General features: G+C 34.6%; 9 protein-coding genes across 15 annotated transcripts; 4 read left to right on the top strand and 5 right to left on the bottom strand.

The window, feature by feature from the left end:
* Positions 1-10,881: 10,881 nt before the first annotated feature.
* LOC123005330 (proton channel OtopLc-like) lies at positions 10,882-13,470 on the top strand. Of its 2 annotated transcripts, none has more exons than XM_044399018.1 (10): positions 10,882-10,912; positions 10,961-11,068; positions 11,128-11,239; positions 11,478-11,571; positions 11,629-11,706; positions 11,827-11,987; positions 12,043-12,424; positions 12,521-12,732; positions 12,780-13,000; positions 13,058-13,470. In XM_044399018.1, the coding sequence occupies exons 1-10, from the start codon at positions 10,896-10,898 to the stop codon at positions 13,419-13,421; spliced, it is 1,749 nt and encodes a 582-aa protein (XP_044254953.1). In that variant the 5' UTR covers positions 10,882-10,895; the 3' UTR covers positions 13,422-13,470. The 2 variants fall into 2 exon arrangements, with proteins under 2 accessions (XP_044254953.1, XP_044254952.1); XM_044399017.1 differs by having other exon boundaries at positions 11,617-11,706.
* Positions 13,471-15,112: 1,642 nt separating this feature from the next.
* LOC123004843 (proton channel OtopLc-like) lies at positions 15,113-29,068 on the bottom strand. Of its 2 annotated transcripts, none has more exons than XM_044398315.1 (9): positions 29,026-29,068; positions 21,026-21,171; positions 20,712-20,984; positions 20,440-20,657; positions 19,112-19,213; positions 18,804-18,967; positions 18,382-18,748; positions 15,705-15,992; positions 15,113-15,643 (listed from the first exon to the last, which is right to left on the bottom strand). In XM_044398315.1, the coding sequence occupies exons 2-9, from the start codon at positions 21,049-21,051 to the stop codon at positions 15,141-15,143; spliced, it is 1,941 nt and encodes a 646-aa protein (XP_044254250.1). In that variant the 5' UTR covers positions 21,052-21,171; positions 29,026-29,068; the 3' UTR covers positions 15,113-15,140. The 2 variants fall into 2 exon arrangements, with proteins under 2 accessions (XP_044254250.1, XP_044254251.1); XM_044398316.1 differs by lacking the exon at positions 29,026-29,068 and adding an exon at positions 21,223-21,435.
* A 374-nt stretch (positions 29,069-29,442) lies between these two features.
* Positions 29,443-31,085, top strand: LOC123005919 (26S proteasome regulatory subunit 6B). The gene is made up of 4 exons (XM_044399982.1): positions 29,443-29,580; positions 29,715-30,572; positions 30,621-30,773; positions 30,827-31,085. Exons 1-4 carry the CDS (start codon positions 29,548-29,550, stop codon positions 31,010-31,012), a joined length of 1,230 nt encoding a protein of 409 aa, XP_044255917.1. The 5' UTR covers positions 29,443-29,547; the 3' UTR covers positions 31,013-31,085.
* Positions 31,086-31,171: 86 nt separating this feature from the next.
* Positions 31,172-36,850, bottom strand: LOC123005916. Of its 2 annotated transcripts, none has more exons than XM_044399979.1 (4): positions 36,594-36,850; positions 34,227-34,747; positions 33,675-34,172; positions 31,172-32,664 (listed from the first exon to the last, which is right to left on the bottom strand). In XM_044399979.1, the coding sequence occupies exons 2-4, from the start codon at positions 34,722-34,724 to the stop codon at positions 32,080-32,082; spliced, it is 1,581 nt and encodes a 526-aa protein (XP_044255914.1). In that variant the 5' UTR covers positions 34,725-34,747; positions 36,594-36,850; the 3' UTR covers positions 31,172-32,079. The 2 variants fall into 2 exon arrangements, with proteins under 2 accessions (XP_044255914.1, XP_044255915.1); XM_044399980.1 differs by lacking the exon at positions 36,594-36,850 and adding an exon at positions 36,219-36,434.
* A 256-nt stretch (positions 36,851-37,106) lies between these two features.
* Positions 37,107-38,003, bottom strand: LOC123005920 (protein yippee-like 5). The gene is made up of 3 exons (XM_044399983.1): positions 37,837-38,003; positions 37,573-37,786; positions 37,107-37,521 (listed from the first exon to the last, which is right to left on the bottom strand). The coding sequence occupies exons 2-3, from the start codon at positions 37,771-37,773 to the stop codon at positions 37,354-37,356; spliced, it is 369 nt and encodes a 122-aa protein (XP_044255918.1). The 5' UTR covers positions 37,774-37,786; positions 37,837-38,003; the 3' UTR covers positions 37,107-37,353.
* On the top strand, positions 37,952-41,091 carry LOC123005915 (beta-alanine-activating enzyme). 2 transcript variants are annotated; one of them, XM_044399977.1, is made up of 4 exons: positions 37,952-38,366; positions 38,414-40,018; positions 40,066-40,372; positions 40,420-41,091. In XM_044399977.1, the coding sequence occupies exons 1-4, from the start codon at positions 38,176-38,178 to the stop codon at positions 41,023-41,025; spliced, it is 2,709 nt and encodes a 902-aa protein (XP_044255912.1). In that variant the 5' UTR covers positions 37,952-38,175; the 3' UTR covers positions 41,026-41,091. The 2 variants fall into 2 exon arrangements, with proteins under 2 accessions (XP_044255912.1, XP_044255913.1); XM_044399978.1 differs by having other exon boundaries at positions 38,177-38,366; positions 38,421-40,018.
* A 267-nt stretch (positions 41,092-41,358) lies between these two features.
* On the bottom strand, positions 41,359-43,325 carry LOC123005918 (rab GDP dissociation inhibitor alpha). Its single transcript, XM_044399981.1, has 2 exons — positions 42,539-43,325; positions 41,359-42,404 (listed from the first exon to the last, which is right to left on the bottom strand). Exons 1-2 carry the CDS (start codon positions 43,242-43,244, stop codon positions 41,779-41,781), a joined length of 1,332 nt encoding a protein of 443 aa, XP_044255916.1. The 5' UTR covers positions 43,245-43,325; the 3' UTR covers positions 41,359-41,778.
* A 575-nt stretch (positions 43,326-43,900) lies between these two features.
* Positions 43,901-60,043, top strand: LOC123005397 (phospholipid-transporting ATPase VD). 3 transcript variants are annotated; one of them, XM_044399125.1, is made up of 10 exons: positions 43,901-44,083; positions 45,299-45,820; positions 45,871-46,215; positions 54,585-54,789; positions 54,840-55,277; positions 56,446-58,495; positions 58,554-58,816; positions 58,869-59,056; positions 59,106-59,191; positions 59,386-60,043. In XM_044399125.1, the coding sequence occupies exons 2-10, from the start codon at positions 45,309-45,311 to the stop codon at positions 59,418-59,420; spliced, it is 4,122 nt and encodes a 1,373-aa protein (XP_044255060.1). In that variant the 5' UTR covers positions 43,901-44,083; positions 45,299-45,308; the 3' UTR covers positions 59,421-60,043. The 3 variants fall into 3 exon arrangements, with proteins under 3 accessions (XP_044255060.1, XP_044255058.1, XP_044255059.1); XM_044399123.1 differs by having other exon boundaries at positions 59,106-59,246; XM_044399124.1 differs by having other exon boundaries at positions 59,106-59,312.
* A 2,829-nt stretch (positions 60,044-62,872) lies between these two features.
* On the bottom strand, positions 62,873-66,262 carry LOC123004723 (protein TIS11). The gene is made up of 2 exons (XM_044398125.1): positions 66,006-66,262; positions 62,873-64,126 (listed from the first exon to the last, which is right to left on the bottom strand). Exons 1-2 carry the CDS (start codon positions 66,054-66,056, stop codon positions 63,443-63,445), a joined length of 735 nt encoding a protein of 244 aa, XP_044254060.1. The 5' UTR covers positions 66,057-66,262; the 3' UTR covers positions 62,873-63,442.
* Positions 66,263-69,131: the final 2,869 nt, after the last annotated feature.

Raw genomic sequence — 69,131 nt, 5'->3', positions numbered from 1 at the left:
TTGGTAATCAGATATCTGCCTGCCCCCTGGCATTTATTTATAATTACTTCTAGGTCTTAAATCCCCTGGAGGGCGCGACCCGAAATACTTACGCCTCCCCCAAATCTAGACTCCACTTAATCTGCATCATAATTACGTTCGGATATTATACACACGAAACGCGAAAAATATTAACACCGCCAAGACAAAAAACGCCCCAAAATTTATTTACATTTTGTAATATTAAGTCCAACCAAAATATTAGTCTTACCAACGTTACCAAACATACATAATTTACGAGCATCTCTCAAAAAATTAAAGCCTCAGATGCAGAAAATTTGTATATCAGGTAATTTATGCATAATAAAACTTTGCTGTTTTGATCATAGGTGTTAAAAACGCCGATTTTCCGCCTCTGGACTCGTTTCACTTATAGAGTAATTGGCATGAAAATGGGTACTTCTGGTCCAAGGCTCGTCAATTACGTGGGTAAGTTAGCATATAAGGCTTCACCCGGTCGAGATTATTTTGAGTGACAGTAATAAGCCGCTGAGAAAATCGTTAAAGCTCTGATTTCTTTCCTCCTGCGAAAGCTGTCGCTTTCAAAGTCCTTATACTGCTTCAGTCTAAAGAGCGGCGCTTTGTCTCCGATCGAAATCGGACCACAAACCCATCTGACAAAATTAAAAAATACCTTAGTTTTGGATTATATTTTATTATTTTTTTATTGTATAATAATATGTTTATGACTTTTTTTCAAACAATTATGAAAACATTTTTTATACACAAAAAGATTGTAAATTTTACACTATATTCTTGAAATAAATATTAGCAAACTTGAAATAATCTCAATTTGTCATCAAGTTGGTATTTTCTAATTTTAGTAATATTATGTATACAGGCTGTCCCAGCGAGTTGAAAAAGTCTATTAGTGATCTTTAAATGGTAAAATTAAAAAAAAATTATATAGGACATTGATAGATACTAATCTAGTCAATCGCCTAAAATTATTTTCAACTATCGTATAGCGTATAGCGTGTCTGAAAAATAAGTTACAATACAAACTTGTGTTTCTTTAAATGAAACACCATATGTTTCTTTGCGTTTTTGGATGTAGATTTTTATGACAATGTTTTTAAGCTAAACTTTTATTGGTCGATTTTGCTAAAACGGTTTTTTTTGATGAAAACATGCACTTTTTAAAATTTTATTACACAAAAACTAAGACATCTAGAATATTTTTTTACTACCGCAAAGAAGAAGGTACAACAAGTTATAAGGATGTAACATTTTTCTAGTGTGTTGAATTTGCAAAGATAAGAAAAATAAGGCGTTTGTTAAAAGTTCTACAACATAAAAAGAATAAATGAAGCACCCTATATATTGTTATTGCATTTAAAAGATTATTAAATTGTCTTTCTAAAATTATTTACTTTTAGGTGTTCATAATCAATAACTAAAAAGATATTTAATGTTAAACATTAAAAAAATAATAATTACTATAGTTTCAGTAGCCAAAAAATGCACAATTTGCTTACTGGATGCATAACTAGCTTAAGTCCATTTTTGCAGGTTGTGGACTTAAAATACTATTTTGTACATTAAAGAGCGCTGCGTCTGTCTGCAAAACTAGTCCAACTATGATACTATTATAGTTGTTAGTTAGTTGGATTTAAACTAGTTTTGCAGACAGACGCAGCGCTCTTTAATGTACAAGATAGTATTTTAAGTCCACAACCGGCAAAAATGGACTTGAGCTAGTTCTGCATCCAACAGGCGAGTTGCACAAGAGATGGAAGAAATATCACTTAATAATCACATTTGTGTTAAACTGAATCCATTATTCTTTATTTTTACAATAAAATAATTCAAATTTCGGTATTTATAACGACTTTTACAATCTCTGGATCAATCAACGGATAAGTGATCCGTGGTGGAATTACTATGGTTGCCATAGTATCAACAATGCCCAGATATTGATAGCCTTTGTTAATTTTGATTGATAGGCTTTTTGTTAATTGTGAATGTTTTTTTTTTCATTTATCAATTCTAGACATTAAAAGTTTATTTTTTTAGATAGACAATTTATCAATCTATTAGATGCAAAAATAAAAAATAGGGTGTTCCATTTAAATATTTGAAGTTATTTAACTTTTAACAACCTTCTTTATTTTTTAATCTTCACAAATGCAAAACACTAAAATATTGCTACAGCTTTAAATTTTGTACCTTCTTCTTCCTCAGAAGTAAGAAAAAATTTGTTCTAGCTGTCTTATTTTTTGTGTAATAAATTTTTTGAAAGTGCATGTTTACGTCAAAAAAAACGTCTTATTTCTAAAACTAAGCAAAAATCGACTAATAAAGTCTTAAAAGGCCACATCCAAAAATGCCAAGAAACCAACACTGTTTCATTTAAAAAAACACAAGTTTGTATCGTAACTTATTTTTGGGACTTGCTATGTTTATAACTTTGAAAAATTCCAAACAGTCCATCAAGTAACGCATAGTGGCATCTGAGAATGTATTTTGGGTTGCATCTGAAAAATTATATTATGTGAACGAACCATCGTATTGAAAGTTACTAATCTGATATTTAATACCTCGCCGGGCATATTAAAAATTGTGGTTTGTTTACAACACACATTAATGCAAATTTGGCATTTAATATTTTTTTTATATAAGAAGCAAAATAAACCTAAAAATCCAAGCTTTAGAATAATGGAAACACTAAATTAAAATAACATTCAATAGCGTAAATGAATTATTGTAAAAGGAAGGAAATTTATTTTTTTCTTCTCAAAGACCAGTTTATTTCACAAACCAAAAATAACACAACAAAAGTATTCAAGAAAAGTAATATTTTTTTGTGTTTCACGTCTTTCAAGAATGTTATTAAAGAAGAGAGCATTTACTCTCTGAAACAAATGTCTTTCTTTATTTTTTGACTTTGTTACATTACATTACATACGTCTTCTTATAGTTTAAAAAAAAACAAAGCTAAGGTAACTTTCTGTTGTGGTGTTAGAAAAAAAAATACACTACAATAAATGACTCAATGGTTTTCGTCACTATGCAGAAAAGTAGTCAAAAGTTGTCAGTGGCTTAGTGTACTATTTTTTTAATTAAACCTTGAAGAGATTTTTATCTAAATTTGCCAAATGCCAATTAAAAGAATCATATTTTTGAGTTGAAACGCAACAAGTCAGAAACAAGCAAAAACAATAGAACATTTAGTGGAACTACAAGAAACAAATAAAAGGTACTACATTGATATAAAAGTATAAGTTATGGGTCTTCATAATTAACCTTTAGATAAATTACGAAACGATACTGTGTGCGACTAACTAAGAATTTTTTAACCTTATACCAAATAAAAGATTAAAGACAACAAAGTTAAAGCCATACTTATGATTAAAAGAATACCTTAACAACCATAGTCATAATTTCGTGATTTGAATTTACAAGCAAAACAGTTAAGAGTCCGTTGTAGTCGTAAAAAAACGTGAAAAAAAGCAATGTTCATAAATTTAGTAGGTATGAAATTGTGGTATCTATCATATAGGTTTTGGCATTTGAATAAAATCTTAGTTAAATCTAGACACTGAAAGAATAAGTGTTTACTAGGAATTGTGTTTCTTGGCAATTTGGGTAGAACACAGTCAATTAACGTCAGGTGTTATTGTCGTGCCGATTGAATAGTGTACGATAAACACATTGTCCTGCACGCGTTCTCATTTGAAAGCTATCGCCGCTTCAGTTTCGAAGCGGCACTTCATCGCCTTATCTGCAAGCTTTGAAATCGAGTAAAACCGGAAAAGCAAAGCTCCGTCGAGAGAACAAGCGATATTTCAGCGGCAAGTGGTACAGTGCATTCTTCTCAGGCTGTGTTTTCCAATAAACTGGTCTTTCATCAAATTGATGGAACATAATTAAGTGATGGAACATCAAAAGTGGCTCGCCATTAAACAACGCTGCAACCGAATTCGATTAGAACCGAGTCCGATGCACTTAAGATGTTTCCAGTGGCCTAATTCAATTAACTGCTCTCCGAAAACCGCCCAAATTAAACTAAATTGTGGTGAGACAACTTTGTAATGTACCCCATCGTATTTCATAATTTTTATGAAGAGTTTAGGCGTGTTGGACGTCAGCAAAAGTGAAACAAATTACACGAAAAAAATTACAAGACATATATCTCATAAGTTACGGGTTTCGGGGCATCGGAACCGATTTTAAACTGGTTCGTTGTCGACGAAACCTGCAGACTATGGGACACACACTTCCCTCTTCATCAAACTTCGACAAACATAATTAAGAGTTAAAAGCTCTGTAATTTTACAGTGGAAATACTATTACAACAATAAACACACAATGCATTATCTGCTAAAATTGAATTGAGCAAATTTGTATCTCCCCATTAGTTATTAATTAAGTAATTAATGTTTATAATATTCAAATTGGCTTCGCTCGGCGCATCCACCATTTTTACAATTTAATCTTCCCGGATTTTGTGAAAATATTCCCGGTTTTTGAGCCACGCATATCAATAATTTGATTTAAATATCGCTTTGTGTTGACCTTAATCAGCAAAAATATACGTACATCCACCGAAAGCTTACAGGAGAGCAGCACATATTGGAAAACATTTTTGAAATATTTCGATTTCAAATATATTTTTAATCAACAGATTTTTATAATACTTCTAAACAACATATTAATAAATTTACAAATAACGATAACATAAAATCAATATTTGTACTATTTATTCCGTGTTACACTTATGCGTCCTTTTTTAATAAAAAAATTAAACAAAATAAAAGAATGACATTTGTTCAACTAATTATGTTTAAAAAATTATTATTAAACTCATATAGCAAATGATTTACTTAATACTCTATTTAGTGAAAATTGGAGTTACCACATCCTTTTTTCTCTTTGCGCTAATAAATCCTAGCGCTATAGAGTGAACTTTTAATGTAATAGCAATTACCCGCGGGCATTGAATTCCAGATCCGTAATGAAATAGTCGTGTTTATTTCTCCATGCTAGCTTCTAGACTAATTAGCTCTAGTGCGACGCATTATTACACTAGTCACTTTAAAAAATATTCTAAAACTTTTCTCCGTAACTTTTTAAAAGTGGTTTGATCGATATAGACTGCTGATGACAGATGCAGGTGATGTTGCACAACCACAACCCGCCCACTGGGTCTGTCAGCCATGTGACGACCCAATAACTGCGGTTGCCTCATAATTAAAGGAACGAAATTTTCATTATGTCAGTTGAATGAACGAAATGCACTTGGATAGTCCTAATTGCGAAACGGTCAACCGCAAATTGCCAACATGGACCGATTAAAATCCTAAACGGGAATTTCGATCAGGCAAAAAGGCAAACATTTTATATAAAATTATTGAAATATATAAGACAAGTTTATAAAGCAGTTTTAATTGCTAAAATTAAAAATAATTATTGACGTGTATGGATATATTTCATTATGAAAACTAATTAGAAATTAATAACGTATTTCTATTCACCAAAATTTTAAAATATTTGCAAGACAGACATTTTAATTATTTTTTATTTTAGAGTCAATATTTTGTGAGCCTAAAGATATTTATTACTTTAAAAAAAAAATTAAAAAAAAATATTTTATTTACTGAACATTAAAAATTTTAAACACAGTTACGAACTACCACTAAAATTAATCAGTAAGACGAACCCAATACAAACTTAATTAAAAATAGTGAAATATCAGTTTACAATAGTCCTACTATCACAATACTAATAAATATTATCTTTTAATATAACGTTAAAAAAAATTAATTAAAATTGGATTTAATAAACTGAAGTGAGACATTTTTTCGTTTTTTATTGTACGGCAATGTAAGAATCTTTTATAACAACCATGTACAGTCACCCAAAAAGAAAATGACGCATCCATAAACGAACTCCTACCGTGCAACCCCGATCCCTTGACCGCAACCAACCCTTGTCATAAGTTATTAGAGATCGTAAACTGGTTTTGAATGATGTTCGACATATCGTTTATCGTCTTTGGAAATGTTTAAAGATTTTTTGTTGGAAATGGTTGGTTAGGAGAAATGAAATAATACAATTTGCAAGTTCGTCGCGACGCGACGTTTCGACACTTTGAGAAAAGGTCACAAAAATAAATTTGTTAGTTTGATTGCAAATTTAATTTACTATGTGGTTGATGCAAAATAAGTTTTAATGTGCTATTATGCCATATAACAAACATGGCAAAACACGGATTCTTATTACATTTTGTTTAAATTATCATTGTGAATTATTGAACAAAATTGATGGTTTTTATTAACATTTTTGTTACTAAATGGTTCAAAAAATTGGAATAAACGGAATAAAAGTTATCACTGAACGTTACGGCAATTCATTCATGGAAATACCCGGATTAAAATTCCGACCATTAGTGCAAATAAGATTCACTGGGAAATAATTAATATACCCTTATCACCACAAGTGATAACTAATGACCAAAATAAGTTTATTGTAACAAACAAACACATCAAGTCTTATTTGATTTTATTTAGAATAATTAATGAATAAAATTAAATATTATAAGTGGTTAAAGTTTTATTGTTTACTGTCTAAATTTTAGAAGTTGAATTTCAAAAATCTGAACCCACAAAAAGATATTGTTTTTTTTATTAAATGTTTCAAAAAATCGGAATAGTCAGAATAAAAGTTATCAATGAACGTTACGGCACTTCATTTATGAAAATAGGCTGATGAAATTTCTGACCATTACCGCAAAGAATACTCCAAAAGTGTCGAAACGTCGCGATAAACTTGAAAAATAGGCATAGCAGTACATAAAATAGGCATAGCACTTGCGCCAGAACTCGCGCCCTAGAGAAAATTTTCAAGTATAAGGTAAGATACCAGGAACATAGAAAAAATGTTTAAAAAATTCTATCTGTCAAAAAATTTTGACATTTGACATTTTTTATGTGTATTTAATGATACTGATGATCTTGTAAATGTTTTTTTACAATTATTTAGTAGAGGTACAAAAATTTTGCCATTAAAAGCCACAAATAACAGTGAACAGAGTTACAATTTAGGATACAGCTTCCTTGTTTCCTCTTTTAATAGCCTATAGCAAAAAACTTGGAAAATTATTTTGCCAATAAAAATAAATAGAGTCAAAGTGCAAAATTTAAACCCGCATAACTTCGAAATTTTTATAGATAAAATTTTTTTAACATTTTTTCCATGTTCCTGGGATCTTACCTTATATGGCATTTTTCTCTGGGGCACGAGTTCTGGCGCACTCTGTATGTACAGGTGTCCCAGCGAGTTGAAAAAAAAATTAAAAAAATTATATAGGACATTGATTGATACTAATCTAGTTCATTGCCTAAAATTATTTTCAACTATACAGCGTGTCTCAAAAATAAGTTACAACACAAACTTGTGTTTTTGTAAATGAAACACCTAAAGTTTCTTAGCGTTTTTGGATATAGATTTTTACGACAATATTTTTAAGCTAAACTTTTATTGGTTGATTTTGCTTAGTTTTAAAAATAAGACAGTTTTTTTGACGAAAACATGCTCTTTTTAAAAATTTATTACACAAAAACTAAGACATTTAGAAATATTTTTTACTACTGCAAAGAAGAAGGTGCAAGCTATAAGGTTGACACATTTTTTAGTGTGTTGCATTTGCAAAGATGAAAAATAAAGGCGATTGTTAAAAGTGCAATAACTTATCAAATTTAAATGGAACACCCTATTTATTGTTTTTACATTTAAAAGTTGCACAAGAGATGGAAGAAATATCACTTAATAATCACATTTGTGTTAAACTGAATCCATCATTCTTTATTTTTACAATAAAATAATTCAAAATTTCAGTATTTATAACGATTTTTACAATCACTGGATAAATCAACGGATAAGTGATTCGTGGTGGAATTACTACGATTGCCATAGTAGTAGTGCTCAGATATATTGATAGGCATTGTAGCTACAATTAATTTTGAATATTAAATATCTGTTCATTTATCAATTCTAGCCATTAAAAATTATTTTTTTAGATAGCAAATTTATCTATCTATTAGATACAACAATAAAAAATAGGGTGTTCCATTTAAATTTTTTAAGTTATTTAACTTTTCACAAACTTCTTCGTTTTTTAATCTTTACAAATGTAAAACACTAAAATATTGCCAAGCTTTAAATTCTGTACTTTCTTCTTCTTCAGAAGTAAGAAAAAATTTGTTTTAGCTGTCTTAGTTTTTGTGTAATAAATTTTTTGTCAAAAAAAACGTCTTATTTCTAAAACTAAACGAAATCGACTAATAAAAGTTTGGCATAAAAACATTGTTTTAAAATGCTTCATCCAAAAATGCCAAGAAACATACGGTGTTTCATTAAAAAAAAACGCAAGTTTGTATTGTAACTTATTTTTGAGACACGTTGTATAATTGAAAATAATTTTAACCGATGGACTAAATTAGTATCAAGCAATGTCCTATATATTTTTTTTTATTTTACCATTTGAAGGTTACTAATGGACTTTTTCAACTCGCTGAGACACCTTGTACATACATTCTAAAATCACTGCTCTCTCGTAAATATGCTTACCTATTGAAAATTAAGTTTGATCTGAGTGAATAATAAATTAAAGATGAAAGAGATCGAAACACACTACAACGGTTTAAAAGTATTTTCGTTGCATTATTGAAAAAAAATGTCAATAGATCAAACAGTTTTGTAAACACTTCTTTCCGAGACAATCTCTCGACATTTCGTTATTACATCCATTTATTAATTTTTCTTTCATCGTTTTGATTTTGTTGTTGACTTCTCTCTTCGGGGCCTCTCTTCCGCTAACCGATTTGTTTGTTTAACGCGTTTAGGGACTTTCGCTTCGAAATTGAATTTGAGAAATCTGGAAACGGTTGGTAGTGCACGATCATTCAATTTCATAGTAAATTGTTCATAACGGAAGCTCATATCCGGGCTTGTACCCCGTGTGAATCCCTGTCGACGCCCCCGAACTGGTCGAAGCCGAGATTGAGTTCTAATTCACGTATCCTGCAGTCTCGTCGTTCTCGACATTCAACGTTCCATTTTCATGGAAATTTATGGATAAAATAATGATACACCACGACCAGTAATTTGCTTATGGTCAACTGTTGGCCTCTATCGATTGGCCGATTCAAGACGATTTTAGTAAATTGATATTTCGACGGGCTTCTAGAGGGATCAACGACCAAAATACGATATCGGCCGCAATTAGGGCACGAAGCGATTGAAATTTAACATGAATTTTGGGAATTGTGAACGTGTGGATGAGGAAAGAGAAAAGAGGGTTGCATGGCAAATACCAGCGCCATATTTACTCAGTGCTCTAGGACGATTCAATCAATTCGGTGCAGGGCAAATACGGCGCCAGATAACAGTGACGTCATAGCTTGAGAATCAAATAAAATGCTTTCAACTTGTCTAATTTTTTTGTGATCTTGCTGTTTTATTTGTTGTTATGAATTTGAAATAACCTTTAACACATCTTGACTTGAAAATTTGCAAAGTTGGTTTAATTTTGCTTTCAAGTTATAAGAAGCAACAAACAAGAAGCTAATCAACTTTGTTAACTCATTTCAAACTAAATTTATTATATTATTTTAATTATATCTTTTGGAAAAAGGAATTAAAAAAACTTTTGAAAACGCACAAAATCTAAATACCAGATGAATAAAAACTGGCAATTTTTTTCAACAAATTAACTGTAAAAAAATCAACAGGGTTAGTTTAGAAAAAAATAAAGTTGTGAAAACATATTTTGTAATATTGATTGACCAATCTGAAATATTTTCATATACAGATTGTCCCAAATATTATTAAAACAAATACAACTTTATATAAATACAGTACTGATGTTGAAATTTTAGTTCTAAGAAATACAGATATACAGTTTAACAGTTTCTCTAAAAAGTTTTTTTTTAATAGAAATAGATGTACTTACTAAAAAAAATTTCCAAAAATTCTTAAGCCAGAATTTTTTGAACTTACTAAAACTAAAACATTTTAGCATTCATTAGTAATTAGTTAACTTACTTACATACTTTGATTATACTAACTACATAATATTGATAACGATAACCATTAACCACTACTTATTTCAAGTTAAACGCAATATATTATTTTTTAATAAATGAAAACGTCAACTTTTCAGTACCAAAAATAGAGCCTAAAATTAAAAATATTTTATAGTACATTTATTGTACTCACATAGGAGAGCGTAATGATTTTCATCTAGCCGCCTATAGAATTTTCATGCAAAATAAAAAATGCCGCTTTAAAAAATATTGAATCTAATTAATCTCAAATGTTAATTTATTTCAATTGACAGCCGTCACTGTTGACAGAACTATCTGACTCAAAAAAATTAGAGCGGCACAGAAAAATTTACATGTAAAGAAATTCTATAGGCGACTAGATGACTATTGTGACTGGGTCTTCTTACGTCACATTTAACCTGCGCAAGAGCGCTATTTGAAACTGAACTTAATTTTCGCGAACTTTAACTTTAGACGATATTTTAGATTTAATATAAGTTTAATAAATTATGCAATAAATAACATGGATTATAGGAGTAGGTACGAGTACCTCAACACAAATGCACACTCAAAAATAAAAATGAAGAGTATTGCAAGCCAAGTGTGACATTTCTATTATAAGACAAAGAATTTTTATTTAACTTTATTCATTGGAACAAAATACCTTTATTTGCTCACCTCTAATTTGCCCAACAAATATAGACACATACCACATTATTTATAAACAATTTACGTCAAAAATTCAAATTTTTTAAACAAACAAAGCACGAACAAAGTTTTTTAGTTTGCTTTTAGCTATGTTAAGCAATGGATCAACATAACAGGTAAGTAATTATCGCTGAAAAAATTCCAAAAGTAAAATAAAAAATCAGAATAGAGCGTTTGCACCATTCTTTACCAACCCTCGACTTGGATCTAAACCAAGAACCGCATCAAAGACCTAAACCTAAATATCGAAAATCGCATCAGAGACATGGAGAGTAAGTTTGTACATTTTTCGACCACTCTATATACAAAATAATTAATAATAATTTTCCAGTGATGTTTTAACTTGTATCATTTCGGCTTTTTACGCCAAGTTTATGGTAATTTTGGGAATAGCCCTGCCGGTCACCGATGCAATAGCCACCAATGAATACGATACCTACGACGTAAGTAAATTAATTAAAATTAAGTAAATATTAAATCCGATCAAAAAAAGAGCTTCTTTGCACTATATACAAACATAAAAATTCAACCAATAACCGAGAGTTGCATTTATGCTTTCTAGACTTGTTTTATTAAGGAAATAAACTAAGTGCACGAGTATTAATTAGAAAAGTTTACCACGAGCTGCACTCACTCGAAACTCAAAGATTTCAATTTCATAATCATTGCGATTCATTTCAGGCTTTTTACATGTATTTGTATCTGGGTAGCATCATTTTTCTACTCTACATGTACATGATACAGATGAAAGAAAAAACAGTGCAAGACTATTGGCGTAAGTGCTTGATTAAGTCTAGACGAGATAAAAACATTTTTTTAGGACGTTCCACAGACTCGGATGAATCTTTCAGCTCGAAAAAAAATCAATATGTCAGATATGGCAGCTTCTATTTCCGTATGGGCGTCACTGGTAGGTGAATTTTTGTCATTAAAAACAAAAATTAATTAAATTTGAGAAATTCATAAACAAGGACAAATTAGAAATGCTGACGACTTTTTCACTCCACCTTGTACAAGTAATTTTTCGTAGGATTTGGAATCGGTTCGGTTATTTACTCGGGCTTGCAATTCGGCCAGTACTTTGAACTTTCTTCACAAAAGGATTGCGATAATATGCTTAAGGCTGTGAAACCACTTCTGAGAATAATATTCGCCCTTATGCAGATGTTGTTTATATTTTCTTACAGCAACGTAAGTTTGAAAAGTTTCAAGGGAAAATCCCGAAATAACAAAGGTTTTTTTTAAGTTTATAGACGTACAGCGAAGTAAGATTATTGCTAGATTCGGGTTGATGCATATGATCGCTGCAAACTTATGCGAATGGCTTTTTGTTCTCATCGAAGAAACTCAACATGACATCTACAAGTCGGCCAAAAAACGCCAGGATAATGCCGCGAGAGACAATATGTCTTTGTCTGAAGCCGATTTTCAGTTTTTGAACTCGAATACGTTCAGGATAACGAAGCAGTTGTACGAACATAAAGTCAACTGTCTCAGCTCTAATATGATGGAACCCATTTTGGTCAAGTCAGAACCCTACTTGGCGCCGTGTACGGTTGAGTATAGCCTGCTGTGTGCCGTTATTCTAGGGCTGATGTGGAAAAACACACAAGGTGAAAATTTAAAAGGTAATAATTTTACAAAAAATAGGAGTAGTCAAAATTTTAACATTGAATTTTTCGAATTTGAATGTTTAAAAAAAATTGCACATGATTTTTTTGCAGAATCAGATAGTAATTCTCTCGAAATCGGCGAGAAACAAAGCGGTTGCAACATTATCTACCCGAGACGGCAAAGTCAGTTTTCAGTCGACTGTGCTCAAGCACATAAAGGATTATTTACAGGAATCCTCGTTTTGGCTGTAACTGTAATCAGCCTGATTATGTTTTTCGAATTAGTCGGCTTCAAACAATATAAAGATATCGCAATATTACAGGTGATTCTCTTTTTTCGCTCAACTTATAAGCAAAACGAATACTTTAGGTGAACGTATGGGAAGCTGTTCTTTTCTCCCTAGGCACCGTGGCGACCCTTTTCTGCATCGCGGCTCTCCGCGACGTGGGATTCCGCCAAATGAAGCGAGACTTGGAACTAGAGCACTTGTTACTCCTCGTAACGCAATGCGGCGTGTTTATGTATTTTCTGTTCCAAATAATCGGCGCTGTTCTCATGGGACTGAACAAAGGCAAAGGCGGAATAATGAGGTAATCCTCCAGTGGTATAAAAACTCCAGTAGGAATTTGGAATTGAAACGATTGCAGGATAATCACACCGTTGTCGGCACTGGTCCAGAGCTCCTGTCAGACGGTCCTGATCCTGGACGCGTGGCGAAGACGCTGCAGTTCGGCGTCCCAAATGCGTCGAAAGCCCGGCCGACAACTAATCACTTTCCTTCTTGTGGCCAATATCGCGCTGTGGATGGTCAATAGATTGAAGAATAATCGGGCAGTGTCGCATCCCAATCAGATGGACTTTTACGGAGTGTTGGCTTGGAATATTATCACACATGTCTCGATGCCGTTAGTGGTCTCTTATCGATTCCAGTCGAGTGTGTGCTTTTACGAGATTTGGAAGCACGTCTATAAGATGAGGACAGTCGACGACGACAAAGACACGAACATTTAATTTGATCGTTTTTTATAAAAAAAAATCGCAATAAAAACAAATGATACGAAAATAAGTTTTATTTCTAAACCTATATTTTCTAAAATAACAAAATTTGTAAAAAAAAATACATATTTTGTTAAATAAAAACAGCTAATCTTAAATATACAAAAATAAAAATACAGAGTTTCTGAAACAATTGTTTATAGTTCACAGTTTTTTAACCAAGTAATATTTCCTACGACCCTAACAGAAAGTAAGACTTTCCACCCAAAAAGTGGCCAATGTGAGGTAAAAATTTACCTTCCTCAACTGTCAAAATTACACCTTACCAGGTGAATAAAAAGTACGGAACCAAACGTTTTTTGCTTAAACCATTTATTTTTTTTTGGAAAAAACTAATTGATGAGTGATAAAGTACTATAAAAATGTGATGATTTAACAAGAATAAAATTTTTCGAAATTTCCTTTTGTTTTTGAGTTCTACAAAAAAAAAATATTTTTTTTAAATGGCAACCCACTATTAAATCATTTTTCTCATAAAAGCTATACTCTAAAGATTACAACTATCTGCTTTATATTTAATTTTTTTTTTAATTTTCACATAAATTGCAATTTTGACAAAAAAAAATCGCATAACTCAAAAACAAAACAAAATTTCGTTCTGAAAATACCATCACATTTTTTATATTACCTTAATTTATATTAATTATTATTTTCTGGAGGCAAATGATTAAAACTAAAACCGCTTGGTTCCATACTTTATATTCACCCTGTATGTAACTTATGAAGAAAATAAAAATTGCTTAAATTATATAGTATGTCCCCGGATTGAGTTTACAAGAGGAAACAATTTTTTTTGATTTTACGCCAAAACTGCAAAGGAAAAACATTTTTTGCTTCACCTAAAACCTAAAACACTTTGACAGTTAATTTATTAATTGAATAATGATAATTTTTGTTAGAAATGACTTTGTTGCTTATCCTAAAGCCGTTTCTTTTAGTTGCCATTTATTAAAATTATGTTTTTCACAAATTTTTTGTTATTTAACTAGCGTAAACTCATTTGTCAAATTGACATCATTGTCAAAATAATAAAACCTGCAAATGTGATAGGACGTGTAAATTTGATAGCAGACAAGTCCAAAATCAAGAAAAAAATGAATTTTTCTTTCTACTGAGTTAGAATAATAAAGTTTTACAGATTTGCTCCTTTCAGATAAAGCAAAAAATGTTTTTCCTTTGCAGTTTTGGCGAAAAATCAAAGAGATTTTTTTCCCTCTTGTAAACTCAATCCGGGAACATACTATACTGGAGAAAAGTTTCTTTTTCTTTTTGGGTGGCAGTCTCGACAAATTTCGGGCAGTAATTTCCACCTGTAAGAGGAAAAGATAAACTTTCCTCCCTCGTAATACAAATAGGTAACAATTCCAAATTTAAGAAAAAATCTGGGAATAAAAGTATTATTTTCGTTATTCGTTTTAACGACATAAAAATCTGTTATTAGTTTCAAGTTTAAAATCATGAAGATATAACAAGCTTAGAAAAACCTAAAGAACAATTTACACTTTTAATCTGTCAGGAAAATTGGGTGGACGAAATTCACTGTCCACCACTGTACTAATTCTGTTTTTGCATATTTTAGATTTTGCTTGTTTGCATCGCCTATTTGATAAACAGTTTCTTCATGTTAGGAACATAAAACACTCTTCTGTTTTTATATCTTTATTTTCTTCACTATTATTGATTGGATATGACAGAAAACATGGGTGATTTATATTGCGTCTTAACTTTGTAAGCTGTTTTCCATATTTCAAATAAACAAATCGTAGAATGAAATCTGTAGAAAATGGCCATCGGCATCGAAATGTGCGTGATGATTGTCCACGCCCACTCTCCAAAGAAGAGCAAATGCGTGGGCCGAAACTCGGCACGATTTTTTTCTAGCGTATTAATAGTCCACATGGCCATATTAGCAATGATAAGAAACGTGATAAGTTCTTTACCAGGCTTGTTTTTAATGTGTTCGAGGGTGCGGCAACGCCGCCACCAACCATCGAGGACAAACATCGTCTGGAGACAAGTCTGGATGAAGGAGAAGATTTCAGCAAGAATTCCCGTAGGCAGACTACCAGACATGGTGAAGTAGCACCCGATAATAGAGAACATGCAGTAGATGAACATCCCGGTTTGGGCAACGACGAGGAGGGTGTTGTCCAGGCCAATCCCCGCCTGTCCTTCAGCTACAACAAATTTTAACAACTCGCAAACTCAAATAGTGAAAGTAATTAAAAGTGGGCTTACCTCCGATTTTTCGGTCGTATTTGAGGGAACGCATTTGCACCATCGCCACGATAACCACAATCGTGGTTAATATGTAAAGAACTAACTCGACTATGTTCACTTCGAACTCGGCCATGCTCAAATTATCCTCTTCACTGCCGCTCGGTTCGTTAGCCAACACGAAGAACATTATCAAAGAAATTATGGTCAGAACGATGATCATAATCCCAGCAAATAAGCCGCGGTGAGCGTTAGAACAGTCCACGCTGAAATGGTGATTAGAGTTGACGGGGCTGCCGCCGAAAGGATCTAAACACAGAGAGATTTGGGCTAAGTGCTAAGAACACAACTGCTTGAGTACAAAACCGGACTGGCATCAAAAAACAAAAAAAGGAAATAACATTTGTTTCAAATACGAAAATTTTATAACTTTATTAGATAAAGTTTTCTAGCTTTGTAACAATCGGAAATAACTACATCTAATAAAAAACTCTAACTCTCTCTCTCTAACTCTCTAACTCTTGACTTTTAAGTATTTTATATAATTCTGCATGCAACCACTATATTTTCCAGGTGTAGAAAAAGAATTCAAAATGTGTTAAATCTGTGATACATTTGCCGACTTTTAAGTTTGCAATAATGCTTTTTTTAGCATGTTTGATTTGCACTTCTCTTGAGTAACTGTCTAATAACCAATAACCAAAACTTTTTTTACACCTTTCAAATGTAAGAGACAATATTTTAATAGTAATTGATCAGTTTCTGTCTATTACACATCTGTTTACATTTATAAATGTTGTCTTGTAGCTAAGCCATAACTGAATCTTGTACTTATGTAAAATCGGTAAGCTAAAATATTAGGAGCTTACCAAAAGTTCAATTGTTAACATTTCTCAAAAAATTAACTATCATTAATGTGAAAACCAGTAAACGAATGTAACGTTATTTATTTAAACAGAAAGAGCACTGTAAACAATACCTTATAGTTTAATATAAAATTGAAAATTCCGAGGAAAATTTAGTACAACTGCTTTTTATTATCGCCCGCAAAATAAACATTAATGGTGCAATTTTTTTTTATACTTAAATATTTCTAATATAGAAACTTTAGTAGAATGCAAAATGTAACCATGTCAGAGGAACGCGATTAGCACAATCTTATTTAAAACAAATTTTTAGATTTAATTGTTTTCAACTGTCGGCTCAATCGACAGAAACCGATAAAATCTTAAACATACCGTGGATGCAATCGATGTCATAACAACCTTAGATGTCTAAAAAGTCCTTGCCCGCAAGCTCGCTCTGATTTCAACTGACATCTGTGCCTGTTATGACATTGATTACATCGTAGATATGTTAATAGCTATTACGTTAAAAGTCCGGTAAATCCAATATTACAGTATAAATGAGATGTTTAAAGACGAGGAGTCAAAGAAGCCGAGTCCTGAACTTCTGAATATCAAAAAAAGTATTATAAGAGGCTTATCCAATGTTTATGGTAGATATTTGTCAAAAATCTAGTAGGTAAGTTTTGTTTGGTTAACGTTAACTGATAACGTAATAGCTTACTTTTCGGACTCAAAGTAAGACCGGAAAGATTTATTTACCGAACAACATAAAATAAAATTATCTAAGATACTCCCACTAAGTTTTCTGGTAAAAAGCAAACATGTTAAACATTACAAACTATTTCTAATGTATTGTTTCGAACGATGGGTGTATTGTTTGGGCCTTCAAGTTAGACTAAGTTTAAAAATCTGGTGTAAACATCACACGACTTTCCTTATCCAACGTATTTGGAAAACATCCTTACGAGAATAATTTAGTGTTGGAAATCCGAGTAGCAAACCTAACCTTTGCAAAATAGATCATAGTTGCCGCGGGTTTGAGTCTGAGGTGCAATTTTTTTTTAGTTCGGTACCCATTATTAATTTTATTTAATCACATTTTACTGTTTAATATAAGGCATATTTCATGATTCTAAAAAAAATTATCCGCATGAATTTATTTAATTGTATTTTAAACCGTATAATTTTGATTTTTGGACTTTGCGGCCGAACGATGCGACCGATTTGTTTGACCAATTGTTTCCTACAAGTAACTTACATGGCCATATTAAAATTTAAAGTTTCTAGTTCTTATGGTTCTCGAGATATGTTGTTTACAGACAGACAGATACATACACAAACACACACACACACACAACCCAATGGTATTTTGAAGCTATAATTCGTCCAGAAATGTTAAAATATAGGTAAATTGTGTTTCTATTAACCCGCCCAAAAACACCAAATACCTTCCACTATTTACTTATTTCAATCTATTATGCAACGTACTTCTTGTCAGTGGCTACAATTTATTATTTTCTCACAATTTGCAAGAATTAATTCTTCTATTACCTACCTGTAGACGCTTATACATCTTCTTAACATTTTTATAAATAATAGAGTAATAATTATAGTCTTGATACAACCTTAATTTTTTCCCTATCAATTTTAAATTTTGTTTCGAAAGCCTCTCACCCAAGGAGGTTAGATGGTCCATCTAACCTCCTTGCTCTGATCATATCTATAGACGAAAGAGTACGGCGGCACATTATGTTAGAATCAAATTTAAAAAAAAAAAAGGTTTTTATATTTTTTAACGATTTTTTTGCGTTTTACGTAAATTATTCTTTGTTGTAAAAAATAATACTCACTGAAAGTGTAATGCGTTGCGACCTTATCATCTCTATGTCCTGCTTTCTCGGCCTCCGCTTTTACCTCCGATGATTTTACCCTTTTCCACATTTCGAAAAGTATAACCGCACAAATTAAACTGTACTCTATGGTACACGGAAACAAAAAAGGACTCGCATTTCTGACAAGCGACCCCATGATTTGTCCCTCTTGACAAAACTTGGCTTGTAAACTCGAATTGGTGGAGTTCTGTCCATGCTCCCCCAGGTGTATAATCTCGTGTTTGGTCTCCTCGACAAGGACATACAACCATTCGCATAGATTCGCCGCCACCATGTGCATAAGTCCGAAGCGGGCAATAATCTTATGTCTGTTCAGATCGACGTTCTGATAACAATTCTGGGTAATAATCCTGCAATCTCGGAAATAGTGAAACAATTACCTTCGTGTTTAGGAATATGAATTGCACTTGAACGAGCGTCAGAAGCATTCTGGTTGCCGGCGTGATGGCCTGCAGCATGGTGGAAAAGCACTCCTGATTGTTCTTTAGTTCAAAATATCGGCCGAATTCCAGTCCGGAATAGACCATGCTGCCGATACCAAAAGCTGCAATAATGCGCTTTAATAAAGTCGATCAATGCAGTTAATTGCTTGTAATTGCCGTTTAAATTACGGCTTATTGACTGAGCGGATTACAGGGGATGGGCTTGCCGCTTGTTTATTTGAATAATTTAATTAAAAAACGCTCACCGATTGCACCAAGGCGTAAATAGAAGCTTCCGTATTTGGCCGGTTTGTTGTGCCCGGATGTGCACATGCGGGGAAAGGGGAACGATGGTTTGTCGTTTTTATCTAGAAATAATTTGTTTATGCAATTTTCGAGGAAAAAACAAAAATAATATAGCGTCAAAGGATTTATTACCTAATCAAATATTGCACATCAAAAATGCATGATTGGAACACAAATTAAATAAAAAATTAGTTTTAGAGTTTCCTGGTATAGTATCAAAAACAATAAAAGGCTAAATTATGTATCTCAAATTAGAAAAAATAATTAAAACTGAGTCCAGACTTTAAAACCCTTGCGGATAAGTGATTACATGATGTGAAACATGCGGAAAGTTAAACACACAATATAGAATAAAAATCAAACATCAGTTCACTTATTTTTTAATTTTCTAAATATTTCTATTTTCATATTTTTTGCAATAAAAAAATTAACCAAAATGTGAAATTTATGGGTAATACCTAAGAGTTGAAAACACTATACTAAATCATAGTTAATAACTTTTCGTGCGTACACGGATATTCGCACCTATAATTGCGGACACAGGATTTTAGATAACAAATTTATGTCAATTCAAAACATATTAATGTAAGCCGCTATAAATTGCAAAAATCGAAAGTAAGGCACATAAGACAATTTTTAAATTTTTACGTCAATAATGACAAATTGTCCAAAATTTCGTGTCCGGAACTGTACGTGCGTCGGGCTTCGCAACTGTCCCTGAAGAGGGTTTTGCCTTACTCTTACAGCCGACTAAAAAGCTAATATTTAGGACATACTTGATGTCACTGTGCTTACGTTTAAATATGTGTTTTTATTTCGGTTTCACCCTGTATATTTTATAAAACTTTGATATATCAAAATGTGTTATTTTAACCGTAGTTTATATAGTGGTTATAATCAGCTTAAAAATCTGACTTTTCAAAATATTAAAATTTTCTTAAAAAATTATACCTAGGTAAACATAATATGAGTAAGTATATTGACATTTACTTATTTCACTATTTCATTTTGTAAAAAAAGTACAAGCAAATATGAAACAGAAAAGATGTTTGCTATTTTCTATTAATATGTGTATATTTTATTTTATTAATAAATGCTGTATCAAGCCTCCCTAGTCAAATAGTGATTAGCATTGGAATATTTCAAACACAGCTGTATAAATTTCTAATTAACAAATCGATTCTGATTGAATTTGACAGTTTAGTGCAGAATTTAGCAAAACAATGTTGTAATCACTAAACATATTTATTAATGCACTCAAATTAAATTAAATTAAATTGAAACTTACGATATGACTTGATAATGTTATTAACCGCCTTCTCCCTCACAAAAGTCGCATACATGTATGCCACAAACGTTATACTTCCCAAATACAAATAGAGATAAAATCCCTGGTAGAAAAACGGCCGAACGTCCTTCGATATGATTTCAGTAATCGGAAAAGCCATTCCCAGGACGACCAGCAGCTTTGCGTACAGCGCCGAGAGAATTACCGTCAAAGCATCGCTGTTTAAACGAAAAACACAAAATAAAAACTTCACTCTTAAAACTCGCTCTTACTCTCCCATCCTGCGATTTTGCTTTTTTAGAAACTCCTCCTTGTGATCAGTGGGGTCTTTTTCCGAAATCGAGCGGTCGCTCTGGTTGTGAAAAAGCCCCAGAAAGTACCGTCGCTGGTTCATGACGGCGTGGGCCGCCGACAGGGCTATGGCCTGCGAGGGACGTCGGAGGGCTGCGATGATGGCAGAGGGCCTTCTTGACGACGACGTTGAGGCGTTTTCCTCGTCGAGAGTTTCCATAGCCAGGCTGTTTTGAGGCGCTTGGGGCGCAGGGCTGCAACTTTATTAATAAATCTTGACTCGATTTTTACTTACCTGTTTTCCTCGTGCACCGTGTCCATCTAATTACGGCTCCCTAGTGGCGTATAATCTCTCGGATTTAAAGTTGGAAAAGTCGTAGTTATTGTGGAAATAATTTAGAAAACATGCACCAATTTTAGATAAAAATAGTTGCAGCGAGGCTGAAAGATTTAGATAAGAAGAAATTTTTGCGTCTTGTGCTTCACACGGACGAATTATGACTATTGTTGGCTTAAACACTTTTGTTCAAACAATTTAATTAACAAAGATGTCGGCCTTGGAGCATCACGAAATTTCAAAGGTTTTGGGATGGAAATAGATAGATAGGTACATCAAGATTGAGAATGACGACTGGTTATAATTGGTAATTTTAATTGTCTGGACAGTGACGTTAGGCGAGATTTATTATCGTTGATCGACACGTTACAGTTAACTAAATTAATTATCAAAAAGTGTGTTTGTGATGGTACGTAACGTTGATTGTTAGTTTAGCCAGTTCACACCTTCTTCAAAATAAACACTTTAAATATCACAAACAAATAGTATTTATTTACTTTAAATGACATGTAAAAATCTTTCTTTAGGGTAAAACTTAGTAGTTTTAAATATATTCAATTCTTATAGTGAATAAATATATTTTATACACTCGGCTAAATAGCTGGTCAAGACAGGTCTGGTCAGGTCTGGTTTGGTCCACCAAACACAGTGACACTTCAGTTTTGTTTATTATATCAAAATATTGCCAAATTTATTTTATCTTTGTCTTTTTTCTGTACCTGCTTAGAGATATTTGACCTTACAGAAAAAACAGTTATGAATAATTAAGTTAAAAAAAAATGTATAAAATTTAAAGCTTATTCTCTTTATTGTTTGGTTAAATTATCTAAACTACAAACTCGATTTTTAAACTGTCTATAAACCTCTTGTTGTCTTAACAGCTACAAAATAAAATTTCTACATTGAGATTAAGATTTGTATTTGTGCACAAATCGTTTACAAAAAAGCTGATCTACAACTTCACATTTAGATACAAAACGTTAAAATTTTAGTTTGAAAGATAGAAAATTAGAAAATATTGTTGCCACCTTTAATACATATTCAAATTATTCGAATTTATGTAATAATTTAAAATTACAAAGTCTCAAAATTGTTAAAATAGTAAATTCTTATTTAGTATTCTTCTATTTCTTTTACAAAAATAATTTTTTATTTCTAATTCTGTGTGTAAATTTTGCGTTTCCAGCACCCAAATGACGTCATTTGAGTACTTTAATAAGTCGTTGGCGTTAATTAATTTTAGTGACGGACTTTTTTCACAATTCATATTCAAATGTGAAAATAAGAATAATTTTTATTTTTCACAGCCGCCTAAAATTAGTCCACATAAATGTCGCCAACAGTCGCAAAATTCTCTAGAAAAAAAATAAAATTTTCGTCTTTTAATTTATAAAATGATAGAAAGCAAAATAGAAAAAAATTGTATAAAGCACTTGTTGCAGAAGGTTCTCCAAACACTCATTTGTTCCTCAACTCGCCGCTACGCGGCTCGTTCTGGAATTTCAAATTTATGCTTGAATTCTGTAACTTGTACTTTAATATACTATTCTTAAACTTTCATTAATATGTAGGTACTAACGTTACGTTAAAATTTTCTTGTTTTTGAACATTTTAATAGAACTCTTTATCCATAGATAATGAAAATTTTACTTGTTGCGTTAGACATTTTGTTTCCTAACAAGTGTAATCTAGGCGTATTCAGATGCAAAGTGGGTTTGAAAACTCGTTCGTTTTTACGTTTTGTGAGCATTTCTTTGAAATAATTGCTTGGGTATCTAATTATAGTAAGACCTCGGTCGCACAAAGTTTTGTAAATCCCTTCCGGTCGTTAATAAAAATGATTGTTATAGTAAATCAAATTGTGTAGCTGAGTTAATTTCAGAGCGAATGAAGACAGTTCAAAAGCCAGTGTTAGAGAAAAGAAACAAAAGAGCGGCTCTCGAGTACAATGGCTGCTCTGAAATAAAAGTAAACTGAAGTGGACAGTGTGGGAGAGGCAACTCGCCTAGGGGGCGCCATTATAGAACGCAATCAGGGCTCCGGTGCAGTCACCCGGCAAAAAGACCAAACTTGGAAATCTCATTCGGTTTTCGCTTGTCACTCTTCACACCGCATTTATGTTCTAGCATGTTTACTTCTTACGCAATTATCTTTACAACAGAAACAATTTCGTTCGACGGGTCTTTTGACCAAAAAATCGCCCCCGTTTTACACGCACGACCGATTACGAAATCTCACCGCCACATTAAATGCCGGAGTTCTGATTTCATAACTCCGTGATCACAGCAATGTAAATGTTGCACTACTTTGATTAATTATTATTAAAAGCGCGGATGGGTGACACACATGAGCGCCTCCACATTCAAATGAAACGGGAGCTAGAGCACATCCGACTCAGTTGTTGTGTTTAACTTTGACACAATTAGCTACCTGGATGAACCATGAGTTGTAAGACGGCTCAAGAAAAGCCGAGCTTTGAAGGGGATATTAAAGCTCATCGATAGTAAAATAATTTACCCATGATGAAGCAGAGGGTTGTTCCGTTTTCTCCTACTCAAGATGTATGTCATACATACAAGGATGGGCATTAGTGTAAAGTATTTATGTAATACAGAGTGAGTCATTTGTAATAAAGACCCTAACTGATTTTTAAACGCAACCCAAAATACATTTTCACAGATAACTTGACTATTGTAATGTTTCAGATTTCAGATTATTAAATTTAAATCAAAGTAGTTGTTGATATGTTCTTTTTTAAATTTGACAGTGTCATCAAGCCTACTTTTTTTTTCTTGAACTCAAAATGTACTGAATGAAATGTGGTTTAATTATTTCCTTGAGTTTTTTGGCGAGCAAATCAGCTAAACATAAATTATTTTTAGTTTTGAAAAATCAAGTATTCTTAAACTATTTTCAAAAATACCAATTTTTGTTATTATGTTACAAATACGAGAAACATTTTATAAAGAAAAGTTGTTTAGAATTAACATCTAAGCCCGTATACTTACATACCAAATTTTAAAATCATCGACTAACTAAGATATTTCATGTTTATTAAAGATAGCTTTTTTGTAACAGAAAAGTTACTTAAAAAAGTTGATAAGTAAACTCAGAATCTTAGCTCAAATTAGCATTTTTAGCATTTTTTCGACGCCAATCGATTTCTCGGAACACTTTACATATGTATAGGTATACATATAAAAACATTATAACGTTTGAGGTACAGGGAAAAATTTGTGAATTTTAGTGAAATTATAACAACATTAAAATTATGTACAAAATTCGAATGTTTAATTTAGTTGTTTCTTGTTTCTAAAATATAATTTTAGATCTATTACCACAACAAAATAATTTTGCCTGATGTTGTTCTGGGAGGGTTTTAACCCCCAAAACTTTCCCCTGCTGGCCACTGAAACGCTAACTCAATACATATCTAAAGTCTTTACTGAAATTAATTTGTAGATATGAAAATGTTAATTCAAAAGTCTCAAAAGCAGGTAAAGTAAAAAAGGACAGACTTGTGGATTCTCCTGATGTTCGGCATAATTAGCAACCTTTATATTACTTTTTATTATTATTTTATTAATTAAATAATACCAAGATTACCATTATGTTGACCAAGCTCGGTATAACTTGCTTTTTTTAAAGTAGGGTCAAGTGGGTCAAATACGAATGTCATAACTAAATTTGTGAATTCAGTTTCATACGGTTCTTTCAATATTTAGTTTAAAGTATTTACATTTATAAAGCTTATTACTCATATATTAGGCTATTATATTAAGTATTTAGTAATAGGAAAAAAATATAAAAAAAGAAGGGCCCAAATGAAGCACCATGTCTGATTATTACATTTACCCCGTGTAAAGGGCAAATGCAATAATCATATCGCATTTAGTAACAGTGTCTTTAGTTTGGATTCTGGGGTAATACAAATAAAAATAAACTAAAAAAAAGTTCTTATTTTAGAGAGATCACGTAGTCACAACCAAAGTTAGAAACTTTTCAAAAAATAACATTTTACTTATGCTAATTTTTCTAAGTGTACTAAATAAGAAATAATCATGTTTCGGAAATTAAAATCGAAAGTTATTATTCCACCTCTGGTAACTTCTGGACTGGATAGAATATGAACAATAAATGTAATAATCCTATATTACATTTGTTCCAGGGAAAAAAATTCAGGGGCAAATGCAATAACGAATGTAGGATATAAACGGTAGCAAACATACTAAAAATATATGAATAAAGACCCTCACAACATGACACCTCACTCATTTGTCTGTCGGTAAAACAGTATCAGCAACTGGTTAGCCTAAAGTTGATGAAATAAAGGTGTGATATCAGAGATATAGATATAGACATATAGCTTTAGTAAGTTATTCCATTTGGCCCGTTATTGCAATTGCCCCATCTGACCCTATCTTCTGTATTAATGTTTTGCAAAATTTTCAGATTATCGCTGAAAAAAAATATTTAACGGCTACAATTGACGCTCGTGATATTCTTTTGCCATTCTCTGCTTATAAGTTAAGACTCACCCTGTATATGACTCTCCCGGTATATAAGAGGTTCCACTATTCTCTGTGTCAAATTGTTTATTTAAATACATAATAACACATTTTTTCCACATTTAAATTTGTAGAAAGTCAAAATAAAGTTTTATTTTATATCTTTTATTCAATTTTGTGCTATTTACCTTTGGTTCCGTGTGCTATTGTTTGAAATTCTGGTGATGATTAAATTTGGCCAAGATGCATCGAATGCTTCTCCTCTATCTGGCTTCGAAACGTCGTTAGGTTTTCGCTGATGGTTAAAAAGCGAAGTGCATTTGACAAGAGGAAATGCAATATGAAATCAGTAAAAGGCATAGTCTAGGTGAGTGGAAGGAGTAAGAATAAATTTGCTCTTGATAAAGGTCGCATCGCGCTCGCATTCACCGTGCACTAAGTAAATAATAAAAATCGGATTTAAAATCGGGGCGAAATATTTACTCCATAATAATATTTATCGAGAGGCGGAGCGAAATTAGACAACATTTCTTTTGATTAGAGTGCACGAGCGCTGATCCTGCGATAATCCGATTCCGGGCGTTCATATTCAGCGAATGAAGTCTCACCTGGACTGCGATCTTATTTCCGCACAATCGGGAGTGCATTCGCAATTTCAAAAGCCGCTTTTCTACTAGGGGTAATTGCAAACCGATAGGGCGGTATGAATCAATTACATCTGACGCTAGTTTTTGTTATTTATGGATACGGAATCGGGCAAATCTGTTCCTTAGGTAAAAGCTGGTCTCAGGTGACATAAGTTCGTGTAACGCGGATTTATTGCCGGGATGTGAAGGAACAGCCGACACCGACACAACACCGAAAGAGATAGTTTCTTTTAATTCAGATTCATGTCCGAGACGAAAATGTACCAATCGATAAAGAAACCAACAATCCCCATGGCAATTCCTTATTCACAAACGGATTTTTAAAATCTATTAAAATTATACATTTTTATTTAAAAACGATTTTCCAGTCTGCATTACTTTTTGTTTTATCTGTAAAATTTGCGTAGGTAGCAGTGGCGTAACTATAAAATTTGAGCCCCCCCGCGAAAGACGACTGTGGGGCCCCTCTCTTCTCCGGAGTTAAATAGAGTAAAAGAGCAGTTATGTCTCTAGTAGTCTCTAGTATTAAAAATTCTGCAAATACGAATACGAATATACAAATTTTTCACAAGTGATGCCAAACGACGAACTTCTTCTTTTCTTATTCTTTTCGTATTCTTTAAGCACTACCATTAAGTGCTTTTGCTTTTTTCATATTTTTTTAGATTAATTTTGACGTCATAAAAATACATGTTTACTCTTGTCATGTTTATGTCATTTTGACTAATTTTCAAAAACAYTGATTTGTGGCATAATAACGGGTAGGCAGCCGATCAAAATGATGATTTTTTTTTTCGGCAATCTGTCTCTGCGACATTCCTTTTTCAGTGAATGTTATCACCCTTACTTTATTGAAAAGAGTAACTCTATTTTTGGTTTTGCGAAAAATTCAAACTGACTGCGTCACCGACAGAAAAGTTTATAATTGTCAATGAACATTTTACAGTGACAGGAAAATACTACCCGAAATTTTAATTTCGCACTGTATAAAAGATAAGACTTACTGACTTACTTAAAATCTTAAACAAGTAGTTTTCACAGATTAGGGGAGAGTCGGGTATTGGTGCGCACCTAAGCTAAAATTGTAATATTTCTGCAATAATAAAAGATTGGATTTCTAGGTTTGTCGTCAAGATTCTTCAAGAGTTTGGCAGTACAGTTCTGTAGTACCTTTTACATAAAAATGCACATTGTGACTTTAAAATACGAAATGTTAAAAAACGACACTGCGCATCATTGCCTGATGTATGCGGTTAATGGTGCGCATTAAAAACGGAAACAAATAACTCAATTTATTGAACGTAAAAATATGCTTATTTATCTAAAAATGCAAAAATACTTTGACCTATGATAAAAAAACGAAATATATAAGATATATAATAAAATGAAAATAAATGCTAAGTACATCGCGGTTAATTGTGCGCACTTGAAGCTAATCGTGCCTCGTGCGCCCGATTAACCGAAAGTGGAAGACTCACTTTTAAATTCTATAAAACAATAAAAAACTTTTTTTCTGTCTAAAACATATATCAGTGTTAAAGAGATTCATTAAGCAATGTATTAACGTGTACAATTATTAAAATATGTAAAAATGGAAATACTTACTTATTTTCTGCAAGATACCTGTTAGAACACAACATCCGAAAACAAAGAAGCGGCAATTTTAGATAAGTAGGATCAAGCGATGTACCTGACTAATATGTGAAATTATATAGGTTTGTCAAGAGATAGCTCCTGGATAAGGAATTCGAAATTATATCAGTGGTTGCGAAAATAAGGGCATGCGCACGATTACCCGTTGCGCACAATTACCCGACTCTCCCCTACATCACGATCAGAAGTGCTTGTTCGAACTTAAAATTGACGCGGAAAATAGCATTATTAACAGCTGATAATATGGTGCGAAATGAAATAAATTATAACACAAAACAATTTCTTTCCAGTTCCTCGAAATGTTTTGTCTTCCTCAGCGTTCGGCCTCGGCGTATCGCGCCTGGCTCGACACTGAAAACGCTCGAAGAAAAGAAAATTCTGCAGTTTTTTATTTTTTATTGCATTGGCCTATAATAATTCATGTACTCGCTCTAAATTTTTTTAAACTATTACTATTATTATTATTATTTTTAATTTGGAAAGGGCCTTTTATCCCAAGGGCCCCCCCGCGACCGCGGGCTTTGGCGGGTGGGTAGTTACGCCACTGGTAGTTTTAGCAAATTTGCAACTACAAAATAAGATTGTCTTTTGTTAATAAAAAATAGATGAAAAACCTGAGATTGCACTTTTGCGTTGTAATACACTGGAAGACATTGAATTCTGGACGACTTGTCATTCGACTGTCATAAAAATGTAAAACAGACCTTATGCCACTTATGCAACTAACCTCACGTTCGGTTTTTATAATTTTTATCCTGACGGCTAGAAAAAAAAATAACAACAGATCAAAATAATTTATTGAACTTATATAAAAATGTATGGCATTATTGTTTCGGAAAATCGACCCTAAAAATGAATTTCAACTAAAACTTCAAAATTTTAGTTTGAAATGTCAATCATAATGACAATAAAGCTTACATTGACATTTTTTGAAATGACATAAATTTGATGTCCGAAATTCCGTGTCGGTCACTGTACTTTCTCTAACAAAGCATAATTAAACTGAATTTCTAATTAAACACAAATAAAAGCTTCTTATGATTAAATGTTTTTTTTTTTTAAAGATTGCATTTAAAACATAGCATTTGTATAAAATAAAAATTAAAAATTTAATTTAAAATAAATAATAATTGTTTTATTTATTAATTACCTTTACAACTCCTTTAACTTCTTGTACTCTCTTTACTGTAATTTTTTTTTACTTATTCAATACCCTAGCGGAGACGGAATCTTGCACAATTTGACATTCGACTGACATAAAAATGTAAAATCGGTTTTACGATTTTTATCTTCATAGCTAGAAAAAAATAACAACTAATCAAAATAATTTTTTGAACATTATTGTTTCGGAAAATCGACGCCCGCCAAAAATAAATTTCAATTAAAACTTTCAAATTTTAGTTTCAAACATCAGTCGTAATAACAATAAAGCGGGGCTTACATTGCCATTTTTTGAAGTGATATTTTGGACATCGAATTGGACAAACTGACATTGATTTGAACATCAAATCGTATCCGTCAGTGTATTATGCAACCAATAATTTTGAAAAAGTAGAAGCCTGTATTGCCGGCTTTGAGCGACCTCTTTCCCATCTCAACGAAACAATTAAAAATCTTCCAAATCATCGCAACATAACCCCAGTTCTTTGTAATTTGCATATTTTTGGTAACAATGGAAGTGATGGACGTTGTAGTGCCCGAAAAGGTAATAATTTCCCATTTTTAGCTTTAACAATTTTCTCAAATTAACAATCAAGTGCCATAATGTCATTGATCGTCTTTTGTTTCCCCGTTAACCTCAAAATCGCCCCAAAATTCGTCAAAATGCACCCTTTTCAGGATGAAGGGAGCCCTGCTGAAATTAAACCCAATCTCCAAGACTGCGACATGGAAGATCTCTACACCAAATACAAGAAATTGCAACAAATGCTCGAATTCCTTGAAGTGCAAGAAGAGTACATCAAAGACGAGCAACGCAACTTGAAGAAGGAGTATCTTCACGCCCAGGAGGAAGTCAAGAGGATCCAATCGGTGCCGCTGGTTATTGGCCAGTTTCTTGAAGCTGTTGATCAAAATACCGGGATTGTGGGGTCAACCACTGGGTCAAATTACTACGTCCGGATTTTGTCAACGATTGATCGCGAATTGCTCAAACCGTCGGCTAGTGTGGCCTTGCATAAGCATAGTAACGCCCTTGTGGATGTTCTTCCGCCTGAAGCGGATTCATCCATCAGTATGCTGCAAGCTGATGAGAAGCCTGATGTTCAATACAGCGATATTGGAGGTATGGATATGCAAAAACAGGAGATCCGCGAAGCCGTGGAGTTGCCTCTTACTCATTTCGAGCTGTATAAACAAATCGGGATAGACCCTCCACGTGGTGTTTTGATGTACGGGCCCCCAGGCTGTGGCAAGACAATGTTAGCCAAAGCTGTGGCGCATCACACCACTGCTGCGTTTATCAGAGTCGTGGGGTCAGAGTTTGTCCAGAAGTACCTAGGGGAGGGACCTAGAATGGTGCGAGACGTGTTCCGATTGGCCAAGGAGAATTCGCCCGCTATTATTTTCATTGATGAAATTGATGCCATTGCTACTAAGAGATTTGATGCCCAGACGGGGGCCGACAGAGAGGTACAGAGGATTCTCTTGGAGTTGCTCAACCAAATGGATGGCTTTGATCAAACTACCAACGTTAAAGTATGGAAAATTACCAAATCAATTTGTAACTATTGTTGAGGTTTGCAGGTGATTATGGCCACTAATAGGGCCGATACTCTCGATCCGGCTCTGCTCCGACCTGGCCGTTTGGACCGGAAAATTGAATTCCCATTGCCCGACAGGAGACAAAAAAGATTAATCTTTAGCACAATCACGTCGAAGATGAATTTATCGGAAGAGGTGTGTCGAATTAAAGCCATGCCCAAAAGCAGATTAACAAATAATAATTGCAGGTCGACTTGGAGGATTTCGTTGCCCGACCTGACCGTATTTCAGGTGCTGATATCAATGCCATTTGTCAAGAAGCCGGAATGCATGCCGTGAGGGAAAATCGCTACATCGTATTGCCGAAAGACTTCGAAAAAGGTTACAAAAATAATATTAAGAAGGATGAAAGCGAACACGAATTTTATAAATAAATTATTTAAGGTCGTTTTACTTATTTAATTTTGTATGTGTAATTAATGTCTGAATTAAAATAGTAATTACCGATTTGAATATTCTTATTTATCATTTCCTAATGCATTTTATTTTCGTTAAAAAATGCAGATGAAAATGTAAAAAATAATAAACAGATGTTTGATGTTACGTAATAAACTTTATTAAAATCGATACATATTTGATTACCTTTCTAAAGGCATAAATTTTAAATATTTATAAATAAATAAAAAGGCACAATCTCTACAATCATATAAATAAATCTTTATATCCCTGTCCATTTCTTGATAGAAAAATAAAGTATCACATTCCAAGCATCACGTCTGTTGTACCTTACAATTCCATAATTTGATAAGAAACAAAAATCGATTAACAATTGGTCAATCACGTGGTAATTTTTTTATAAAATTTATTCATAAATGATAAAACGTGGATAATTTGTTTTTCATCTTAAAAACTACATCTATAAGGCTTAGATTGTTAAAATATTATATTTGGTCGCTTTAGTTGGACAATTATGAACTGAAAAAATTGAGAAAAAAACAATCGAATACTGACGCTGAAATTTGAGACTAGTTCATAATTGTACAAAATGACTAAGGAAGTATTATTTCTTACAACTAGAATGAATATTAGTGCAAGATAATAATCTCTAACTCAAAAAAAAACAAAGATCTAACGGTCAGATCATACAACATAACATGAAATCTCTTTAAAATTATTGCGCTTATTAAAATCTACGAATAACATAAACATACTAAATAAAATTATAACGTGATAACGATTTTGGTTCTAAATGATTAGAAAATGGCTAACACATAACAACAAACATAACGACTATATTACAAAAAAAAAAACTTAACATAGGTAGCCTTCAAAAAATACACAGTTATCACAATTCTAATACTTGGAAATAAGGCTTTTGAAAATGCTCGCCGAATAGAAATGTGACTTTCTGTTTACATTTTGAATTACGTTAGAGGCACATGCATCTAAAATACCCGATAAAGTATATGGAATAGCCATAATTATTGCGAAAATCAAATTCTTAAGCCTTCAAAACCGCCGGCTCCGAATTAATCTTCTCAGTGTTGGCCGCCACCTCCGCCAACGTCGTCAACGCCAACAAATCGCCCCCAACGGACTCCTCCTTCAAGTGCGTGATACTCTGTTTGTTTTTCCGCTTCTTCGACCCCACGGGCGGCTCCTCTTTTACCACTTTGGCCACTTTGCTCTTGGACTCGCTGTCGGTCCTTATCCGATTCTTACGCTTTTTGCTGTCCTTTTTCCTCTGGTGGAACACGTCGTAACTCAGACTCGGCAAATTGCTGATACGTTGGTTAAGGTTAAACTTCGTTTCGTGGTTTTCGGAGGTGGTGCGAACGCGACCTTCGCTCTTTTGGTTCGACGGTTCGAGGACGCTTCGCATGTTGGTCCGCTCAGCTAGACGTTTGATGGTGTGATCTAGGTTTGGTGTTTCCGGTTCCGGTTTGTCCAGCTTAAAGGTGAACTCGTTCTCGATCGAGCTGCGCTGGAAACTGAGTTTGACGTCCCGTTTGTTGCCCAAAAGGCGGCCCTCTACCATGAACTTCTCGTAGCGTTTACCCTTGCATTGGCGGCCGGACTTTCGAACCTTTGAAACATCAAAAATCAATTAACAAGAAAAGTGTCCATCCCATGAACAGCTGTCCACCAATTACCATTAGCTGTGTAAAGAACGGAATGTAACAAGATTCGCAAAAAGTCTTTAATAACTCAAAATATCCCTATTTTACCGGGTGTCTAAAATAAAACAAATCCTGTTAAAAATCTTCACATACAGGGTGCGCCAGAACTCGCGCCCCAGAGAAAAATGCAGGAACATGAAAAAAATGTTAAAAAAATTTTGTCTACAAAAATTTCGATGTTATGAGTGTTTAAATTTTGCACTTTGACTCTATTTATTTAATTTTTTTTTAATTTAATTTTCCAATTCTTTTTCCTACAGGCTATTAAAAGAGGAAACAAAAAAGCTGTATCCTAAATTGTAATTCTGCTCAATGTTATTTGGACTTTTATTGGCAAAATTTTTGTACTTTCACTAGATAATTGTAAAAAACATACACAAGATTATCAGTATCATTAAATAGACATAAAAAAATGCCAAATGTCAAAAAATAAATGTCAAAATTTTTTGACAGGTAGAATTTTTTAAACATTTTTTCCATGTTTCTACTATCTTATCTTACTTATTTTTTTTCTGAGGCGCGAATTCTGGCGCACCTGTATATCTCTATTCTTTTATTCTAAAGTTTTACTAGAAAACACAATTATTTCAGAAAACATAAATGAGAATTAAAAAACAAAGGTTCGTAGAAATTTTGTTCTATTTTTTAAATTTTAGTCTGATTCATGTTTACGTATTTATATTTTGCATATTACGAATATTTTATTTGTATTAAGACTAAACAACTGGCATTAAGTAGTAAAAATAGAGATAAAAAATATGATAAAACGTGTACATACCTTGTTTATTTCGGATTTGGCCGATAACAGATATTTTTACGGAAACAAAAGCCTACTATTTATATTTATTTATCCATTTTACTGTCTTTTTTCGCATCAAGCAGGTTAAAACAAAAAATATTTGGGGTCCCCAATTACCTCTTTTCTGTCGAAATCCTCCGGTTTGGTGAAAATCTTGTCGACCACCTTGTCCATCAGATCCTGGTTTGTCATGTTCCCATCCTGTCCATCCGATATGTCGTTTTCGATATTCCGGACGACGTTCTTATTGTCAGTACATTTCTCAAACGTCCGTTTCTTGAAAGGTTTAAGAGGTAGAGCAGTTTTAATAAAATTGACTGGGCTTTTTGGCGCATCCTCGTAATCGTGATCACCATTTTTCTCAATATTATTGTTATTATTCTCGTTTGATTTGACATTCGGCGTAAAATTGTTCATCAACGACGTTAGACTCCCCAATTGCGACTCGTCGGCTAGTTTTCCGGGAGTAAATTCGGACTCGGTCACGTGTTGTGGACTAGAAACCGGCGATTGGACTTTGTGAACCGAAGGCCGAACATTCAACGTCCGGAGCGGCGGAGCCGGAAGTTTGTACCATTTAAAGTCCGGATTGGCGGTCAAAAACGCATCTTTGTACTAAAAATAACACAAGTTAGAAGTCAAAAATTTCATAAAAAATTATGTATGCACCTCTTTGGCTAGGCCTGTGTAGGGGGCCTTATCGTCGCTATCTAGCAGTGCCCACCACTCCCCGAGAATCCTAGTAACTCCTCGATTTTCCAAATTCGGGAATCGTTCCCTGACGATGGGTCGGTGCTTTTTACAAAAAATCAAGAAGGCGTTCATGGGTCGTCTCGCGTGGTGGGACGGCGACGTGGCCACTTCCTCTTCTTTTTCTTTCGGTTCTTCCTCTTCCGGTTCATCTTCAACTTTCACTTCTTCTTCTTTCTCTTCACACGGAAGGTCCTCATGAGTCGCCCATGTTTTATTGTAATTACCAACGCTCGCGGTAATGTTACTCGTGTCGAATTTATATTTCGACCACACTTCTTCAATCGTTTTATCGCCGTTGGTCGTGATTTGATTATTGTTTTCGGTAACTTGGTTGTAAAAAGTGTGAGGCGCTGCCTCGGGTAAAAAATTCGTATGAGGTTTGACGTAAACGTTATTCATTGTTAAGTAATTCATTTTTGCGTTTAGTGACTTTCCATCTGAAAATATAAAGAACTGATAAAGGTGACGAACGAGGAAAGTATCCGAAATGCGTCCAGAAGGTAGATAAGAACGGCTCAACCGATAATACTACAGCTGTACAAACATATTTAATTACCTAACGAACAAAGAGGACTATTGCACCCAGAGGCATTGTAATTATCGATCAGTAGTTGGTCAAACTGTTCTTGTCATAAAGCTATAGGTCAAAAATTTATACAACACAACCCGCCTCTAGGAACCAGTTTTTTTAACCGAAAATAAAGCAAATTGGCACTTTTTAATTTTATTTTTTTACGTTCTTTACTACACTTTACTACAATGAAATAAGAAAAGATATTTAGGAACATTCTATTTAAAAATTATTCCAAAAATTTAGCAAATACCAACCTGACAAAAAATGCAATTCTAGAGCATACATCATTATTGTTGACATTCATTTACCTTGGAACCAGTTTTGCAAACTAAAGCAAATTTTCACTTTTTATCATCGCTTTTATTTCTTATTGTTTTCGTTCATAACTGTTACGAAATGAGAGCATAAAGATGCATTTTGCTACCAACTTAAATAATTAACAAATATTTAACACCTTGTGCAGCAACCTTGAGCGAAACCTTCTTGATTTATTTAAAATTTTTGCAAGATTTAAAAATCCTCCCAATTCGGGGTGCTAAAAAGGGCGACCTTGTTGTTATATTAAAAAAAATACAAAAATGCACGTCTATAAATTACTTCCGGCTGTTGAGGGTATTTCAGGGCATCCAACCGCACGATTGGCTATCGTGATAAACGAGTTCCTTTTTGATAAGATCCCGTCCCTCCTTTTGAAAACAAATGAAATCTCTATAACTACTTAATTTTATGGCGGGTGTTTGTTAAAAAACAAAACACCATCAAGATATAAGGAGGTGGCCGATTTTCAGTTGGAAGTTTGCACGTTATTATTGTAAACAAAAAAAGCAACGCCAAGGTCGCTCGATTGATAGGCGAGCAATAAACCAACAGGTGAAGAGGGGCGGTCTAAGAAACAAACGAAAGAGCAAGTAAGACCTTGGCCTTCATCTAGCGGCTCGGTCCAGAAATCGCGATTCGCGAGGTCACGCCTAGAAACCCAAAAGGTACTTATTTCGAGATGGAATGGAATTTATAGGTATTTATTATAAACATGTTTTATGGGGAGTCACGTGGGCCACCTCCCCTACCGACACCATTACGCCAAAAAGCGGCCATCTTTACGCTGAAAAAATGTGTTTGGTGACGTCACGCGTCCTGTAAAAAATTTCTTTATTTTCTGTAATTTTTCGGGATTGGTGGTGGGGGTATTTAGCGGTGACATTGTTTGCATGGGACAATTTGATTGATAGAAATTCTTGTTAAAAAAATTGTGTAATATGGCGGGCGAGTTATTTAATACTTGAAATTCGATTTGATCACTTTCAATGTCATAAAAACAAGAAGAGAATACTCACGAAATATTTTCAAGCGCGATTGCGAAACACCTCGTCCTACTTATACACTTTCCCAATAAAATCGTCGAGCAGATGTCCGATTTCAGGTGAATTTAGGAAAATTCAGCAAAAACGTGAATTACACTGCACCCACATCGTCTTTCAGCGTAATATTTAATTGAAGCGACTTGGGATAGGCTTTATTTTAAAGGCAAAATCGCCCAAGGACGCAATACGAATTAGCTCGACGACGGATTGAAACGCGATTTTTTCAATTAAACACCGCTCCTCGGCCGTTAGTTTTACACAAAAGGGGCCTCGGACGCCATAATCTGTCTTTATTCACCCCCAAACGCCACCAAAACAACCCCAAAACAAAGAAATTCGGATATTTACCTTAATCTAGCACTCCATGAAAACGCAATCACATGACGTCACGCACCAGTTTGAGATTATACGGGAAAATGACAGTACACTGTGAAACAAACAAAAGAAAAACAACCCCGGACTGGTCACATATAGCTAGATGACACCCACTTATTACGTTTCTGTCATAGTAAAAACAATGGAGAAAACTCGACGCCTGCTGCGATTTGCAAGATGTCCGTAATGTTTAGTTTGTCAGTTGTCAGCTGTTCCCCACTTTATCCCCACCACACATGACAATGAATTTCATTCGCGAATTTTTTCCCCTTTGTGTATGAAAATTCGGCCTGGTGACACAGTTTTCCAAACGAAACTACCCCCGAAAAACAACCGAATTTTTCGCAACTCCATCCCCTAAATGATGATAAACAATAATCAATTGTTTCAATCATGTGGGCGTGTCAATATTTGACAGTCATCTGTTTTGTATACTTGTTGTGTTTATTCCACACATAAAAACCAAGGCCGCCTAAATAAACGTTGTTATTTTTGCTAATGATTTTTATTAAACGAGATGAAATAAACCTACATAGAACGACTTAAAACTAACTTCTCATTACAAGTATCAAAAAAATTACAAAACTCCGAGACAGAATTGAACACTTGAAGGTTTGTATCACTTATCCTTATGGTTACGATTGGCTGATTGAAAAAAAAAAACAAAAAACTGCACTATCACTACCAATCAAACAATGAAAATCCCTGCGATATTCGAGCTAAAGCCCCCTCACTAGTGTTGGCGATCATTATAGCCCCTTTCCTCCATTCCGTCACTCTCGGTCACTAACGCTCTTTCCAAAATAACCCTTCCTTCCTTATATCTCTGGTTTTCCTCAGTTGCGAACTCATACATCCACCCTAACTTCGCCTCGCAAAACTTGCACGAAACGTCCCTCACCTGAAACAAACCATAAATGGCCTAACCATCCTTGAGGTTGATGGTGGTTACCATATGGCGACCTGTCAACATGACCCTGTCTTGGACTTCACTATACGTCAAATTTACCACTTTGCTGAAGAGGAAGGCACGACCTGTGGCCCCTGTGAATCGGGTACTTATCAATTCAGAGCGATTTGTTAGGTTCGTATCGCATCTGGCGCAGGAAAAGAGACGAGTGCCTCCCATATGTTCGAGAAAAATGCGCCCCATTGTTGTCTACGCACTAAGGAAAGACAATGACCTGGACTGGGTGAACAAAAAAATTTTACTCACCGTTTTAAATTGACCGAAATGAATTATTAAAATGTTGTGGGCTTGAAACAAAGAGGGTTTGTAACGGATTTTGAAATAATTAAAGGGAATTGTAACGAGAATTTTGATAAACAAACGTCAGCTGACTTTCACAAAATGTCATAATACGAATGAAGTTGGCATGAAATTGACATAAATCGGAAATTTAAAATTGCATTGACTTTTATATGACATGGAAGCGAAAAAATATGTAAAGGCAAGAACAACTAAGACTCCTCAAAGATGATTCTTTATTATACAAATTTTGCAAATTATTTGTTCCTAACTTCGCTCCATTGACATAACCCTACTTATTCAAAAATGGGGCCGCAAGAAAATCGAGCAATAATTTTAAGTGATTGTGGCACCGTTTTAAGTGCACTAAGTTACAAAGACGTCCATTCATTCCGTAATTTGATAACTCAGTTTATATCCGTGCAAGTTACAGAAAAATACCAATGTATAGGACTTGTAATGAATCACAATATTTACATTCCTTCTATTATTTTAAGGTGGGTATTGCATTCAATTCTTGGTATAAAATCCAATCAGCAATCAGTTTACAGGAATTACATCATTGCTTTATTTTTCTTCCTGACGAAACTGAATCACAATCAATTATCACAAATTTGGGGCTTCTTTGGTCGTTATCTTTCATTTCCGGAAAAAATACCGTTGCGACTTTATTATTAAACGAGCAAAAACTCGTCTTAAATAAGCACGAAGTGACTCGCGTAACAAGTTACCCCAATATATTTTACATAATTCAAACATCAGGTAGTACAGGTGTGAGCAAGTTTGTGAGAGTTACTCATCAAAGTATTGAGAGTAACGTCAAACATTTGAGTAAAATATTTAAAATTCAACCTTGCAATACGATTTATTTCGGTACTCCTCTCACTTTTGACCCCTCAATGATTGAGTTGTTACTGGCACTTGAAAATGGGGCTTGTCTCTTAATAACACCCTCTAAGAATCAGATCAATCCGGTGCGCCTCCACCAAACGTTGATTCACCCCGAAAACGGGGCCACTTTTCTCCAAATCGTCCCATCTTTATTTCTACGTTGGTCAGAGATACAAATTGAGGATATTCTTCTAAATTCAAAATTAAAAATTCTAGCTTTTGGGGGCGAACCGTTCCCTCGGGCTCTCCTCAAGTTTAAAAAGTCGAATTTTTTGAGAATTTTTAATTTATACGGAGTCACTGAAGTATCATGTTGGGCAACTGTTTGTGAAGTCGCGGAAAGTTTAGGGGAAGTACCGCTGGGGGATGAATTAGACGAAACCATTGTTGAGGTAAGGGATGATTCTGGGAGGCTTGTAGAAAGTGGTGAAGGAGAAATTTTTATCGGGAGTTCTACTCGAATTTGTTATGTTGATGATGAGAAAATTCATCATAAAACTCCAGTTTTTCGAGCTACTGGTGACCTTGCGTTTATTTGTGATAAGAAAGTTTATTACAAAGGGCGCCAAAACGATGTTTTTAAGCGCTTGGGTCATAAGATACAATTATGTAAAATTGAAACAATTGTATTAGAACAAACAGGGATACAAAACGTTTGTGTGTGGTCAAAAACTCGAACAAAGCTTCTACTTTTTTTGATAATCGAAAGCTTCGATAATAATACCAAAAATAAAGTGTTAGATAAGGTCAGGATTAAACTTTTACACACTTTATCGAAACAATGCTTCCCTGATTTTATTGACATCATTCGAAAATGCCCTATCACCTCTCATGGGAAAATTGATAAAAACACTCTCGAATCGATTTATTTAAACCGAAATCAAGCTGATAAGAGACAAGTTGTTGACATTTTCAAAACACTAGTTTACAAATATTTTGGTTTGCGAAATTTTGGAGAAAGCACATTTTTCGAGCTTGGGGGCAACTCGATTCTCGCAGTCCAATTTTTGAGCGAATTCGAGGATGAATCAGGGTCGGCATGCCCCGACTTAGTGAGTCATTTGTTTGAAAGTGATTTAAACACCTGTGTTGAGATTTTACGTGACTCTAAAACCGTGCAAAAGAGACCCCAAACCGAACCAACCCCAAAATCTGAGAAAAAAGTTAAATCTGGGAACATTGGAATCGAATTAAAAATCGCCTGGAGCTACAATTTGGAGGCTTGTGTCGACTCAACCTCTCTCATTTTTACACACAAGTATTTTTTCAAATTATTAAGCACTTTTTCTATAGTTAAAATTTCAGAGAACGAAAATTAGTAGCTGTTGGAAGTTTTTCGCATATTTTTGCCATTTTGGACTCACAAAGTGGCCACGAAATTGCCAAATTTGTGCTTCCCGACGTCGTTGAAAGCACCCCTTGCTACCACAAGAACTACCTATACGTGACCTGCTTTGATGGTAATTTATACTGTCTTGATTTCGCATTAAATTCAATCAAGTGGGCCTATAAAACAAATGACAGGGTTAAGTGCACCCCAATTTTGTGCTACAATGCCACAAGAGTCGTTTTTGGGTCCTACGACAAACATATCCATTGCGTCGATATTTTGGTACCGTAAAGTGTTACTTACCGCCCTGTATGATTTTTCTCTTTTAGAAAGGAAGCGGTGTGTGGACGTCATTTGTTTCAGAAAGTGTGATTTCGACACCTCTACTTTTAAACCAAAAAATTTACGTGGCCACGATTTGTGGCACATGCCTCTGCCTTTCCGAAACTTCCGGTACCATTTTATGGCAATATAAAACCGGAAGCCCAATTTTTGGGGCTCCATGTACTCACAACGGGTGTATTTTATGGCCAAATGTCACCGGAAGTGTCGTATGTGTAACTTCCAATGGCCATAAATTATGGCAGTATGACACAGGGGGTCATTTATACTCGTCTCTCACCCTTCAAGACGGTTTCCTGCTTTTTGGGTCGCATGATCGTTGTTTGTATGTCTTAAAAATTGAAAATGGGTCCCCTGAGCCACATTTCGTGGCCAACTTAGATGATTGTATAACAACTCCGTTAATTTTGGCTGATTTTATAATTGTGGCAGGGAATTCGGGTCGTTTATTTGTGGTGACTTTCAAGGGTGAGCTGGGGGCTGAATTGAGGCTTCCAGGGGAGATTTTTTCATCAGTGGTGGGCTGTGACAGGCGTTTGTTTGTAGGGTGCCGTGATAATAATTTGTATTGTATTGAAATTAAAAATATTTAATAAATAAAGTTGACTTGAACTGGATTATATCTTCTAATTTTTTTGTTAAATAAACAGTGTACAAGACGTGTATTTCTTTTATTTTTTATGGTGTAGGAAAAGTCCGTGTTTCCATTTTGAAGATTTTTATTTCTTTTTGTAAAGATTTTTACAACAAGAGTTGTTCACAGTATTCCTACTACGACAAAGGGATTGGATAGCGCAAATGTGATGAGGACGAATAGCAGAAATACTGCGATGATAATTTTCACAAAACACGATCTATTAACATTTCGTGAACATTAAAACCTATGATAATATGGAATGCGAAGCTCAGTGATTCAATACACAAAATTTCCGTATTTTTGGTATATTTGATCCATCACATAATACATATCAATGTGCCATATCACCAAATATTATGTCAGACATGCATATCTAATAGAACATAAAGCTATAAATACATTTTTTTGACATAATGAGTTACAATAAAACCCCATTTTGCAAATAAAAAAATTCATTACTAACAATTCTCGTTTTTTTATAGTCAAGCTAATGCTTTTGTTTGCACATCAGGATCCTTAAAATTAAGCAATTATTTTATTCACTAAGGTATAAATTTTTACTGTATATACAAATTAATTGTGCTTGGGCCCAAGCCACAGAATTACTTTGTATAGCAAGTAGAGTATCAATGCAGCGGTGTAAACAAAACAGAACCATATAAAAAAAACTTGCACATAGAATACCTACTCTTAAACTCAACCGAATCCATTATTGTTCCTCATCCCCCAACTCGTGCTTAATCTTCGAAAAATCGAACTCCTCCCCTGTCCCGCGCTTGAAAATATCCAAAACATCCAAACAAGTCGTCTCGAAATGAGTCGTGGCATCATACGACTGCGAAATGAAAATCTGCGACTGCAAGCCGTCATCAGTAGGCTCGTAGTAATCCGAAACCGAGATGAACTTCTGACGAATCGGCCCCAAGAGATCCAAACCGGGCTTTATTTCAGTTTCGGGATTGTCGGTCTCAACGGTCGTGGACACCATCGCCACAAACCAGCCTTTAGCCGCTACTTGATGCGTATAGCTGACCAAAGACACGTAAATGTCGGAATTTCGACCGACTTGTTTTTGTGGAATGATGATTTGGGTGGAGAGAGCGTCTTTCGTATTGGCGATCGGGTGGTCTATGAGGCAGATGCAGCGAACCACACGGCCCTTCTTGCGCACTCGATCAGGGACGTAAGTGGGATCGCAGTAAACTTGCTTGCATTTGGCCACTTCGGTGCCGGAACGAACCCCCACGACTCTTCCCCCTTCGCCGAGAACGATCTCGTCGATGGGCTTGTCGAGCATGTAGGTGCCTCCGTAGATGGCCGACAGCCGCGCGAAACCTAACAATTATACAAAAATTAGAGACTTTTTCAACCGTAATTTTAATAAAGTGGTTCATTCAAGTGTTGAAAGAATGTTTGCAAGAACCCGTCTTTTTATTTTACCGTTGGCTCTTCAGCCAAGCGTGACTCACCTTGTGGCAGTTCTCCAAGCCCATACATGGGGTACAAATACGGAGACTTGCCGTATCTGGCGAGAGAGTCCGAATACAGCTTAATCCTGTTGATAGTCTCCAATGCTGGTCTCTTCAAATAGTCATCATCCCTGAACAGGGCCAATGCGTGTCCTGTAAAATCCTGCGTATTCTTATCTAACCCAAACTTATCATACAGCGCTTGCATATCGGCTGTATTGGGATCAAAATCCTTCCAAGTCTTGGGATCCTCCTGCTGGAAATCTTGCACATAAATCAGGAAATTCCTAAATCGCCTCTTCTCAAACATCCCCATGAGATCCGACGCCAGCGCCTCCTTCTGATCCACCGGGACTTTCGATATCTTGCCCCCTTTGTACACATAGCTCCCTTCCACCGACTTGAACTCTAAATAGCGAGTAACGCCCGTATGGATGAGCAGTTTGACCAATTGCCCATTGGCCATAAGGAACTTGGGAATGAGATCCACGTTCCAGTCGCGGCCCCGGCCGTAGGACTCGTCAGGGGCCGGTGCACCGAACTTGGCGAACAACTCCTCCAAAGGGCAGATGGATGCCGACTCACCCCCGTAGTACTTGTTCCGGTCTACGTGGAGGACCTTTTTGCCGGACACGGACAACATACCCGACAAAATACACTCCTTTAGGCCGGTGCCCAAGACGATGGCATCGTATTCTTCATCCATTTTCACTGGTTTATTGATAACACGGCGAGAAGAAATTAACGAAGTGATACGTCACGTCAATGGGCAATGACAGACGGGCGCCAACACAAACTCACAAAAAGCACCAAACTTAGCTCACTCCCCTCCACTTGCGCTGGCATGGCGACAAAACCGAAAAAAAATAAGCTCTTCGTTCACTATTTTGCTTAATCTAAACTGAAAAGTGATTCAACTATTGAACAGTGACACAATTAGAATTTTTCACTTTGATTTAGTAATGCACGAATCAATCACGTTTTTCGGTCTGAAGATAATTCGGCAGCAAACGCTTTTTTCTCACATTTTTTTAATTTTGCCTGATTTTATGTAATTAACAATGTTTTTTTTTTCGTTACTTTATTCTAGGACTTTATTTAACACCTATTTTGTTTTCAATATTGGGGAAATAAAACAAACAAAAATATTTTTATACTAATAAAATTTAAGTATTTTTTTTCACGTTTTGTAAGTCGTGTAACACATTTGACTTTAATTTTGTCCGTTTCCTCATTTAAATTCAAACAATCTGAAATCAATGTTTTTTTTATTTAATTAGTTATTTTGTTTGTCGAATGTTGGCGTCCGTTATTCTGACATTTGATGACGTAATTCATTCGTGGGGGAAGCGTGGGGTTTTCAACCCATTGGTTGGTTCACTGAAAATAGTTCGACGTGTGCGAGTTTGGAAGTTGGTGTTAGCGTGTCCTGAACCTTATTTTTTACTATCACACGTGTGACTTCATTCTCTAGTGATTAATTTTCGTGAAAATCTGAAAGGAAGTTATCCGGATTTGGATTGCAGTCAAGTTATGAAAGATAAGGTAAAAATGTGATGCTGAAGACAAATCTGTGTTTATCTCTTTAATGCCCTTTTGTGGATGCTCGTGGAGGGAAGTTCAAAAAGCATGATTCTAGTTCAAGACTCGAAGGCTTTTTGTGACGATTTGGTTATATGTAATTAAACGTTTGTTTATAATCGCTTCATTTGTGGTAGTATGTATTATCAGATTAGATTCCCCGAAACTATTCAATCTGTTTTAAAGTGAAGACTAGGTGGACCTTGAAGGTGTCACACCTACTGACTTCATTATTTTCACAAAACGACCAGACGAACGGCTAGAGTAACTATATCCGGTTTCCTTAAGATTATTTTGCTTTGGCAAATAATCCAAATATAGCAAATGGTGCAAACCCAGTCAAACCCATCCTTTTACGTCAAGAAATTTGCACAATTTCGGTCAGAAACTCCCCAAAGTACTTCAAAGACAGTTAACTGTAAGTACCGCCAGCTTCCGGGAATCCGTATCTGGTCGCAAAGTTCAAAAACACCGCTGCGCGATGGTAAAGACTCTTGGACTCCTTTCGTTCCCGACATTTTTTACAATGTCGCAATTTAAATTTACATAAACGCCGGTTATGTCACGTTTAAATGTTTGGCAATGATTGGAAAAGCGTAGGTTTGTGAGTTATCGTCACAAAAAGGCGAATTCGAGGATGAGAAACCTTCAAATTTTATGTTATCTCATTTTGACCCTTATCTACATCCGAGTTGTGTTTGTGTCAAATGCTTTTGGAATCCGCGAAACTAGGATGAAAATTCCATACATTTTTTACAGTGTAGCAAATCATTCAAGCCCATTAACCGTAAATAAATAAACTAAAAAAATCCATTAGTTCTTCGGTTTGTTTGAAGCGATTTTTGCATAATCGTGTAATCCTTTCTGTGAAAAAACAACCTAAGCCAAACCCCAAGTGTCATCATAAATAGTAAAATTTTCAAAATTTCTTGCCATTGGTGTAATAAGTTTGAAACATTTTTGCATGCAATACAAAAATTTCTTTTTATTAACTGAAAATAAAAAAATTGCCACAGATTTTGTCCATACTATTTGTTAATGAATGCTTCCTTATTATTTTTCAATTTGTTGATGTTTAGAGACCCAAAAATCATCTTAAACTGTTACTGTATGTTTGATTAGTTTTAATTGAAATATTTAATTAACAAGTTTGAATAACTCTGACTTTGTCTTTCCCAGAACGCAAACGATGTCAAACTTCTGCAACCCCGAGCCGCCTACCGGTCCGTCAAACCCTCCGACGGCACCTCCTCCACCACCACCCCCGCCCCAATGCTCCACGTACACATTTCCTGAAGCCCGTTCTCCTGAAAGTCGCGGCCATCTCCGTAGCATCAGCCATGGAGGTAGCAGTTCTCTCGGCGGTAGCAGTTCAGCGGGTGTTGTTGGCCGACCTTCAGCCCTCAAAGGGGGTCGCGGTCACCAACGCGCCTTCTCCCAGGGTCAAATTGGAGCTGAACCCGTCCGACCGGGCCATAGCCGCGTCGGTTCCAAAACCGATTTCATCCTGCCTCCTGGACACAAAGATAGCGAGAATATCGTTGGGGGCAGCACTTCGAAGGTTTCCGCCAAGGGGCACAGTCGACAGGCGTCGCGATCGGAGAGCATCTATACGTTGCGGCGGTCGGCGCCGCCCCCTTGGTGGCGGCGGCTGTTGTGTGTGTTGCTGAGACGGTCGCCGAAGTCCGAGCCCGAGGAGAGGTGGGAGGGAAAATTTGTATGTGATTCGGGTTGATGATTTTTTTCTATAGGTATAGGACAGTGGTGCCGAATCATCTAGTACCCCCCAAGACGCCGCGAAAGGAGCATCCGAACGGGAAAAGGCCGAATAATAAAATCAGGACTACAAAATATACGCTTTTGTCGTTTTTGCCGCGGAATTTACTCGAACAGTTTCACCGCGTTGCGAATTTATATTTTATTTTTATCGTGTTGCTCAATTGGTTTCCGGCGATAAATGCGTTCGGGAAAGAGATTGCCATGATTCCAGTTATGTTCGTGTTGGGAGTGACGGCTGTGAAGGATTTATTCGAAGACCGCAGAAGGAATGCCAGTGATAAGAGGATAAATAATTCTACATGTAGGATATATCAGAGGTAAGTCGACTACAGCGCCATTTGTGACAGATGAAACGTCAACACATTCGAGGTGGCGCTGCTTTACGTACCTGCTTTTTAAACACCGGTAACATTTCCACAACAACACGGAAGTGACGGTTTGGTTAACTTGGCGGTTCCAGACGAGGACACTTTTTTCTAAGATCTTTTTGAAATGTTTGGCAATTGTACAGAAAACGCTGCGCTGACACGAACAATTTCGAAACGAGTCAGCAGTTAATTAATTTGGTTCATTGAACTTGGATCTGGTTTTGTTTCGAATTTTCAAATGATTTTTTTTTATCCGAAAAGGGTACAATATTTGATCGAGGTTGTTCGTGTTAATGACGAAATATGACTTTCTCTCACCAGCTGATCGAGATAATGTTGCGTTTTATGATTCAAAAGATCGGCGCGGTTATTTAACCCGGTTTGATTCCGGTATGAAATGAATTTTGATTGGAAAACACTAATAAGGTGTCAGTGGGACATGATCAGAATTTTTATCGGATTGTTTGTTTATGATTTCGACTCGTATTGATGTTTGGTATCTAATGGGCATTTTCCAATTTATGGGGGAAAACAGCGAAGTGTAAACAGATAAAATAGTCAAATGTTGCTCCAAATACATATTGTTTTGTTGGAAGAAAACACATCGTTAATTTGTTTAAATGGTCTCGTTCCATGAAAGGTCACAGATCGACAGACGGCGATAGTGATAAAATACGGAATGAATAATTCTATTGAATAGTCCTACAAAGAAATGGTCAACGAATGAAACCCACTTTGTATATTTCAAGTCACTTTTAATGCTAAATATTATTTATCATAAAACAATATACAGTATGTTCCCGGATTAAGTTCACAAGAGGAAAAAAAATCTTCGATTTTACACCAAAACTGTAAAGGAAAAACATTTTTGTTGGTGTTTCAATTTAATTACTAAAAATGACATTTTGTCCAAAACAGCAATGATTAATGGGTACCAATATAGTTTGTTAAAGTAACACGAGTATTGATAATTAATACTTAATGTACAAAACATATTTTTATTTTATTTATCTTAATTATACAGTATGTCCCCGGATTGAGTTTACCAGAGTAAAAAGAAAATTATCTTTGATTTTACGCCAAAACTGTAAAAGAAAAACATTTTTTGCTTCATCTGAAACGAGCAAATCTGTAATTAAAACTTCATTATTCTGACTCAGTGGAAAGAAAAGTTCATTTTTCTATCGATTTTGGGCTTGTAATTATTTTTCTCTGCGTTTTAAATCCCATCACATTGGTTTTACTTTTTTGACAACGATGGCACTTTGATAAATAAGTTTACGCAAGTTAAATGACAAAAATGTGAGTGAAAAATATAATTTTAACAAATGGCATCTCAAGAAAACAGCTTTAAGATAAAAAATACAAAGTCATTTTTAACAACAATCATCATTTTTTAGTTAATTAATTAATTATCAGAGTAACATTGTTGTCAAAAATAAATAAAACCGCCAATGTGGTAGGAGTTATAAAGCAGAGAAATATTATTCTAAGTCCAAAATCCAGAGAAAAATGAACTTTTCTTCCTAATGAATCAGAATAATGAAGTTTTAATTACAGATTTGCTCGTTTCAGATGAAGCAAAAAATGTTTTTCTTTTACAGTTTTGGCGTAAAATCAAAGATAATTTTCTTTTTACTCTGGTAAACTCAATCCGGGGACATACTGTATAATTAAGATAAATAAAATAAAAATATGTTTTGTACATTAAGTATTAATTATCAATACTCGTGTTACTTTAACAAACTATATTGGTACCCATTAATCATTGCTGTTTTGGACAAAATGTCATTTTTAGTAATTAAATTGAAACACCAACTTTGTCGATTACTAAAAATTGTGCCAAAATTCAAAAATATTTGATAGTGGTGTACATACAAGATATAGTTTTTAACTCATAAATAGTGGAATATTGTATACTCAAATGATCACAAAACTCGTATTCCGCTCGTTTTGTCATATAATTTCATATTTATTCAATATACTATTATTATTAGAACACACAACAAAAACGTTTTACATGAAACTTGAAGATTATGATGACGAATCTGACAAGTATAAAAGTAAGTAAAAGTTTTCTCGGAAATATACTTTTTAAAATGTAGAAATCCGAATAAAACAGGGGACATTGGAAACTTTATTTATATGTTTGTTAATTTTTGGTAAGATTTTATAATGCATTTTTTAAGAATAATGAAACCTATACAACAGGAAAAAATGAAACAAAAGAAAGTGCGATAAGATAAAACAAACATTTAGAACATGCAAGATGGAAATAAACTGTGTACACATAAATTGTAGAAATAAAGTAACTAAGAGTAAATTTCGCATTGTTTCAGAAACTTTTATTTGTTAAAGACTGTAAAATATTAAACTAGGTACAAAGTACCTATGTAAGTAGGTATGAACATTAGAAAAATAAAATTTATTATTCCTACTCACAATTTTTTGAGTACAAAAAACAAATACTACCTATACATAATTAAGGGAAACTGAAACACGAATTTTTCTAATTTGCGTTTATAATACGTTTATTAACGTCTCTCAGTAGGAGTCGTTTATGGCTATCTATAAAAGCACACTGTACTTTAATGAATTTAGGGTTATTTAGTTTTTGTATGCCGCTTTTGACTTGTCAGGTAACAAATTTTGCGTTGTTGCTTCGGTAATTTCACGAATTTTGGGCGGAGTGCAAACTAAATTCTGTTGGCTCATATTTTATTTATTATTATTATGTTGTAACACTAATAATTTGTAAATTTTATTTTTAATGACAGACGGCAGAAATGATTCAAAAAATCAAGTAGGCGCCGAGTGTTACCAACCGATACCAACTAACACAAAATTCTCTAGACGATAAAAATATTTTTTTTTAATTAAAATAAGAAAAAAGGAGGCGCATATTAGAAAAAATAGCATAAAATACTCACTCGTTTTATAATGGCATTCAACTCTTATAAAACTTGTTCTTTAATATAGTGTTTTTCTATTGGATGCTATTATAAAACCACAGAAAATAGAGAATAAAACAAAAAAATAAAAGAATTGTCGCATCATTTTTAAATTATTCGTAATTTAAAGTATTAACAATTTTAGATTTTTCAGTTTAAAATTTCGTTAGAAACATCATGTGTTGTAACCAAATTTTGTAAAACTGCACCTGCTTTTGACAGAATAACGCATCGTTTTCCATATTTCATTATCTCGTAAATAATTTACATATTCTTGTAAATTTTGTAAAACATGTCTAAAATAAAACAGAGATTAACCAGTTGTAAAATCAGGCCAACCGTTGAGGGAATCCAACTTTTAATAATAATAGTTCATAAGCTTTATTACGCCGTTCCTGGTGTAGCATTTTATTCATAATTCACAATTTAATTAAATCTAAAATTCCTCCGTCCGAACTTGACACAAATCGACAAACAACGGCCAGTTGAAGGCACGAAACATTCGTTTCTGATCGATATGATATGACACATAGAATCAAACAAATGACTCTTATTGTACAATAATCCGAATAAATTACAATGTTGGTAACCCGTCAAGGTGAAGGAATAAAAAATGTCGCAAAATATTGGGATTTTATCCGACTTTCGCTCGGATTATCTCACGACCTCGTCGGATGACAATTAGCAACCTTCGCCCATTTTGGCGAGAAAAATGCGATTTCTGTACAAAAATGAAGAGTCGAGGTTTGGCTTTGTTCGCTGATCTAGAAGCCAATTCAAGGATTTTATTATTTTTATTGATACTGTTCAGACTAAACATCAATTGGGCACGATCTCTAAGCGGATTGAATTTTTATCGTCGCCATGACCTTTTATCATTCGGCAATAATTTTTTGAACTTGCAATAATTTGCTGTAATTGAAGTCGTTTTTAAATAAACGGTGAATCGGATGTATTCGGTTTCGGCCTTTCAAATACATATATGATTATTTTAATTTTCAAATGATACATAGTGGTGTCGGTTGCAAATTTGGGTTTATGTTTATTTTTAACCAAGGCGAAATTGTGGCGTATCTATTATTTTGGGGAGAAATGTCACAAATATAATACGACAAAATGTTTTTTCCAATTTTGAAAGCCATAGACGTAAAAGGTAAGTTTTATCAGTTTTTTTGTTGATTTTTTTCCGTTTTTAATTTTGTAGAAAATGAAAAAAATCACGTATTCATTAGTGACAGTTATTAATTTTCATTTTTCATGGCTCATTTAGAGAATTTTCTCTCACAAATCTGTTGTTTGTGAACAAATTTCGAGCAACGACCGACCAAAGATCTCTCAATATTTACTCAAAAAAATCCTTCAACTTTGCAGAAATCTGTTGAAAAGTCTCGCACGTGCGACGTAAATATTGTCGTTATTTTGCGAGTCGCTGAACTTAATATTTTGTAAAATAACCCGGTCATGTACGACCCACAAACGTTAACTGTTAACCGTTTGCGTGCCGTCATCGTGTTGTGGGAGAGTGCAAACCAATGAATTTTTCATCTTCACTCCGTATTATGTGTATGGTGCTTTGACATTATTACATTCGAAAAATCGCCCATCCGGAGTTGAAATATTCAAAATGCTCTTTGGATTCGTTCCAGAATGGTCGGAATTATTTCGTTAAATAAACATTCACTAGTACACATTTACAATTTGATAAACAATAGTCACGGCATTAAAAAAATATGAACTAATGCGCATTGTGATAATGCTGTTTGTCCTTGACCCGGTGGTGGTGTCCTTGACGAGTTTCTGACCCTTGTTATCGAACTTTTACTTTCCATATGTGAATTCGGAACGACCATATAGGTATGGTCGGAAACCGGATTCATGCCATTTTTGGTATATGGTGTGTTATGGTGTGTCAGCCATTCTTTCTTATTAATTTCTTATATTTTTTTAAACATTATTATTTGTACCGCGCCCGTCAAGCTTGCTCCTCAACATTTTCAATTTTTGTTCACACAAGTCATAGAAAAATACTCCTACCATTTGTATTTATTAAAAAATGATAAAAAAATAACATATGACCTCGAAATCAAAAAACATCTGTCGCTTCTGATTATGCAACCGATGGCAAATACAACATTCCAAAACCTTCTATCTTTAAAATAATTGACACAGTTTGTCAAAATCTTTTTTCATCAATTTTAAGTTTCAGAACCATCTGCGATTAACCCATTTACACAACATAAATCTGTATTTTTTAAAAAGCAAATTGCTCTCTTTGCTCGACCAAAAATAGTCTCGAGGGACGAATTTATACAAGAATCAAATTTAATGGACGATTTATCACAGCTTTCGCTAAGAGCGCCTGTTCTGAACCGCTTTTAATCGTGCCAAGTACATCAAGTTATGTTTGCAACGTAACAACAACAATCAGTAGTTCTCTCGAAATGTTTGTTTCCATGTCGATAGGAAAAACTATTTTTATTACACGAATGATAAATAAATAGACGAAGAAATCTGGCGGTATTAAAAGGTTTGCAACTTGAGTAACGTTGGCAAGAAATAAATATCCCTAGTTAAATGGAAGCAGTGTCCCCAAATTTACTTTTTATATTTATAGGTTGTATCAAAAATAATTACTCTCCTGGTGGCAAATTTCAATACAAAAATACTCGACCATTATTCTCTCACATTTCTAATAATAATCGTACTTTTGACGTCATACCGCGTCGTGATTTCCCGATAAGAGAAAACTCGAAAACAGTGACGTCACTTGAACCCCTTCATTTGCATGACGAAGAAAAATCGCTGTTCCGGTACTTCGACCCCTTATGCAAATCATCGTTGCGGCCTACTTTTTGTGCTCATTTGTGATTCCGAAGTCCGGGGAGTCCGGAATTGCTTCCGCAACATCGAATGCGCTATAGTGCCTTAGTGTGGATCGCGTGACTTAAAGCTCATGAAACAGGATTTTAATATGTTTATTTTATTTTTTTTAATTGTTTGACTTCTAGATTTTATCAATAATTGTCGCATCTGATGCGAAGGGAAGGTATCAGTCGGTCAAGGTCGTGAGGGGTTCGAGTTTGATTTGATTGAATGAACGGTAGACTCATTATTTTGGTTAAATAATAGGCAGCTATAAGCGAATTCGATGCGTGGATCAATTAAATGAACGATGAGGGGTGAATGCCGTAAGGGGTTGTCAAGGTCAGGAAATAATTAATTAATGAAAAATGCAATAGTGTGGGTTTTCTTTGTAAGGGAAATTGATAAGTCGCGAGATAATCGATGAGGAATGTGAAGACTTATGATTGATAATAAAGATTTTTTAAAGGGATTTTTACAGTAATACGAACTGTCAGTTAAGACTGATTAAATTAATCAAAAAAATTAAATTTGTATAAAACGTAAAAACTAGCTTTTATCTTATTACATTAAGTATCAATCACTTAAAGTCATTTATTTATTGAATTATATGTACTACGAGTAAATAACTTTATGAATGCAATGTAAAACATTGCTTGTAGTGGGGTTAATTCAAATTTTTATTTCACCATTTCACCTTAGAAAAATATCTAAAATTGTATATAATAAGTGACTTTTAATTCACCTACATAAAAGTACATATGAGAAAAAAAACGCTGTTATTATAAAAATAACGCCTTGATTTGTTGTAAGCTTTAATAATTTAACAGTATATTACATACCGAGTAAGGAAGAGCTGCATTACAGCCGAGTATTGGTTGTTAATTGATCTAAAGTGAAGCTTGAATCAGTTAAAACGTAAGGCTGAAAAAAAAAAATTCTTCCTTCGAGGTTTGTTTACTATTTGATTCGCGATCATTACGTAATATTTTTAGGGTATGTAATAATTTCCCGGCGAGTTTCAGTAATCATCCAGTTCCTAAGTGTTGTTATGTTATTAAATTGATATACAGGGTGCGCCAGGACTCGCGCCCCAGAGAAGGTAAAATACCAAAAACATGGAAAAAATGTTAAAAAAGATTTATCTATAAAAATTGCGAAGTTATGAGGGTTTAAAGTTGGCACTTTCACTCTATTTATTTCTGTTGGAAAAATAATTTTCCAAGTTTTTTTGCTATAGGCTATTAAAAGAAGAAACAAGGAAGCTGTATCCTAAATTGTAACTATGTTCAATGTTATTTGTGACTTTTATTGGCAAAATTTTTGTCCTTTTACTAAATAATTGTAAAAAAACATATACAAGATCATCAGTATCATTAAATAGATATAAAAATATGTCAAATGTCAAAAAATAAATGTCAAAAAATTTTGACAGATAGAATTTTTTTAACATTTTTTTCGTGTTCCTGGTATCTTAGCTTACTTGAAAATTTTCTCTGGAGCGCGAGTTCTGGCGCACCCTGTATTACAATATGATTGCGAATAAAAACTATTAGTAACGTTTATATTGTAGAGAAATCATGTAATTTTTGTTAAATTCATTTATCGTTTCTAGTGAGATTTACATATACAATATCTCTCTACTTAATTTAAAAAAATTTAATTTTTATCAAGAAAATCTTTGAAAAAAGCAAAAACATTGTATTGTAAAATTGTTTTGCGTTACGAGGAAACTTTTCCTTAAAATACGTAAATTAAAGTTACTGTAAGATTGTGAAAAAACTATGGTCACACAAGCATTTTTTAAAATTTTTAAAAATTGGTACTCAACAACAAGTAAAAAGTTTACAACATTATTAAATCGCAATAGACAGCTTAAATCACACAAAAAACAGCTTATCACATATTGAACAGTTAAAAAATATTATGATATAGTTTAAAACACCTCTTTATGGACAGGGAAACTAAATATACAAAAGTGTCATAAATGTTAACCATTTTTTTATCTTATCACTTATAAGTAAATCGGAAACGCAGTAATTATTTTCGAGAATTTTTCGACCTTGCTTCTTGATTGAGATAAAAGTAAAATTAGATTTTGCATCAGGTAATCAAAAGATTCACCTCTAAAAATACTCACTTTTCGTAGAAAGTTTGAAAACTTTTCGCCTAGTAATAAATAAACTAATCGAATCAAAAACTTATGAATAATTTTCCTCGTACCCTATATTCTCTGATTTGTTTGGATGACCGTGAATACCACACGATTGACATAAAATCAATTGAAAGCTCGTATGCACAATCAATCATTCATTGCGGAAACCCCATCTGACATCACCTTGCATCATATAATTCTACCCTCTACATAATCGTCATAAAATAATCATTCTAGGCCAATAAAAGTCACAAATCGAATGATATTGCTTAGTTAGGTATTTATAAAACGTAAATAGAAGGCGTTTCTTTGCTTACAATCGAGTTAAATGGTTTGATTTTTTGTTATAGCGAAGCCGCCAGATATAAGAAAGTCCTTTGGAAAGAGGTGAGAGTCGGGGATTTGATTCATCTTTCGAATAACGAAGTCGTCCCAGCTGATATTCTTTTGCTACGATCAAGTGATCCGAGCGGCTTGTGTTATATTGACACCGGCCATCTAGATGGCGAAACGAATTTGAAGCAACGTCAAGTCGCCCGAGGATTCGTTTCGAAGGTGAATGTTACCACTGAGTTTAAAAAAAATATGTATTATGTTCTTTACAGCAAGATGTGTTCGAGCCTAGCAAATTCCGCAGCAAAGTGGAAGTGGAAGCCCCCACGACGAAAATCTATCGTTTTCACGGTGCTATCGTACATCCATCGGGTGAGAGAGTACCCGTGGGTACTGACAATATACTACTCAGGGAGTGCCTTCTCAAAAATACCGATTTTGTGGAAGGAATCGTCGTTTATGCGGGTCACGAGACCAAAGCAATGCTCAATAATGGGGGACCAAGATATAAAAGATCTTCCTTAGAACGACAAATGAATCAGGACGTGCTTTGGTGCGTCCTGATTTTAATCGTTTTGTGTCTGATCGGTGCCATAGGGTGTAAGCTTTGGTTGAACATATTTAATCGTTTAGAGCCGCCTTTCAAGACGGAACATTCCGAAGGGACAGAGGCATTTTTAGCGTTTTGGACTTATATTATCATTTTACAGGTTGGTATCGCCGGATATGGAATAATTAGAAACAATCTGTTTATATCAGAATCAATCTTTGTGTGTTTTTTTAGTCACGATGAGTGTGTGTAATTTTTTTAATAGTGACTTGTCACTTGTTATCTAATTCATTTGTTTTTTATCTGTTTCGACTCTATTTTTATTATGTTGGCCATACACGTTTTTTAAAAGTCGTAATGAAATTTAGAATAATTAATAACAACTACAGTTTGTTTTTATTTTTTTGATTGATATTAAAAAATGAAATAGAGTTTGTGCAACCAAATACAGGTGCGCCAGAACTAGCGCCTCAGATAAAAATACCATATAAGGTAAGACTATTTATTTCTGTTAGAAAAATTATTTTCCAAGTTTTTTTGCTATAGACTAATAGAAGAGGAAACAAGGAAGCTGAATCCTAAATTGTAACTTTGTTCAATGTTATTTGTGGCTTTTATTGGCAAAATTTTTGTAACTTTACTAAATAATTATAGAAAAACATATACAAGATCATCAGTATAATTAAATAGACATAAAAAAATGTCAAATGTGAAAAAATAAATGTGAAATTTTTTTGACATAGACTTTTTTAAACCTTTTTTCCATGTTCCTGGTATCTTATCTTACTAGAAATTTTTCTCTGGGGCACGAGTTCGGGCGCTGTATACAGTTGATCATAAAGTAACGCACAAAATTCATATTTTTGATTTCAAAAAAGTTCTCAAACAGGTCGATTTTAATTTTATAAATGCTATACTTTGACAGTATTGTAACATTTATGACGTCATTAGATTTTGAGTAACTACGTCATTATTAATTTTTTTAATGCCAATAAACTATTTTATGACTGTTTTTGGTAATACATAGATACATTCTATGTTTTTAAAAGAAAATATTACCAAAAGCAATAAACAAAAATGTTGGCGGTGATTAAAAAAAATACTGATAACGTTGTTACTTAAACTCATTGACGTTGTAAGTTATAAATAATAAAAATGTATCATTTACAAAAATAAAATTGATGTTCGAGAATAAAAAAAAAATATCCATAAAATCATGAATTTTGTGCGCTACTTCTGACTCACATGTTACATCTGAATTTCATGACTGTTATTTCAGTGTAAGTGTATTTCATCTAGATGTAAAAAGCATTTGTTTTCTTTTGCAGATTATGATTCCCTTATCGCTCTACGTAACCCTTGAAATGTGCAAAATTATCCAAGTGTACCACATCCACCACAACGTTGACCTCTACGACCCCATCATAGACAAACGCACCGAATGTCGCGCCCTCAACATCACTGAAGAACTCGGCCAAATCCAGTACATTTTCTCGGATAAAACTGGCACTCTTACCGAAAATCGGATGATTTTCCGTCGATGTGCTATCGCCGGCGTCGACTACAACCATCCGAAAATGGAAAACGAAGGCAAAAATGGCAAACTCAACTCGCTTAGTGTAGTCGCAAACCCTCGTCTCATCAGCGACCTTAACCAAGTCGGCGCTGTTACCGAACAAATCTACACATCTCGCCAGACTCACGCAGCCAAAATCCAAGAGTTTCTATTATTATTAGCCGTGTGTAACACAGTCGTATGTTCGAGACATCCACATTATGACATGATGAACGCGTCGGGGTTGATCGAGGCGGTGCCGAGTAGTTTCAATCAATCGGATAAGTACAGACGGCTGGAAGAGTCGCGTTCGGTAACTCCTTCTCCACCACTGAATTTCGTAGAAGGGAGAACGGACCTGTCATGTTCGTCCGAAGTCGAAGTAAAGAAACCCAAACTATTGAATTTACCGCTCTTGGGACGAAAACAGGGGAGTAACACTAATCTAACAGACGAGCAAAAGGCGAAATTGCGGTCGTCAACGCCGAGTCCGCACGAGTTAAAGCCGATTTTTGAGGCAGAAAGTCCTGATGAATTGGCTTTAGTCGATGCCGCCTTTAATTACAATTGCAAATTGTTGAAACGGACTCCGACTTCTGTTTGTGTCGAGTTTTTCGACGAAGGCCGAGTGACTTATGAGATATTGGACGTTTTGCCTTTTGATTCAATCCGCAAACGCATGTCTGTCATTGTCAAAAATCCGATTACTGATGAAATTATTTTGTTTTGTAAAGGGGCCGACAGTAGCATTTTTCCGTATTTAGCTCCAGTCGAGGATGATTCCGAACAAAAAATTATAATAAGTAAGACACAAAATCACGTCAATAATTATTCAAAAGATGGCTTCCGTATTTTACTAATGGCCAAACGGGTATTGTCACAACAGGAATATGCAGAGTGGAGTAAAAAACAACGAGAGATGAACATGTCACTTGATAATATTGAACGTAAAGTACAAGAGAATTACTCGCGTATTGAGTGTAATTTAACCCTGTTAGGGGCTACAGGGATTGAAGACCGGCTCCAAGAGGGAGTTCCTGAGACACTTTCAGCTCTTATGTCGGCCGGAATTGTTGTTTGGGTTTTGACCGGAGACAAACCAGAAACCGCTATTAACATAGCCTACTCTAGTAAATTATTTTCGCCACATATGGAACTATTAAAACTTATGACACGGTCGAAAGAAACAGCCGAAAGCACGATTATGTTTTACTTATCCGAGATCGAAAACGCCGCCTCTAGTATCCAAACAGTGTTGCCAACTACAAGTCGGCGTGATTTAAACCGCTCTGGGCCGAAAAACCGAAGCAAGGCTCTAGTCATCGATGGGAAAACCTTGACTTTTATTCTCGACCGACGCTCAAACCTAACCAAACCCTTTCTCAAGCTAACCACTCAATGTAGTTCAGTTTTGTGTTGCCGGGCGACTCCACTCCAAAAGGCTTATATCGTGCGAGTAGTTAAAGAGGAGTTGAAAATGAGGACTTTGGCTATTGGGGATGGGGCCAATGACGTGTCGATGATCCAGACTGCCGATGTCGGGATTGGGATTTCAGGTCAGGAGGGGATGCAAGCCGTCATGGCGGCCGATTTTGCCTTATCCAGGTTTAAATTCCTAGAACGATTGTTACTCGTACACGGACATTGGAGTTACGATCGGTTATCTCGCATGGTTTTATATTTTTTCTACAAGAATGCAGCATTTGTGTTTTTGTGTTTTTGGTATCAGTTGTTTTGCGGATTTTCCGGTGCGGTTATGATCGACCAGATGTATCTTATGTTGTATAATCTGTTGTTTACATCGCTGCCGCCTCTTGCAATCGGTAAGTTACTAGTTTAGTTTAGTTTAGTTTGTCAAGGTTTTATTTGTGTCGGTTTTAGGTGTGTATGACCAGGACGCTCCTGAGGAGCTTTTGAGGGATAGGCCATACCTGTATAGGCAGGGCCGGTTGGGGAAAGTCTACAGGAGTTACTCATTTTGGTTGACTATGGCCGATGCCATTTACCAAAGTCTTTGTATTTTTTTCATCTGCCAGGGGGCTTACGCCGACTCTGATATCGACATGTTCGAGTTTGGAACTACGGCGACGACGGCGTGTATGTTTGTGATGTTGCTGCATGTATCGATTGAGATACGGTCGTGGGTGAGTAATCTAATATAATGATTTAGTTCTTTCTTCAACTGCTTAATTTCAGACTATAATCCATGTGGGTTCAATAGTGATTTCGATTGGGGCGTTTTACGCCTATTCGTTCCTTTACAATTCCCTGTGCGTCAATTGTTTTGGTTTGCCTAGCACCTATTGGATAATCCAGAAGGCAACGAGTCGACCCACTTATTGGTTGGTGACTTTGCTTTCATGCGTTGTCGCTTTGTTGCCGAGGTGAGAGCCGAATTGTATCAATTTTTTTGTTTTATATTAGTTTGTTTAGGTATGTGTTCCACGTGCTGAAAACGCTGATGGCGCCGGATGACGTGACGAGGGCGGTGATGGCTTACCGCAGGGCTAGTAGAAGAGGTGAGGGCTTTCTCGTATCTTGGTCAAGGTCTACGTCTACATCTTCCATATACAGGTATTGTAAGGGGTGGCGGTTGCTCGCTTTTAGTGCACTGTAGTGTCCTCTATGTAGTCTATAAAGGTAGGTAGCACGTCGCTTTTCATTGTGATTTTCTGGGAATTGTGAGTAAATTTTTTCGATTGTTGTTTTGCAGAACCACAGATTCGAGGCCTAAGAATAACTCTTTGACAGCTGTGGGCTAGACCAGTGTGGCCTTAGGGAAATCAAAGTGCTGGTAGTTGAAATAAACTTGTATTTTAGGCTGTGATGTGTATAAATAAGGGACCAATTAACTTATTCCAAAACTATTTATCTTAGCGCGAGATTTTTTAAAGTGTAAGTGGAGCAATTGATTGTGCCATTTTTAATGAAGTTGTGTACTTATATTTTAAGCCGATTACAAACTTTGCAGTTACCAATTCATCCTTTTATGTTCCTGTTTGATTATATTTCACTTGCCAGATTTGTTGAATGCACAATTTTTCTATTCTAATTTATTTTTTGATGAGATTTTTTAAATATCCATGACTGTGACGTGACTACTCTATTTTTTAATATTTCTAAGGTGCTAAGTGATGGCAATGAAACAAAATCAAACTTTCTTTCTGTATAGGTGAAACACTTTTATTATGTAAGTCGAACTCACTTTTTTACGGTTTTCACCATTGCCTTAAAAACGTTTTCTATAGACTGTGTGATGTAACATGTTGATTTTCTAGAGTATAAAACAGAATGTTATCAAATAGTTTATTTTAGATGCGATTTAATGAATGAATATTTTTATGTACGAATAAAAAGATACCAGTATTAGACGTCTGTATTTTATTTATTGAAGATGAACTGAAAGTGTCATGCACTGTTAAAGTAAAGAAGGGAGCTAACACGAAAATTTTGTTTTCTTGGTCACATTTCGGCAGATTTTTTGCCATAAACTGCCATCCAAGATCAAACAAGTGAATAAATCTTACTAATTAAATTAATTTTCAGGGTGATGAAGATTTAGATACAACTGATGATCAGGAAGATTTCGAAGAATTACAACTTCTCGAGCAGTTGAAAAAATTTAATATAAGTAAATGAAGAAGAGTCTTGAAAAAAACTTAAAAAGGTTACTTAAACCCCTCGAATTCGATTTTCAAGACAGATTGTGCAAGTAATATAGTCGGTTTCATTGATGTATTCAAAACCAAAATTTCCGGTGAGGATAATAAAGCGATTCTATGTATACAGGGTCGCTAAAAAGTATAGTTACAGTTAAATATAAAAACTATTCACCAAAACTTATTGAAATTTGGTATATGCTTAAAAGTTTTTAAATTCGATCGCCTCAGATATTTATCAAACTTCTATCTCCATTTGTTGTTCTGGGGACACAAGGCTAACTTTTTAATGGCAAGAAGGATCAAATTTAATATATTTGAGAAGAGCATTTTTTTCTTATTTTTGTGATGTAACACATGCATACTTTATCTTAATCGAAAATTATCGGACTAATTAAATTTTGAAAAATGTATTTTTTATTAGCCTTTGAAATGTTGTCTTTATCTATCATTAGCTTTATTTTGTTGCCTAAAGTTTGACCAAATAATAAGTAAACTATTTCCCAAATTTCAACGTGCTTTGCTAAACCGTTCTGAAAATATTTAGCTGTATCCATACTTTTTAGCGACCCTCTTATACCTACTTAATTAATAAATTATTCAAATAAGACGAGAAATGAAGACATGTGATTTCTAAACTGTATTACATATTCTTGTAACAAGAGTGCCATCTATCCGCGTCTAATTTTTAAACAAAATTACAGCAACTTGACTGCTATATCTTTCCATCAGGTTCATAAACAGACTTTTGCAGTAATTTGTAAAGTCTGTTTTTTCTTTAAATGGAAATTACCAAATCAAATGTTTGCTCTTTGTTTTTGTCCCTAGAAATTTTGTTAAAAAATTATGGTTATGTTTTCAAATTTATGAATCTTGTGTGCCTGTTTGCTCTTTGACATAGCTATAATTGAATACCTGAGAACAGACATCATTACCTAAGGTCTAAAGACAGAATTGGGTGCTGATAATTTTGATAGAAACACACCGCAAGTAAGTACCATGTTGTAGAGAAAAATGAAGTTCTTGCTACAAAAACTTTGAAGAAAAAGGATGTATATACAGAAAAAAGTTATTTAGCAAAAGATACAAATAGGTATTATGATTGGCAATAAATTTTCTAAATGAGATCAAAGTTGATGCATTTTATAAATTCTTCAGCAATAGTTTCAAATTTTTTTAAATTTATTCTTCACAAACGATCGCAAGACACTAATTTAATTGCGTTTTGTCCAAAATTCTCATTCATGTTTATTTTGTATTCTTGTCAATTGTTTGCTAAAAATTGAAAATGTTTAGCAAACCTGCATTAAAAATTGCGTCTAAATTTTAACGAGCCCTTTTTCTAACTTCCTGCTTGCGAACTATTCGTTTCCGAATTTCTAAAAACTGTTACGGTACCGAATTTGTTCCTTTTTTGGTGTTTCGTCTCTAAATTTTCTTAGATTTTTTGTATTGACATTTAACGACATTGTTTTCAAATTAATTCAAAAAACCTGAACTTCAACTTCCTTTATTAAAATTACCATGAATGAATTTACCAGTGGTGCCAACGTTAAGACTGTTTGGCATTTCCATTTTAAAGAAAAACAGACTTTCAATAAAATTTTGAGGCCCGGTTTTTGGAAACATATTTAACGAAGAGATGAAAACGTACGTTAAACCATGGCAACACCAATCAGATCAGCGCTACCTTAGCAACGATCAAACAATTAAATTTTAACTGAGGTTTAATCTATAGAGTTTAATCATACCAGAAATCGGGCCTAAGAGAATTAAAATGGCTCTTCATAGTGACAAAAAATTGCTTGCATCATTTTTTGAAAAAATTATATCAAGGGTTAAATTTGGATTGAAAAAATAATAAAATCTCTTATGGTAATAAAAAATTGCTGCAAATAACGTAAAATAAAGTTTTTTTTTTATGAAAAATTATTGTAAAACTTTTTTACCGAGCAAATACACTCTGACTAAACCTTGTGACAGTTATTGCCTCAATGGCAACGTTGCAACTGTTTTTTTTTTTTTTTTGAGGTGAAATAGGTCAAAAACATTTGATTTGTGTGTAAAAGAAGAATCTGTGTTTGCTTAATTTTTATTATTTACAAACTTGTGTGTTGCTCCCTAGTATGTGGTAGCCAAAACATGACAAAAACTCCTATAATAAAACCTAGAGGTCGGTACTGTACCATTTTTTTTTTAATATGTAGTATTCAATTTATAAATATTCGTCCATTACAGAAATTAAAAAGAAAAAAATAACAATAGGGTTTCATCGCATGTAATTAATTCAATGAGATTTAGTAGACAGTCAGGGCAGGATCGGCCGAAATTGCATTATTGCGGGCTCGAAAATATTTGCTGGCACGTTTGAAATTCCCGTAAACAAGTAGTAATCAATGGAATTATTAAATGTTATCAGTTACAATCTGTTGCCGCGTTGTGTAAAAAATATTGGAAAGTGAAGTAGCCGTGGTTGGTACGATTAAGTATCTCTGTGGGCGCCTTGGGTGAGGCTTCAGTGAAGCGTAATAAAGAGAGTTGTTTAAAGAACAAAATATAATTTATTGATAATGATACAAGAAATACAAATATAAATAATAATATACAGAGGTGGCCTTTGATAGGCATCCAACTTTTGTGCCAAAAGCCAGCACAGTCGTCCACTACACATCATCAATAATCATCAGTATTGCGACATGCGACAAAGTATAAATAATAAGTTACATATAAATTATAATAATAAAATAACTAAATAACATAACGTGTCGAATGAGAAACATAAAAATTAAATAATGATTTAAATAACAAAAAAACGTATTCTTTCATCGGTCACAAGTCACACAACGAGAAAAGCAAGTAATAAAATAATAAATAAACTTCGATCACGGAATGTTACAGAAATCGAGACCGACGACTGAAGGAAAAACTAAACCTAAGTTTTGCACGTACACAATCAACATTCGTATAAAACACGCCTCTAACTAATATAATATTATCATCTTTTTAAATATTTAGAAATCACACAATATCAAAATCACGCCGCCGCTCGGCGGACCTACTGTAACATCATAAATAGTTAAGTCTTTGAGTGGTTGCACTTTATTATAGTAACTAGAGCACCAAGTCCCCGATTTTCATGGCATGCATTCGATTAGCTTCGGCCAACCTGTTGAACACCGGAAGACGGTCATCGGTGGCGGCAGGAGAGTGCAGCTCGGGCTCGCTGCTAAAAAACGAGCCCATCGAGGACGTCGGCGACTGGCTCAGACTGCAAGGAGGGCTGCTGCTGTCCAGCGACAGCGTGGGGCTAAGCGCCGCCGGCCGGGGCCGTGCCCTCGCTAACGCCTGCTTCTGAAGCACCACTTCGTCCTGGTTGTGCACGAAGTGGCACCGGGGGCCATACGGACAGAAGCCCACCGTGTGGTACGTGCGACACAGCTCCGTCTTGTACTTGGGGTGGCGCGCCAGAGATCGCAATTCGGCGCCCCCATGCGCAAACTGACACTTGTCGCCGTATTTGCACACGCCGAATTCTTCGTACGGTCGACACAGCTCCGTTTTATACCGAGAGGTGTTGACGGCGGAGGCGGCGACGCTGGCGGCGTTCTGGGCCGGCGCCGGCGCCGATTGGGCGCGCTCGAGGCGTCGGTGTTGCGTCGTCAGGTTACCAAGAAGGAGAGTTAGGTTCTGGTTGGTCGCCGGCGTCGACGCCATCCGCGTCAATGCGAACCGCATCCCGGCTGTTCCCAGGTCCAGAGGGCTGCCGGGGGCGGCGTCTCGGGACGACACCGCATTCTAGAACAACGAAACCAACATCAAATACATGTTTACAAAAAACACAGAGCATATGAAAAAAGTTTAAGCTACTCGAGCAATTTTTTAACAAATTGGAGGAATATTCGTGTGTTTCGACGACGTTTTTGGGGGTGTTTCGTTGGATCCACACTTTCATCTCAAAAGACACAATCGGTAAAAGTTCGTTCTACAAGCCTACTTTCTCGCAGTGACAAACGCTAGGTGTATGTGTGTGTGAAAGCTATAACCAGTGGGAGTCGCAGTCGAAGAGCATTTCTCTTTTCTCGCGCCACCAAAACAACGAACGTTTTCGATTTTTACGGTGAGACGGGGCGCCAGTGGCGTAACACAAAAGCGGGCGCCGGGTTTTAACTACCGTTTAATTATTAGAATTACACCAAGCGGTTGTGTAACATTAATAAATCAATTAAATCAGAGGTTTCCAATCAATAATTTTCTGTTAATTTTAAACCTTTAGAAATCATATACTCTACAAGTGACTAAATATTTCTCTAATTCTGTTTAATTAACAAGTTTCTAATATTTTTAACAAAGTGTAAAGAAATGAAAATACTGTCTTCTATGCTGCGTACAACTATTTTATTACTGATTGCAAACTTATTATAGCAATGACATAATTTCGATTTAATTGCCCTTACACGGCACTAAAAAACTTAAATTACTTTCACTAATCGAAGTTTTTACAGACAAAATGTCACTTGACCAAATTCCCTCACCAATTATTATCTGAGAACACTCCGAACAAATTCATTAAAATTAAATCTGGAAAGGTTTTAATGAAAATAAAATCAATGAAATTTATGTCACTGTGAACCAAAAATTAAAATAGCGTGTTTATGCTCGAATACTAATCGAAAGTAGTAAAATTTACCTCAAAATTATGGTTAGAACAAAAACTAGGTCTCTAAATTTCTTTGAAGGCAATTTTATCAAAACAAATAAAAATAAGCCGATAAAGTGTCTGTAAAACTAGTTGAAAGGTTATTATCGAAAATGTTCTATAACTTAACCCAAAACTTTGGATTTGTATAACAAAATACAAACGAAGCTACAAATATTCACTACCAAACTCAAAATTAAAGTTTTAAGGTTCAAAAAAACCTTGCCAATGAACATTTAGTCAAGCAGTTATTGTAAAACGAAATTCAAACATCTGTGAAGTATTTTAATGTTTACAGAAATTACACTAATTCATCACATTAAAATCGCACCTAGAAACAAAACTGCAAGGTTGGAAAACATTTTATTTTAAACAATCGATCCAAACTTTAACTAATAATCTAGTAATTTGTCAGACTTACAAATACAATTCCATACACAAATAAAATAACTGTGTAAATCAATATTAAAAGCTGAAATGCCAAAGCGAAAACAGAAATTTGAAATCTCAAGCAAAAATGATAAGAGGAACCCAAACAAACAGTTGTGGGTGGTGCAAAAACAAATATCATTCCCTAATTTTCCCTAGGCTTGAGCAATTTCAAACCCAGCCCGAAAAGAAAGTTTGGTTTGGCATTTTCCAGAATCCCGCAAAAATTCCGCTTTCCCCGCAAATGAGCATCCCTGAATCCCACCCTATGTTCCGCCACTGTCGACTTTCTATCACCACTCCAAAAACGTTATCGCCCCCGAAGCGTGATAAGTTTTTAAAGTCGCCTTCGCCTGAAGGAAGGAATAATAATAAACTTCATCAATTTGTGGAAACGTTGAAACAAGCAGTCAAGCAGCCGGTTTTGCTCGTAGTCCTTGAATCCGACAAACCAAATCAGAGACCTGCCCGTCTACCTGCCGCAAGAACTGCAACAGGTAGAAGCGCTCCCTCCGGAAAATCGACTTTTTTTTGTTTTTTCCAACTCACCTTCATCAGATTATCCCCGAAATCATATCGTGACATAATCGCAGTAGACATATTCCTTGATTTTGAGCACACTTTCAACACTTTTGAGATAAGAAGAAACACCGCGATCGTGCCGATGGAAGACTCGCAACTTTCCGAGAGGTTCTCCGGTTCGAAAGGCAACTATTTTGACGTGTTTCGCGCTTTTCCACGACGCAGCGATCGCGTGTTAATGATCCACAGCTCTTTGGCCGACTGGAGACTACAGCGAAACAATCCCTGCCAAAGTAGTCGACGCTCCCACTACGAGGAGGAGGGATGGCCAATCGACAATGCGCAACTCATAAGGCCGAAAATCCTATACCAAACCTTCGTAACTCTGGCACGGGTTAGGCCGAGTCGAGTGCGAACGACGCAAACGATTCCGAACCAATTAACTTTCAAAATAACTTATTAACAAAGTGTCGAGTTTGAGTCGAAGAAAGTGAATCTTGTTGGTCTTGGCGGTTGGTAAGGTTCTTTCGAAATTGAATATTTCGACCAGAAGCACATCTTCCTATATTGTTCACTTTCACTCGATTCGAAGCAAGGCCTTGGCTGAATTTGTAAAGATATTATTTTTCCATTTGTGGGATCGTAAACTCGGCTATTGAAAGTAATTAGCGACAAGACATTATGTCTGAAAAACATAAAAACAACCGTTTTAACGTCACACGATAATGCGTTGGAAAAAAATTAATAACTTAATGTAATGTCAATGTGATTCATCTTATCGGAAATGTTCTCCACATTGGATTGTTGTGTATTGTCTTTACGAAATAACAACTACTTCAAAAGAATCAATAAGATAAAGGATAATAAATTTGACTCTGATGTCTGATAAAGTTTATTTTAGACATATGGAGATATTCAGAATTAAATAACAAAAAATCGAGTTTAAATTCAAGACAAGCATTTATGATGAAAACAGACGTGAGAAGACGGCAAACTGGTCAGGAATGACTTAAAGAAATCACTAAAAAATGTCAAAAACATTAATGACTGCATGAAGAAACTATTCAAAAACACAAATCACAACGTAAAGACCGAAAAAGCAAAAATATCCACAAAATACTTACTGACATATGTATGAAGGCAAAGTCAAGAGAAACCAAGTAGACAATTGTTCATTTTGTGATACAAACATTTTATGCCCGAATTTAAATTAATTGTAACAATAATACAATAACAATATTTTTTAAATCTAAAGTATCCCTTTAAGAACGTATATTAAAAGACTATAAAATGTGGAAAAAATTATTAACCCTTAATTTGCTTTAAGCTACTGCACCTTATTGAAATAGTGATTAGATTTACGAGCTGTAGCGTCAAATCACGAAAGCAGTCATCTCAAACCATTATTTCAATGGTAAGAACTAACTTGCTTTGTAATGGAAAAAAAGAAAACTCAAAACTGGACAAAAATGTACAAAAATTTATTTAAAAGCATCAAATGCATGATTAGAGAGAAAAACATTTTTATAACATTAAAACATTCTGAATAATGAATTAATGATAAATACTCAATAAGTCAGCGAAAGCTAAGGAAAACTATGTAAAGTAAAGAAAATACAATTACATTTTAATAGAACCTCATGAAAAAGTTTTGTTTTAAAGTGATTAGTTTTAGAACAGTAACTCGAATAATAATTTCAACAAACCTAGCTGAACATTGCATGTAATAGGTGTAAAATAAACGAAAATCCTTTGAAAAAAATGCTAAAAATAAAAATTCAATTAAAAAAAGCATAAGTCAAGTAATATTCCAAAAAATAATATCCGTTTAAATTACACAAAAATAGAACCACATAAATGCATTCTTTGAAGTTGCAACTACAACTTTTTGCATAAAACAAGAATCTAGGGCCAAGGAAACCCACTATTAATAGAGAAGAAATACGAAAAGTGGCAGTTTATGTCAAATGTTTGAAACGTTGATTCTGGAATATCTGCTACGTGCAAAAGTTGTGATTTGTCAGAAAATTAAAAAAACAGTTGCAAGAGTCAATCCTTCACGTGTTTTTAGTAATTAATTTGATTTTTTTTTCATAATTTCTCAGAGCAAATTGGATATTACCATCATGTATGTACAGCCAAAAATTGGCTTTCAAGAGGTGTAAAAACTACAATCGACGTTAAGATGCGCATGGTGCTCGATATTGTGTTGTAGTCATCGACGAAATACTGAATTGTATGGATAGCTTTGATGCCAAATTAAAAAAAAACACCAGTTACATATTTACAAATCACTTGCGGTCAATCAAAACTATGGAAATAAGTAAAATTAATAATTTACAAACGTTTATGATAAGCCAATTAAAACAGTAGTAAATCAGATTTACTTGAAATCTTGTTTTTACAAAACAAATAAAGTATAACTAAACCAAAAAATAAAAAATTAATGAAACGAAAAAAAATTAAGTAAATTCCAGTCAAAAATATTCAGTTTTTTACAATACGTCAAAATTTACTCAGGCTTTCCAAAATGCTTGACTTTAACGACCCAAAATAGAAACTCAGTCCCAATTTAGGTCATTAGAACCGTCATAACCAACAATAAAAAAGAAAATAAAATTCTCTCAATGACAACAACTATGTTGGTCTCGATGACGTCACAAGCATCAAGATGTGTAAATCCATCATTACGTCAAAAACGTCATTGGTTTTCCAAAACAAAAAACAGCACTATCATCTTAAAAAATGCATCAGATCAAAGGACAAGGCCACGTTTTCAGCAACGGTTTGTTTATTTACATTTGAATCGTTGAAAATTAGACCAAACTGCGAGCTCCCTAACGGTAATGAAACTTTTTTACTGCTAGTCATTAATTTTGAATAGGTGCTCACTTCCCTGAAACACACTAAACAATTCTTTGTCATAATCGAACTCAGATTACTTCCCAAAAATAAGGAATAATATTCAAGTCACGTGGTCGTAGTTTATAGCTACAGGTAGTAGTTCCACGACATACTGCGATAGTTTTATGGTCAGCATTTCCAAGGCTAACTTGAACATGACGCCGTTCAACGTGATTATAGGAAGTGATTATTAGTTATTTTAAGTTTGAAGGTTGCCAACGATGGTCGGTCCCGGAACCGCTAGACGAA

Source organism: Tribolium madens, unplaced genomic scaffold (assembly GCF_015345945.1).
Source record: "Tribolium madens isolate multiple individuals breed KSU strain unplaced genomic scaffold, Tmad_KSU_1.1 Scaffold_20;HRSCAF=117;Tcas5.2_LG4, whole genome shotgun sequence".
In the NCBI taxonomy this organism is placed as follows: domain Eukaryota; kingdom Metazoa; phylum Arthropoda; class Insecta; order Coleoptera; family Tenebrionidae; genus Tribolium; species Tribolium madens.
The sequence above is the reverse complement of the archived record's forward strand: the minus strand, read 5'-3'. Positions and strand labels throughout refer to the sequence as shown.

What these genes read in the sequence shown, in the direction of transcription:
- LOC123005330 (XM_044399017.1), top strand. An exon ending in AACAGTGCAAGACTATTGGC is followed by an intron (nt 11,572 to 11,616) that starts GTAAGTGCTTGA and finishes ACATTTTTTTAG; the next exon opens with GACGTTCCACAGACTCGGAT. An exon ending in TTATATTTTCTTACAGCAAC is followed by an intron (nt 11,988 to 12,042) that starts GTAAGTTTGAAA and finishes GTTTTTTTTAAG; the next exon opens with TTTATAGACGTACAGCGAAG.
- LOC123004843 (XM_044398315.1), bottom strand. Translation starts at nt 21,051, where the DNA reads ATGGACACGGTGCACGAGGAAAACAG. An exon ending in ACGGTGCACGAGGAAAACAG is followed by an intron (nt 20,985 to 21,025) that starts GTAAGTAAAAAT and finishes ATAAAGTTGCAG; the next exon opens with CCCTGCGCCCCAAGCGCCTC. An exon ending in TTTACGCCTTGGTGCAATCG is followed by an intron (nt 18,968 to 19,111) that starts GTGAGCGTTTTT and finishes GCATTATTGCAG; the next exon opens with CTTTTGGTATCGGCAGCATG.
- LOC123005919 (XM_044399982.1), top strand. Translation starts at nt 29,548, where the DNA reads ATGGAAGTGATGGACGTTGTAGTGCCCGAAAAG. An exon ending in ACGTTGTAGTGCCCGAAAAG is followed by an intron (nt 29,581 to 29,714) that starts GTAATAATTTCC and finishes CACCCTTTTCAG; the next exon opens with GATGAAGGGAGCCCTGCTGA. An exon ending in ATCAAACTACCAACGTTAAA is followed by an intron (nt 30,573 to 30,620) that starts GTATGGAAAATT and finishes TGAGGTTTGCAG; the next exon opens with GTGATTATGGCCACTAATAG.
- LOC123005916 (XM_044399979.1), bottom strand. Translation starts at nt 34,724, where the DNA reads ATGAATTACTTAACAATGAATAACGTTTACGTCAAACCTCATACGAAT. An exon ending in ACACAGGCCTAGCCAAAGAG is followed by an intron (nt 34,173 to 34,226) that starts GTGCATACATAA and finishes TGTTATTTTTAG; the next exon opens with TACAAAGATGCGTTTTTGAC. An exon ending in AGGATTTCGACAGAAAAGAG is followed by an intron (nt 32,665 to 33,674) that starts GTAATTGGGGAC and finishes GATGTTTCAAAG; the next exon opens with GTTCGAAAGTCCGGCCGCCA.
- LOC123005920 (XM_044399983.1), bottom strand. Translation starts at nt 37,773, where the DNA reads ATGGGGCGCATTTTTCTCGAACATATGGGAGGCACTCGTCTCTTTTCC. An exon ending in TGTTGACAGGTCGCCATATG is followed by an intron (nt 37,522 to 37,572) that starts GTAACCACCATC and finishes GGTTTGTTTCAG; the next exon opens with GTGAGGGACGTTTCGTGCAA.
- LOC123005915 (XM_044399977.1), top strand. Translation starts at nt 38,176, where the DNA reads ATGGGGCCGCAAGAAAATCGAGCAATAATTTTAAGTGATTGTGGCACC. An exon ending in ATTCCTTCTATTATTTTAAG is followed by an intron (nt 38,367 to 38,413) that starts GTGGGTATTGCA and finishes ATCAGCAATCAG; the next exon opens with TTTACAGGAATTACATCATT. An exon ending in TCTCTCATTTTTACACACAA is followed by an intron (nt 40,019 to 40,065) that starts GTATTTTTTCAA and finishes TTAAAATTTCAG; the next exon opens with AGAACGAAAATTAGTAGCTG.
- LOC123005918 (XM_044399981.1), bottom strand. Translation starts at nt 43,244, where the DNA reads ATGGATGAAGAATACGATGCCATCGTCTTGGGCACCGGCCTAAAGGAG. An exon ending in GCTTGGAGAACTGCCACAAG is followed by an intron (nt 42,405 to 42,538) that starts GTGAGTCACGCT and finishes TATAATTGTTAG; the next exon opens with GTTTCGCGCGGCTGTCGGCC.
- LOC123005397 (XM_044399123.1), top strand. Translation starts at nt 45,309, where the DNA reads ATGTCAAACTTCTGCAACCCCGAGCCGCCTACCGGTCCGTCAAACCCT. An exon ending in GCTGCCGCCTCTTGCAATCG is followed by an intron (nt 58,496 to 58,553) that starts GTAAGTTACTAG and finishes TGTCGGTTTTAG; the next exon opens with GTGTGTATGACCAGGACGCT. An exon ending in GTTGTCGCTTTGTTGCCGAG is followed by an intron (nt 59,057 to 59,105) that starts GTGAGAGCCGAA and finishes TAGTTTGTTTAG; the next exon opens with GTATGTGTTCCACGTGCTGA.
- LOC123004723 (XM_044398125.1), bottom strand. Translation starts at nt 66,056, where the DNA reads ATGTCTACTGCGATTATGTCACGATATGATTTCGGGGATAATCTGATG. An exon ending in TCGGGGATAATCTGATGAAG is followed by an intron (nt 64,127 to 66,005) that starts GTGAGTTGGAAA and finishes TCGTTGTTCTAG; the next exon opens with AATGCGGTGTCGTCCCGAGA.